Below are 61,680 nucleotides of genomic sequence, written 5' to 3'. Positions count from 1 at the left end.
CGCACATAAATACAGTGATTCCTCTGCTCATTGTTATTTTCAGGGCCTCTTCAATATGTCGATAAAATGTTTCTACTTTATCTTCTGTTGCATCAGTCGTTGGTGCATATACTTGGATCAAAAGTTGGGATAATTGATGGATTCGACCGTTACTTGATGGAAGTTCATTTTATCTCACAATAAAACACTGAAAACTTGTTTTCTGTACTTCCACAAAATTTATTACAACTAAGTGACTACAGCTGTTTCGGCAGAGTGCCTTTCTCAAGTGATATAGTTTACAATGTGTTTGCCTTTTTAAGTCTTTAACTGAAGAGGTTGAGGAGTGGGGAGCTGTTTATCTCGAGTTGGTCATTCAGAATTATATCTGTATTTTTCAATTTATTAATTTCCATAGATTCTAAAAAAGATAGCTTAAGGCCTTTATTTTGGATATGCAGAATTTGAAACTCTTCATTGAAAGAATGATTATGATCTAGAAGGTGAAGTGCCTATGTAGAAGTGTCTGTTTTTCTATTGTTAAAAGCCCTTTTGTGTTCTGCTATCCGTTTGTCAAAGGTTCTGCCAGTTTGACCGATGTAAGTTTTCGGACAGTCACCACAAGTTAGTTTGTAAACACGACTCTGTAGTTGCTTTCTGTTTCGGCTCTTATTGTTCTTAATATATTTGCTTAAGTTGTTGTTAGTTCTGAAAGCTGGTGTTATTCCTTTCTTTTTTTATGTATCTGGCTATTTTTGTTGTTATCTTGCCAGTCTATGTGAGAGAGCAGAAGGTACTGGGTTCTTTCTGTGGTGGTGGATACACTAATTTCAGGGCTTTCTTATGGAGTTTTTGGTTTAAATAAGAAAGCCCTAAAATTAGTGTATCCACCACCACAGAAAGAACCCAGTACCTTCTGCTCTCTCACATATACTGGCAAGATAACAACAAAAATAGCCAGATACATAAAAAAGAAAGGAATAACACCAGCCTTCAGAACTAACAACAACTTAAGTAAATATATTAAGAACAATAAAAGCCGAAAGAGAAAGCCACTACAGAGTGGTGTGTACAAACTAACTTGTGGTGACTGTCCGAAAACTTACATCGGTCAAACTGGCAGAACCTTTGACAAACGGATAGCACAACACAAAAGGGCTTTCAACAATAGAAAAACAGACACTTCTACATACGCACTTCACCTTCTAGATCATAATCATTCTTTCAATGAAGAGTTTCAAATTCTGCATATCCAAAATAAAGGCCTTAAGCTATCTTTTTTAGAATCTATGGAAATTCATAAATTGAAAAATACAGATATAATTCTGAATGACCAACTCGAGACAAACAACTCCCCACTCCTCAACCTCTTCATTTAAAGACTTAAAAAGGCAAACACATTGTAAATTATATCACTTGAGAAAGGCACTCTGCCGAAACAGCTGTAGTCACTTAGTTGTAATAAATTTTGTGGAAGTATAGAAAACAAACGTTTTCAGTGTTTTATTGTTATAGTTGGGATAGTAATTGGGATATAATATTCTAAATATAAAAATAGACAACTTCTGAATGATATTAGTTTATACAATAAAACTAAACAACATAAACAATATTTAAGTAATTTACATAATAAAATACATTCAATTACACCTACATAGATAAATAAACAAACGTTTTTATAGTACACGGCCTTGAAATTGAATTATAATGATCAAATAGGAAGTTATAAGCGAAATCATCACGGGTATTAACCTTTTATTTACATCGAAATATCCAATCACTTGAATTTTCGGTCTGAGCCCTCGAAAAAACTCTGTGAGTAGCTTCAGTTGGGTGAGCATCAGCGGATTTTCTACGTCTTTTTGCAAACTGTAGCAGAGTCTTAAGAGATCTTCGCCAGCTTGTTCTACTCGGTTTGAGAATAGTGCCATCGACACAGAGAAAACCTAAAAATAAGTTATATTAGTTTAATTTAATATATTATATTGAATCTTTTCGGACAGGCTTCATTAACGAGGTAGGTAGTAAATTTATACAAAAGCTTAAAGGGGGAAGCATTTATAAAATTCATGAGAGTAAATTATTATATGTTGGATTCACCCACTTTATTAACCCGCCGTTACACGCGTCTTCTATTGTGACGTGGTTGCACGCGTATGAGCGTCGCCCTCACCTACATAAATTCGACTTATTTCGAGGAAGAATGAATGTCAACATGTATAAATATAAAATGGGTTGTACTCACATATTATAGAAAGTCTCGTAAACCAATTTTTTTTATTAAATTAACAAAAAAAAAGTAAAAATAATATAGATCAAAAGCAAGTTTTCTTAATTTTCAATTTCAGCAAGCCACTGAAGAAATTAACGTTCTTTACGCGAATTCATTTTACTAAAAATACAAATTAAAATTAAAAACTGTTCTGAAGCTATTTCTTTGTGGCATTTATGTAATTATTAACTATTAATATTTTGTATTTTGATAACGACGTCCGAGGTGGAATTCGAAACGTCAATAAAATCAATTTTTCAAGTTAAATTGTGGCTTATTTCCCAAATAGAATAGGTACATTTAAAACTGGGTTCTTAACCAGTGGCGCACCCAGAATTTTCCTCTGGGGGGGGGGGGTGGTTTGCTTGGGCACCGAAAGTTTTTTGTATTATTTGTGAAAGACAAGTTACATTTTCCTACTTTCTTTTATATATATTTCTATAGGCTCTGGGTGGGATTTTAACCCCCAAACCCCCCTCGGTGTGCCACTGTTCCTAACCTAATCCAAACAATAATATTTTAATTAAACCTACCTAAATATTAAATAAAAACCTAAAAGTTTCTTTGAGATAACAGAAACGTGATTTCACTGTGATTGCACGCGCAGTGAGGAATTCCCTCACTTGAAGAGGGATGTCTCTTCTTTCAACTATCACACAGCACACTGGCCGCCTGAAATATTCTATAACTTTTTCATACCCTCTCATAAACCATGCTAAAGGCATTCCTGGGTGCTTAAGGTTATCGTATTAGTTTACACAATTTCATTGGTTATAAACAAATATGGTGAGGGATTTCCTCATAGCGCGTGTAATGGCGGGTTAAGAAATGAAAACGTTACAATGATCATGATCCTAGAAGAAAACTTATACAGCGTGTCTACTTAAGTTGGAAACATATGGGAAACTTTTTTATTATTAATTTAACGAAAAAAGTTATTCTTCATAAAAAGTTACGCATGCTCTAAAACCTAAAATTCAATCATTAGATATCAAATTTTATCAATATTATACGAGGTATGTCAAAAAATATGAATTTCGTTGAAGGGTAAAGTACATTTATTTCTCTGAATATCGAAAATTCTTATTATGGAAAGTTGTTTGGAATTAAAAACTAAGATCAAATATGCAATTACATGCTTCTAATTGAAAAAAAATATTTGACAAATTTTTCTCTATGAATACCCAACATCGTTTTTATTTATTACAAATATGATACTTCATTACAAAATTACAAATATGAACTCTTTTATTATTCATTTTACACAAAAAAGTTATTCTACATAAAAAGCCCTGCATGGTCTAAAAACTAAGATACAACCATTATATATAAACATTTTTTAATTTTATACGTGGTGTGTCAAAAAATATGAATTTCGCTCATGAGTATAGTATGTACCCTTATATTTCACAATATTTCAAATAGAAGGATGTAATCTCATATTGAAACATTGTTTTTAAACAACTTTTTGTAATAATTTTCAATATTATGACAAATAAAGGTACTTTACTCCTGAGTAAAATTCATATTTTTTGACATACCTCGTATAAAATTAATAAAATGTGATATCTGATGATTGCATCTTAGGGCTTAGGATATACAGAGATTTTTATAGAGAATACCTTTTTTCGTAAAAGTAATAATAAAAGAGTTATTTTATGTGTAATAAATAAAAATGAAGTTAAGTATCCATAAATTTGAGAAAAGTTTGGAAATTTTTTCAATAAGAAGCATATAAATGCATATTTGATCTTAGTTTTTAATTCCAAACAACTTTTCATAATAAGAATTTTCGATATTCAGAGAAATAAATGTACTTTACCCTTGAACGAAATTCATATTTTTTGACATACCTCGTATAATATTGATAAAATATGATATTTAATGGTTGAATCTTAGGTTTTAGAGCATGCAGAACTTTTTATGAAGAATAACTTTTTTTCGTAAAATTAATAATAAAAAAGTTTCCCATATGTTTTCAACTTAAGTAGACACGCTGCCTGTATATTGTGATAATTACGTATCTTATGTAACTCTTCAATGATAATAAATCAAGGAATGGTGTCTTAACCTTTTGGAAGATGCACCTCCAATAACACTTAATGAGGTAAGACAAGCCATAAAAAGAATAAGATAAAAAGAAATAAGAGGAATAAAATCAGACTTAAAACATATAGAGCCTATTCAATGGTAGATGCAAGAAATGCGATAGAATTTTCGGGATTACAAACGAGATATGGGTACAAAAATTTAGATAAGAAAATAAAATACTAAAAAAAAACAAACAAGTTTAAAAGGAAAACGAGAAAATGCAAAGAAAGATAATAAGTTTCGAAAGATGATTGGAAATTGTAGATAAATATTATATAGAAATTAATATAGTTATTCAAGATTAGTTTTTCATTACTAATAATTCCCATGAAAAAGCAGTGACAGCTCTGCCACAGAAATATTTGGGAGTAGCATTTTAACAATATTTTTAACGGTCCCACCCAGGTTCGGTAATACTATATTATATATCTATGGTCCCACCGATCAGAGCATTACAACAAATTCAATACAGAATGTTAATGTTGCCATTAATAAAGCATTAATGCCTGGTTGCCCCAATAGATTTTAAGGTTAATACGTGCCTTAGGCTCAGTTTACGAAACATATTGCACCACTGAGTCTTAGATAAATAATTCAGTGGCGGCTCGTACCACTTTAAAAAGGTAGTGCCAGAATTCGGACAGCCGCCAAAATTTTTAGTGACGGGTTTACGATATTGTCAAAAAAGTTATAAAACAACAATTTAAAAAAAATAGGCGCTGATACTTTTACCTTATGTATCTTATGTATATTTATCTGAGGTGCCAAGAAATTGTTCAAAATTTATCAAAACAGTTCCGTAAATTCATTAACAATAAAAAACTCTCAACTTACAACCATTATTTACTGCTACTATTACTTAGCTTGTATTACGATTTAGTCTCTACTTACAAAATTATAAAAATAATACTATTTCATTATTTACACACATGTACAAAGTTGTGTTAATACCACTTTTAAAGTTTACGATACATCCTTCTTGTTTTTTTTTATTGCAAAGTTTTCAATGACTTTATTATTAAAATTATCAATACCATTTACAAAATGCTTTCCTGTAGATAACATACCCAAGTCGTTCTTCTTTCATTGTATTTTTAACCAATGTTTTAATTCGTTTTAACATCGAAAAACAGCGTTCTGCTTCAGATATTGATATATAAATGGTAAATAAAATGCCTAAAAGTTTAATAGTTTCTTCCAATGTTCCTCATTTAATAAAACTCATAGCGGAATAGCCTCAAAAGTAGTACTTAATTCGTCTCACTAATACAGTACTTATAACTCAGTTTTAAACCGAGTTTTGTTTAAAAATGAAAATTGTCTCCATGTTTTATTAAAAAATGATTCGGGGAACCGACGCTTGTAAGCAGAAAACTTCTCCGACATAAATAAATTAGAAGCAACCTTTAAGTCGTTGTCTAATTCGGCGCTAAAATTGACCAGTTCCTTAAATATGCTTCTATTTTGTGAATTTTTTTTCGTCGTGACCTCTTTAAGCTAACTCGAAAGCTCCACAAAACCTTATAAAATTTGTAAAGAAAAACCACCAACAGAGTTTTTTAAGATACTAACCTGATTCACTGTCAATTAATAAATTAAACTTAAGAAATAATTAAAACATTATTTATATTACACCCACGATCATGATGCACTAAAAGTTTAAAAATAATATTATAAATTATAATATTATAAATACAAATATTTTAACAACAGAAAATAGACATAACAAAAGCGACAAGCCAGCACTTAAAGAAACTCAAAATAAATAGATACCCTTGTCCTTGTGCCCAGCACGAGATTCTTATTTAAGGTATACTAAATAGTCCAATATAGCTCTTTCTCTATCACTTATATAGGATGCTCGTAAAATCTTTCTTTTCAGCCGTGCCAGTACCAATTTTGGCTCAAGATTCTCCAGCCGAATAACCTCCGCTGTAAGTGGCAGCGATTGTACTACGCGCACAGTTGCCAGATTTTATATAGTTTATGAAGATAAAAAGAAATACACACAAAAAATTAACAGGCATTAAAAGATTTTAAAAATAAAAATATGCTTCTGCATAGTTGGAAGGTAGTGCCATGGGTCTGCGGCACTACCTCACGGGCCGCTACTGGATTAATTTTCAACTTGCCACAATGGATTGCTACGTGAATTGCATAGATAAAAATCGAAAATTATGGTACAACGTAAGTGAGACTTAAAGCAGCCCTATCTATAAGCTGAGCTGAGCTAAGCTGGAGCTTAAGATTTGTTGGTGCAACCAGGCTGTAATCCCTTCTGTAAAAGTCAAGACTCTAACCTTTAACTCTAAAACAAAGAGATTCTACAAGTTGCTTTGTTTGGATTGTCAGAGTTATTATGTTGTCCAAACTTCACAATGGCTTAAACAAAGAATAACAGCTTTCATGCTGGTAGTAAATATATTAAAAGCAACAAGAGAGAAAACAAACAGCATTTACACAGAGGTGTATATGTATAAAATTACAGGTGGTGACTGCCCAAAAACGTACATCGGACTAACTGGTATAGAACCTTTAATAAACGTACCTATATCAGAACAGAAAAGAGCTTTTAATAATAGAAAAACAGATTCTACGTACGTAGTTCTTTTTCTAGATCATCATCATTCATCAATTTTAAGTTCCCTATATTCAAAATCAAGGTTTTACGCTATCTTCATTAGAATCTATGGAAATTAATAAATGCAAAATACAGATATGTCTGAATTACCAACTTGAGATAAACAGCTCTCCTCTCCTCAACTTATTCAGTTAAAAACTATATATAATAATATTAGAGAGATATACACATATAGTTCTGCCGAAATAGATGTAGTGAATATTAGAGAGATATACACATATAGTTCTGCCGAAATAGATGTAGTGATGTTTAGAAATCAAAATTTTAGTATTTTGTTCTTAGTTATATAACATATAACTAGATAAGAATAAAATACTAAAATTTTGATTTCTAAGCTTACGCAAATATGCAAATTGCATATTTTGCATATAATGCATAAAAAATGCAAAAATGTCAAATTTTGCAGATTTTTATAAAAGTGAGCATAAAGTATAAAGTGCACATAATTTGAAAATTTGGTGTTAACTATATATTTTTATATTCAAACTTACAGATATTATAGCATGAAAATGCCAATATTTAATTTTGTTTTATAATCACTTGGTTTTCAAATTCTTGGTATAGTAACTAATAAAAGACAGCAGCGGCTTATAGTTTTGTCACGTTTTGTCCTGGAATTAAGGGTTTGTGTTTGTCAGTTTATGTCTCTTTTGTTGTAAAATTGGAGGCGTAAACAACGTGTATTTCTAATTGTGAATAATTACACTGGGGAACAATTTGAAACTTAATTTCTGTTGAGTTAGATTTTTTAGCTGTTTTCTATAGAATTAGGTATGCTGGTTTTAAAACTGTTTTTAGTTTTCTTCTATCACGTCACGTTCGTTTTCTATGTAGGTGGGAGGAATGACGCGCTGATAACTGCAACTGGTCTAGACATGCATGTTCTTTTTTAGTTACGTCTGTTATACTCAGTTAATATTGTGGTAAAACGTTGTGTGTCGGTTAGCAGTATTTACTATTTCGTTACTGAAGTGTATAGAACTACTTAGTGTGTTTGAACCGAATCGTTTCCTTATGGCTACCTCTGCTCCTACACGTCGTAAGTGCGAAAATAGGCCACATTCGTTTTGTTATATATGTGGCAGTTTTACCATTCCCAGTCAAAGGACAAACATCAGTACGTTTATCAGACAAGCATATTTTGCCTATTTTAAAGTGAAACTTGGTGATAAAGATAAAGCATGGGCACCTCATAAAGTAAGATATGGCCACTCAATGGGCACCTCAGTTTAAAAAGTTGACGTGATAGACAAAATCTGAGGTTATTCTTAGATTCGGACGCCAAAAATTAGCGAAAAACAAGTGTCAGATCTAACTCAACAAAAAATGTGTTCCCCAGTGTTATTGTTCTTTGAAAATGCCGAAAATAAGCAATGTTTCAACTTGGATAAAACCTTACAACGAGGTATCTATGGATATGGATAAAGTTTATTGCTCATATTGTATGGCAAAACCGTAAGTACATAAGTATTATTTTTTATTTCTATCTATCTATAAGCCAGGTTCCTACAGCCTCTGCCGCTTCTCGCATTTCGACCGCCATCGTTTTCTGTCCATCAATTCGTCTTCTTTGATGGCTCTATCTTTCATGATGTGCCGTATATTTTCTTCCCAGGCAACTGAAGGTCTTCCCTTTCTTCTTCTTTGGTGTGGTATGTAATTCAAAGCTTTCTTTGGCCATCTATCTTCATTCATTCGTTTCACGTGACCATACCACACTAGTTGTCTAGTTTAAATTCTATCTACAATTCTATCTAAAATTTTTTATTTTACTTTAAAAATTTACACGGTGGTACAAACAAAGATTTTAAAATTGGAGATTATGTTTAAGAAAAGTACCGACACAAAACTAGTTCGCAATAAATCGATGTATTTTTTCTTTTTTCAAGCATTTTTAAACTCCTTGCGATAAAAAATAGGATACCTGTTTAAAATTCAAATCATTCAATAGTCTACTGAAAGATCGCTAATATTTTTTTCCAACAATAGCATAGTTTACTTTAATTTTGCTAAAAGTAAAAACATATCATATATTGGACTTAATTAATTAAGTAATTTTAATTTATGCTGACAGTATTTTTTCTTTAGATGTAAACAGAAAAGACCAAAGAGCGTCTTGTAAATATTTGGGGGTTCTTCCTTCTTGCACAGTCATTTCTTGACATTTTCAAGATTACTACATCGATTTTTATTTGATTTAATTTAAATATTTTAATTGTTATGCAAAAACGGTTCATTTTTAGTTTATTTCTACAATCTTAGATTCTAAAAATTGGTACAACTATTTATATTCTTTTTTAGATTTCATCTGAAAAAAATGTCAAATAGATCAGCATGTCAGAACCGCGAAACATTTAGCTAAAAAAGTAAAAACCACATCCGGTGAAAAATATCAACCTATCAACCAAGTGCTTTCAGTCAAGTTCCAAAAAACAAACCGAACAAGAAACTTTTAACGAAGACTTGTGTCGTGCATTAGTATCTTCTAATATACCGCTTTCAAAATTATCTAATGAAAACTTTAGTTCTTTTTTAAAAAAATATTGCAAACAAAACATTCCCAGTGAACGAACTCTAAAGAGAAATAATGTCAATTTTTTATACTCCTCAGTTATCCACAACATAAAAGCCGAAATAGGTAATAATTACTTTTACATATGTGTGGACGACACCACTGACTCGTCAGGAAGATACATTGTGCACTTATTGATTGGTGTACCTAGCGATGAAACCTTTCCAAAATCGTATTTAATTTCCTGTAAGCAAGTGGAAAAAAACAACGCTCTAACAATATCACAGTTTCTACAAGAAGCAATAGCAAACTTTTTTCTTCCTCCTGCTGTGTGTAATGATAAATTATTGATTATTTTATCTGATGCGGCACCATATATGGTGAAATCAGGACAAAATTTAAAAATATTTTATCCAATCTTAATACACATGTCACTTGTTTAGCGCATGGAATAAACAGAGTTGCGGAGGAAGTAATAAATAAATTTCCACTAGTTAACAGTTTAATAGCGACCGTCAAAAAGGTATTCCTGAAATCACCTGTAAGAATACAATGTTACAGAGATATGCTTCCTGCTGTTCCACTGCCACCGCAACCCATTTTAACACGTTGGGGAACATGGTTGGAAGCAGCTAATTCCTATGCTGATCATTTTGTTGATTTAAAAAAAAATAATTAACCTTTTAACGGATGATAGTTGCCAATCTTTATTGGAAGCTAAGCAAGCCTTCCAAAATAACATCCTCCAACAGCAACTGTCATTCATAAAATCAAATTATAGTTTTGTCCAGAAAACTATAACTCAATTAGAATCCTCCAAATTATCATTGTTAGAGAGTACAGTTTTAATAAAAGAATTTGAGTCATTGTGTCAAAACGTTAAAGGTACTATTGGAAAGGAAATTTTTCAAAAATTTAAAGTAACCATGGAAAAAATAGTTGTTACCAGGTTCTTTCTGAAGTGGTTCAAGTACTAGCTGGAACATTTTCCGAACCACTTAATTTAGAACCATCTATTATAGTAAATTTGAAAAATGCCCCAGTTACATCAGTTGATGTCGAAAGAAGGTTTTCTATTTACAAATATATGTATTCAGATAGAAACCATAAGTTTTTATTAGAATATTTTGAACATCATTTGATAATCTATTGTTACCACAATTCAAAATAATATTTATATGTTAAAATAATTGTATATGTTATGTATTTATAATATTGTTAGTATTTTTGTAAATAAAAAAATATTGTAAATATTTTTTATTACGTGCATATTTTCTAGATAAATATGCATATTTTGCATAAAGAATAGAAATATGCTTTATTGTCACTGAAAATTTTTACAATTTTATGGACAAAGCTTACATACAGTCAAAAGAAAAATAATATCAACAACAAATAATAAATAACAACTACAATTTACTAAAATTAGATAAATCGTCAATATACAGTAAATATGATATAAAACCAAAGACAAAAACAATTAATTGCAAAATTTATATAAATTGCAAATTGAACATAAAATACAACATTAGGAATTGACAGTTTAAGCTACTGCGTATGAAACCCAATTTTCTTAGTTATTCATTAAGAAATTCTTCTATTGAATAATAATGGTCTTTTACATAGATAGGCTTTTGTCATTTTACGGAACTTTGGGAAAGATGTTGCATGTTGCAGATTTAAGTTGTAAAGGGAGATGGTTGTAAAGTTTTTTTGCGGAATATAATATAGATTTCTTTCAATCAAAAACTCAAAGACGGATTCACTAAACAAAAAGTCATATTTTGTTACCAGAGAAAAATCATTATTTCTAGAGAGAATTAGGGTGCCTCCATGAGCCGAACTTGGACGATCATACCTGGCAATTGTGGTATATTTTTCTACAAAAAAAGGCTCGTTGACTTCAAGCCAGTGCTCCGTAATCGGAACTATCGGGGGAAATCCTAATTCCTCCAGAAACAAAAATAATTCGTCAGTTTTATTTCTTATAGAACGAATATTAATCAGAACCATGCCAAACACTGCATATTTTTGCATAAAATACTGCATATTTATGCGCATATTTCATACTTTTTTATTTGCATATTTGCCTAAGTCTAGTTATGTATTTACCATTTTTAACTCTTTCGCGTATAAACAATTTCTTAAATAAATATTAAAATCTTAAGAACTACTTACAATCTCTAATATTATGTGTGGCATAATATAAGTTGATAACAGCAACAATATTCTTTGCCAATTCTCCTTTAAAGCAAAATGTAACAAAGTATCAGCCAGGTAAAGGGAGTCAGAAATCACCACAAAAAGAAAAACGATGATGTATGATCCAAATATTACATTAAACTTTTGAGATATAGTATAAACATTTTTGTATATGGACTTTAGAATATTCAACTGTCGAAGTAAGCAAGCTATTGGTTTCGTTGAAGGAAATATTCCTTTCACAAATTCTCTGCAGTTATTAAGCATCTCCAGAAGTGCAGCTGTTGTATGAAGTATGCAAACAAGAGCTAACAGAAATTGTAGGGACGAAAGCATCCAGTAAAGCACGCCCAAACGATTAAATATGTCGAAAATACTTTTAAAGTGATAAATAAAAAACAAATTGACAATAGTTGCTAGTATAGCTAGAGTAATGTACAGTCTAAAGTATACAGTACTTTTATCTGTATTACAGAATAAATTCAATTTTTCAGTCTTGAGTCCTTCAAATGTTTCAAACAGAACAAACCACTCTTCAGAGTTGTTATAGATGCCATAAAATCCAATCAAATTAAAAATCCTTGTTGTGAAGATGGACAGAGCCAACATTAATTCTTTTAGCTGTACTTTCCTGTATGTTATTACAGCTGTAACTATTAAATCACAAAAGTAAATCATAGTGTAAATAATATGTTGTAAATTAAATAATTTATTATCTTTTGCCCAAGGAAATATTCCTAGTAGTCCACCTGTCTTGAAATAAAATTGTAAAAACACTCGTTCGTTGGCGACCATTTTGTTCTTTCTGTACGTTTTTAATAATAGTAAGCACTTCCTTCATTAATTTGATTAAAATACACACGTTTCTGTATGTACATATGAATGCATAAAAACAAAATTTAATTATAATATATTCATTAAAAATTACTTCAATGATTGCATTGTCCGTAAGTACCGAAGCAATAATTACAAAACGATACAATTTGATCTGACTGACGACTATAATGTTCCATAAAGTAATGATGTAATCAAATAATAATTATCATCATTATCAATCAGTTCTGCTTTGTCCATTGTTTAATCTTCTTCTAAAGGTGCACATCTTCTAGTGATGTTGGCGACCATATTGACCCATCTTATTCTATTAACTATTGTGAATAGTTATTCTATTCACTATTGTCAATCTGTACTGGAACCAAAAAGCAAAGGTTAAAATCGAAAATGTCGAAACTGAAAACATAGAAATTAAAAAAGGTGTTAGACAGGGTTGCGTATTGTCTCCATTGTTATTCAATCTGTACAGCGAAGCTATTTTGGTATATCAATAAACGGGAAAATCTCGAACAACATAAGATTCGCAGACGACACTTCAGTTAACATATGGTGTAATCGCATTAGGTCGGGAGTAAAATCTTGAATAATGATATCAATAGGATTTTTCGCGCCAGTAATATTGCTAATAAGAAGGTTCAGTTGGTCATAATTGAGGACAAAAGGGGGCGAACGATTTTGGATAAAATTTTTGACAGATTCAATGTCATATGATTTTGATGATTTCGATGTTACATGCTCCTCGTCGCTTTTAATCTTCTTGACTTTAGGTTTAGATGTAGGTACAGTAAAGGGTTTTTCTGTATGACTTGTTTCTGGAGAAGTGAGAACCTCGCTGATACTACGTTTCGACTGAAGGTCGACATTAATGGCTATGGATGTGTCCATGGTGCTATCTTCTTGACTTTCTTCTATATTAGGATTGTTTAGATTATTTGCTGAGCTTTCTTCGATAGGAATTTGTTCGTGAGATAGAATTGTAGCTGTAGGTTGAGGCATAGTTTCGGGTAAGGAAGAAGAGATCGGTTGACTGTTATTTGAATTTGCTAGTGATTCCATTTTATCGGGACAGTTTGTGGCGATGTGTCCAGCCTTTTTACAGTTATAACAGGCCATAGTTTCTAAGAAAATTCGATATGTTGTATTATCGAAGTCTAAAAGGAATGAGTCGGGTAAGGAGATATTGTGAGGACTAACGTAAATTTGTCTTCTGAAGCTCAAAATATGATTGTATTCAGGAAGATTAGAACTGATTTTTAGGAAGGTGACTGGGGAGAGAAGATTAAGTCCTATTTTTTGTAAATAATCAGTTAACAAACTGTGTGGTATATTGGGACATACGTTTGACAAAACAATACGTTCGGCTGGAGAAATCAGTCTTCTAGCTTGTACAATATTATTCTCGATTTTTATTTGTCCGTGCTTTTGCATAAATTCGTCCACCAGTTGTTTGCTTGAAAGGTACATACATATCCGATTGTTCAACAATCGAGACGAAAATATAATATTTTTTGGTTGAATTAGATTGCCCAACGGAATTACGTAATCTTGCAGCTTCGTATTTTCTAAGGCGCTGAAGACAATCGCTTGCAGTTTCGACGGAAAAGAAGAAGTTGCTAATGAATAGGTTTTATTGGTATTTGTCTGCAGTTGTTGTATATGTTGCGAGTCAGAGAGACTCTGAATGTTAGGTTCCATTTTTAAATTTAACACGAGACATGTGTTCAAAACTAATACGGACCTGACCAGTAATTAAGCATGTAATTAAACCAGTAACATAACTGGAATAAATTGTAGCTTATATCGTACCTTATTGATGTTATTAAATAAGAATTAGCCAAAACTGGTTTACCACGTTATGTTAAACAAAAATAATACGATGGTTAATACACTTACTGGTATCTAATAAACTTGTCACTGAACTATTTATAAATAAACTATTACTTTTTCTGCACAAAATTTGCCACTTTTTTTGTTGAGACCAGAAATAAACACACCTTTCGTTAGGTCATTCAGGGCCGTACTCATTTGTTTATCTTATAATGAATATAACAGCTTTATATATTTTATCTACATTCAAAACAACCCTGTATTTATAATTGGGTTCTGGGTTGCCCAACTACATATATAGGTGTTGATTAATCAAAATAAAATTAAATTAAAATTAAATATCATTAAATAAAATGAAACAAAAATAATAAATCAATTAAAAAAAAATAATAAAATTAAATAAAATGAAACAAAATAAAATAAAGAAAAATAAATAAAATACTTAAATTAAATAAAATTAAATAAAATTAAACAAAATTAATTAAAATTAAATAAAATTTTATAATTTGCTTCTTGTTCTTATCGTGTGCTCAGAACTTTTCTTCTGCTTGCCGTTCGTCAAAAAAGTTCGGTTTAGGGATATTTCTTGAAAATTTCGAAAAATTAAAAAATTCATATTTTGCCCAATTTAAGTCCAAAAGTTAAACAGTTGCACCTTTCTTCGATGAAATTTGTTGCTCATTCTTCTTCTGTTCTCAGAATATTTCTACGCCTTAAGATATTGTAATTCGGACACGGATTGCGCTAGAAAAAAATTTTTAGTAGGGTTCTGCTCGGTAATTTCGTATTTTTCATGTGATTATTGTGAGAGTTATGGCGTCACGGGTAACCCCTTTATGAGATACGGGTATGAAATATAGATAACAACCCACTCCCAGTCCGGTCGAATACAACTGCCAAATTTCATAAAAATTGGTCAAGTCGTTTCGGAGAAGTATGGCAACAAACATTGTAAAAAGAGTATTTTATACATGTAGATGTAAAATCTTTGGTGGCTACTAAAATGACTATTTAAAACTATATAAACCTTCTCTGAATTTCTATAAATATTTCAACATCAAAATTAGCCAAATCGGTCCAGCCATTCTCGAGTTTTAGCGAGACACACGAATAGCAATTGATTTTTATATATATGATAGACATTGGTGATGATTGTAGATGTAGTAACAGTGATGTACAATGTAAAATACACGATACTTTTAGCAGTGTTGCATAAAAAGTGCATTTTTATAGTCCTGATTTCTTCAACAGCTTGGTAAAGGACACAGCATTCTTCAGACTTATTAAAGATGCCATAAAAATATAGAGAGAAGGAAAAACGATCTACTAAAACTATATACTAAGGTCACCAGATGGAAGACATAAACTGAAAGACCAAGGGGAGGAGGACATAGATAGAGATGAAAGGACCAGGTCATGAGAGATATGAAAATTCTGAAAGGGAGAAACTGGAGGAACTTATGCTCAGATCGAAATAAATGGAAGAAAAGTGTAACAAAAGTTAAGACATATAACAAAATTGGACAATGCACAAGAACATTGGAATCAAAAAGCTCTTTGAAGAAAGTTTGAGGTAGACATGGTTTTCGTAAACGATAGTTGGCGTGGCTAAGAATCATCAGAAAAATTTTGCAAAGGTTATCGCCAACTGTGGTTAGACGGAAGCACTTGAAGACAAAGCGAGGACCACATCTAAAATTTTCTTTATCCAGGCAACCAAACGACGTTTTTATAACGTAGATAACACGTCATAAAAATGACCAATTGACGTGTTTCTATGACGTAGTATCGACGTTGAAAATCACGTGTATTTGTCTTATCGATTTGACGTCATAATTGTGACGATTTTAAAACGTCTAAAAGGTGACGTCTTTTATACGTCGGTAATATTCACGTCTTTAATACTTTCAAAAAGTGACCTCTTTCAGATGTTTCAAAATAGGTAGTATAAAAAATAGGTAACATGAAACCTATAGGTCTACGTCTCATGTGTCGATGAAGATATACTACTATTTGTTTAAGATCGCTTGTGCATTAGAAGTAATCTAACATTGATTCTGCATGATTGTACCAGCCCTCGCATTATAGAATTTTCACTATTTATATAAGTATACCTACTTACTGTGTCAAAACTGAAAAAACATACAAAGTAATAAATAATTTATTAACAAATTACTCGATAAAAGTCGATAACACATAATTAGTTCATTAACAGAAAATAAACATAACCTCAAACAGTTGTCAAGAAGAATACTGCATTAAACTAACTCACTGAGCAAAAACGAATACAAATCTCTTAATTAACACGTTTCTTCAACTAAATATCTAAATGAAAAGTCTTATTTTATCACACAAGACACAAACCACGTAAACAATAAATGAGAAATTTCTTATGAAAATTATTTAACGAAATTGTTTGGAGTAATACAAACAAGCTCCTCCCAATTTTGTGACGTCAGACTTAAACTGTCTGGAAAGAAAACGTTTTTTAAACGTTACTTTAACGTCATTAATCTTACGTATTTAAAGTCACCTACAAAAGACGTCTATATGACGTAATTTTCAAATACGTGAATATATTCAACCAAAACTGACGTTTCCTCGACGTTATATGACGTCAGTTGGTTGCCTGGGGGGTTAGAGAAGAAGTCCTGAATATATAAAAAATATTGTAAGAACTTACAAACTCCAACACTATATATGGTATAACATATGTTAACAATAACCAATAACAACCACACCCTTTCCTTATTCTCCCTTACAGCAAAGTGTAACAGACGATCAACCAGATAAAGTATGTCACAGATTGACAACAAAAGGAATAGTAGAATGTAAGCTCCAAATAGAATATTAATCTTTTCAGATATCGTATAAATATGCTTAAACATGATTTTAGCAATATTCAATTGCTGGAGTAAAGAAGATTTTGCTTTTTTTGAAAGAAATATTCGTTTTGTAAAGTCGATACAGTTTTTAACCATCTCCTGTAATGCAGTTGTTGTCTGTAGAATGCAAAAAATAACTAACAAGAATTGTAACGACGCAAGCATCCAGTAAAGATGGCACAGGAAATCCAGTATCGTAAAGGCAGGTATAAAGTTATAAATAAAATACACATTAGAGATGATTGCAGATGTAGTTACAGTAATGTATAATGTAAAGAACACGATACTTTGATCAGTATTGCATAAAAAGTGCAATTTTTTAGTCTTGAGTTGATCAAAGGTTTCAAAAAGGACACACCACTCTTCAGAGTTGTTATAGATGCCATAGAAACCAATCAAGTTAAATACCCTTGTGACGCAAACGGAAATCACTACAGTGATTATGTCACTATGTAATAGACTGTGTGCAATAAGAGCTGTTACTATTATATCCAAAATGTAAATCATTGTGTAAATAGTACGTTGCAGGACAATTCCTTTATAATTTTTGTAATTCCAAGGAAATATTCCTAGTATTCTACCTATTTTAAAATAGAATTTTAAAAAGTGTTCGCTAATTTTTGTCTCCATTATGTCTATAGACTTCGCAACAATACCGTTAAGTGCGTCTTTGAGTTCTGTACGTTTATGAGACGAATGCATACAACAGTTATTACCTACTTCACATTAATAGACTGTAAAAACAGCTAAACAATAATATGTAACAATGAGTTAATTTCTTATATTTCCATTAAGTAATAAAGCGATAAGCGATATTTAATTAAAAAGTGACATAAGTCTTGAAGAAAAACAAAAACAAGTCTTTCAAGCAATGGCATTTCAAAAACCAAATATCTATTTCATTTAGCCCTTATCGAGGCAAGGTAGATCCAATGGACCCGAGACGGCACTTCCCAAATTGATAATAGTTATAAATATACAAATTCAGTAAAGTGACACTTTATCGAACGAGTCTGATATTACGAGTAGACAGTTCGAACAGACGAGTTCGATCAGTTCGATAAACAGTCTTCACTGAAGTGGTGCATACAAAATTTTATCGCCGATCATAAAAAAACATTTACACTTAACGCTTACTTAATTACATCCTTCTGATGAAAAAAAAGGGTGTACTTTGTACGCACATAAGAAGTTATACTTCTATTATTATTATTTCAACGAAATAAATATATTTTATACAGTATTTCTATTTAAATATTAAACTAATTTTAATACTTAGAATAATACCAAAAATTAAAAATAACGTTAATAGTTACATTAATCTTTATGAACTGTAGCTTCCCGCAGTTGCATTCCCCTTGATGAATCGTCGACAGTCTAAATAAATATAAGTACTAACAAATTATCAGTAAATATCTATCACCGTCCTATACATATACAAGGTGTCCCAAAAGTAGCGGAACGGTCGAATATTTCGCGAAATAAACATCGGATCGAAAAACTGAAAAATACGTATTTAATGTTTTTCAAAAATCTATCGAATGACACTAAAACACTACCCCCCACTCTACTCCCTGGAGGTAGGGTGGGGGTAACTTTAAAATCTTAAGGCTATGGGTACATAATTCGCAAATATTTTACGTGTATCCCTACTTTTTCTGTCTTTACACGGCAAATTACGTGTAGTAAAATTCACACTGGTGTGGATATGTAAACATTACTAGAATGTCATTCTACTTGAAAATGTCATAATTAATTTAAAGAGATGGCTTTTGAATGTTCTTGGATAACTGTTATTTTTATAATTGCAAATTATTAATTCAGTTAATAAATGTGATAATTTTTTCACTAACTATGTTTTCAGTGATTGTAATAATTTATTTGTACAACAAAAACTAATAATCAATCGAGAAAAGAGGAAAAGTGTTAAAGTGATTTTTTAATAATATGTTGTTATTTTGGAACGCTTACAATTTTGAACATCTCTAACAACAAAATACTTGGATCACAGGATATATCTGATGTATTCTCTGCTTGGATCTTCCACAAATAATACACAATAAATAACTTTTTATTAAGTTCACGTCTTAAATCAATTATTTATCAAATACACTATATATCAATAATATTTAATCAATTTCTCAAAATATTCCCGATTCAATGTCAAATATTTAAAATTGTCACTGATTGTCAGTGTCTGACTGACAATATATGCTGACAATATTATATTCGGTTGAGTGCGTTGTAAGACAAAGACAGATTTGGAAAATATTACCACGGCATTGTGTTCATTTTTTTCAAATCCTGAAAAAACCAATAAATATTTTTGAAAAATTTAAACGCAGAATGAAAGACTAAATTATTACCGAGGGCCGAAAGTCCCTTAGAATAAATAAAAAGTTTATTTTGAATGCGATATTTGAAATTAAAAATCACACTAAATTTTCTCTTAGTTTTTTCACCCCAGTAACTTATTAAAATAAACATTATAGAAGTTCTCAGGGACTTTCGGCCCTCGCTAATAACGTAATCTTTCATTCTGCGTTTAAATTTTTCAAAAATACTTATTAGTTTTCTCAGGATTTGAAAAAAATGAATCCCCATTTGAATAGCATTGCAGCCGAAAATACGTACCGATCCTCTTAAATGGAAACCTCCATTTTTTATTGCAGATATAGATTCCTTGCGTAAAAGTAAGCAACTTTTATTCTGTCTATTAATTAAGCAACTTAATTATTAACGGGGTTACCCCACTTACCATGTGTGGGAGTCATATGTTGCCCTAAAGCCATATCCATAGGAATTAAGGTAGGTTCGCCAAATATTGCCACTGTTCCTAATACTGCCACTCCCTATATGGCAGATATTATCGACGTTGCAAATAAGGTGACAACAGTAGCGAGTGTCTCTGTCTATTAGCAACCCGTTTTTTATTCGGCGGTTTTAGTCTATGGTAATCGTCGGATGAAGGAGCACGCTATTTGTTTTTGGTGTCTGCGGTATAAATAAACCTGTTTTTTTCGTTGACCCCACGCGAGACATATTAAAGTTGCCTGGATTTTTTTAATTACATTGAGGTAAGTACACTCCAGTGGTTCTTATTTTATGAATTCCATTAATTATTTCAAATGTAATTTTAAGTTACGGATGTTTTTGTCTGCATGCCATTTGTTCCTAATATTGCCATAGCTAATATTTCCTATTATTGCCAGTGCCAATATTAGGGACTAGTGGCAATATTAGGGACTAAATATTAAACTTTTTTGCAGAATGCCAAGAAAACGAGCTCAATGGTCAGAAGAAGATCTACGCTCGGCGCTGCAAGCCATAGCGGACGGAATGTCCATCAAAGGTGCTGCCAAGAGTTACAACACTCCTCGCTCAACGCTAGGTCTTCATCACAGAACGCAAAATCCAGTAAAAAAGCTTGGAAGGTCACCGGTGTTATCTGCAGCACAAGAAAATGATCTTGTGGAAAGGATTTACAGATTAGCTGAGGTAGGAATGCCTATTACTAGCAAAGTTTTAATGAAAAGTGTATTTTCTTTCGCTATAACAAATCGCATTCCAAATCCATTTTCTAAAAAGTCAAATAAAGCTGGTAGAAAGTGGCTTAAGTTATTCTTGTGCAGGCATCCAGAGGTAGCTAGGCGAAAAGCTCAACAAATGAATATGGCTCGAGCCCAAAAAATGAATAAAACAATCGTCGATGACTACTTTCATAAATTGAGAGATACCATAGAAAAGCTAAATCTATTTGACAAACCTGGTAGCATATATAATATTGACGAAAAAGGGTGCAGATTGACAATCCATAAGCAACAAATTGTTTGTGCTAGAAAGGGAGCAAAACGGGTACATTTAACCGCACCCGAACACGGAGAAAACGTGTCAATTGTAGGTTGCGGAAATGCACTTGGTCAAGCGATACCACCTTTTGTGCTATTTAAAGGGCAAAGGTTTAAACCTGAATGGTCTGATCACTTGCCCCCTGGCTCAAAAGCTATTGTCACAAATAAAGGTAGTATGACATGTGAAGCATTTATTTCGTGGCTTGACCATTTCTCTACATTCAAAAACCCTGGTCCTACCCTACTAATATTTGATGGAGCTAAATGTCACCTAGATATTTCCATAGTTGAAGCAGCTAATCGCATGGACATAACTTTATTTTGTCTTCCTAGCAACACATCACACGAGCTGCAACCTATGGATAAATCAGTGTTTAAAAGCTTTGAGACATTTTGGGACCAAGAAGTCCTACAGTTTTTAACAACAAACCCTGGTATGGCTATCACCAAAATGAGATTTGGACACATTTTTACTCCAGTATGGCTAAAAGCAATGACACCATCAAACATTATCTCCGGTTTTGCAGCCACCGGTATTTATCCGTTTAGACCAGACGCTATACCTGAAGCTGCCTTTGCACCAAGTTTGATCACCCACAGAGAAGAAGACATAGTAAACCACAGTACTTCCCAAGATTTAGCAGATGTCGTTAGAAGTTCTAGCAAGTCGATTGAACCCACAGATAAAAACGATGCGAGTACAAGCGGATATAAAGTACCAGAAAAAACTAATAACAAAAAAAAAAAGAAGCACAGAGAAGAAGACATAGTAAACCACAGTACTTGCTAAGATTTATCAGATGTCGTTAGAAGTTCTAGCAAGTCAATTGAACACGCAGATAAAAACGAGGCGAGTACAAGCGGATATAAAGTGCTAGAAAAAACTAATAACAAAAAAAAGAAGCGCTTAATTTCTGTCTCAAGTAGTGAATCATAATCAGATTTTAGTCTTCACGATGACTCACTTGATGATGTCTCTAGTGAAGATGAACCTATGAAAAGATCTAAAAGGAGCAGCAGCTCTGAAGATGGCAGTCCACTAAGAGAATTAAAATATAAACAGACAGGCAATACGGTTACAAAAGAAACAAAAAAATATATTCCGGGGTCTAACCAAGTAACAACTTCTGACTCCAAATGCTTAAACAGTTCCTTTAAAGATACAGGATTGCTGATAACACCGGAAATTAAATTACCCACCGTGAAGAGGAAGCCCGCTTTAAACAGCAAAGCCCAGCAAGTTACCAAAGATTTGTTCGCACCAAAATCAAAATTGGTTAATCCGGTTAAAGTTGTCAAAAAAACAACAAGCGGTGTGCCAAAAATATCAAGAAAAGGAGAATCGTGGTTTTGTTTCCTTTGTAAAGTCTGCAGTAAAGAAGATATGCGCTTGTGCATAGTGTGCTGTCGATATGTTCACGAGGCCTGTGTAGGACTAACTAAAGAGGACAAAGAAAACTTTATTTGCCCTCAATGTTCTTAACTTATATTTAACAGACATGTTTATTAAGTTTATATTACTTAATTGTCTTTTTTTTTCGGAAAAATGTGTTACTTTTAACTGCAGTTCTGCAGTGCATAATATTGACATGGGTGGCAATAATAGGAGAGCTGTAGTCCTAATATTGCCATTCGTAACCTCAATAAAAAAGTATTCTTTATTTAGTTTCTGTTTAGTTTTTTGATATAATTAAACTATATTGTTAAAGGCAATACATTTCTTTACTACTACCCAAATTTGTTTTCATTTATTTATAAAAATGTATGTTTTATTTACGACCAAACGTTAAGGTGGCAATATTTGGCTCACTTACCTTATATCAATCCTTTGCAGTTTACGATGTTTACACTTATATAAGACTTTTAGTCTATTTTTAAAAGGTTTTAACCGTTGTAATTTTTGGGTGGCTCACCATGTTCTTGTTACAGAGCGAAAACGTTTTGTTTTTATATTTGTAGCCCTTCTAGGGGCTTTTTAACCTTTTACCTTTTACCAAGACGAATTTTTTATTAAATTTACTTGTAATTAATGGTATACAGCCAGCTACAGGAAATTCTTTCTTGTGGATGAGAAGTGTTGCCTCAAATTTTGAGAAGAAAATCAATGGGGCTACATTGGGAAACAAAACACTGTATTGAAATAAGTACAGGAAGTTGATCCACATAATCAAAAGCCAAAACTAGAAAAACACTCAAGTTTTAACAATGCAAAAGTGTCACATGTGCTCAACAAGAAGAACAGAAAACAGAAACAAATTTTCAAAATATGCAGTAGAAATATATTTATGTAACGTTCACCGTATAATTAAAAATGTTTGTGAATATTGCAATAAGGAAAAATAATTGTTTAATCTGTTATTATTTAGTCTAAACAATTTAAATTTAACTTCAATTAAAAATAAAAAAGAATATTGTTAAATTCGAATAGTACATTCCAGAAAAATGATGGGTCCAACGGACCCGCGTTGCTCGGTTACGTCAGTAAAATGTCTTACCCGGATAAGGGTTAAAAATACTCGAAAAGTGAATACGTGTAGCATACCATTTTTGGGTAAATTTTCACTATTTTGTGGCAAACCTTTGGTCTATAACTTTTTTCTATGCAGTTTTAAGTACATAAATATGCAATGGCACATTTACACAATAGAAAGAAAAATCAGTTACTTTTAAAATGGTGTATTGTAGAAGGTTCTAGGACTAAAAACATTTTTATTGAAAAATCCTTTATAAAAGGTATAAAATTTATTAAAATCTCTTAAAGGGCTACATCAATCACAGGACGTTTTCGATATATAAAATATCATCATCAGTGTTAGAACTGGTTGATTATATATGCTGAGTCACCAAAAAAATACCAGAGTATAAACCCTTTCAATAGTTTAAAAATGTGTTACATTATGTGATACAACATTGTTACTTAAAATTCCAAACAATGGATAAAATTTATAAAGATAAGGCCCTTAGGTACTGTGTGACTCCCCAATCACACGGGTTGCTGAACAGATTGATTTGTCTTTACATGAGGAATGTTATATGACAACTCAACTTATAATTTAAAAAAATGCACACTCATAGTTGAGACTTTTACAAAACATGTCTATTTTTTATAGACCGTATGTTGAGTGTACATAACCTCAAAAAAAAATTTTTTTTTGGAAAAAAAGCGTACCGTACTCCAACTCTTTTTTGGAGATGGCTGCAGGTCTATTGAAGCTATACTTCTTTAGGCGCGTTGAGAGAAAATTTATATGTGCGCGAATTCATCAAAAGTCTTGGCCTGCGCGCAGCTCAAACGTTATACGGGCTCTGATTGGGTAATTACAATGACCTGTCAACAATTTTTCAGTATGTCGGTTATAGGTAAACAAATGTTGTGTATATCAGTTTTTATTGTTGTGAGGACAGAGAAAAAAGCAAGTTTATAATTGTAGTGACTTTTTAAATAGTTTTTAAAAGCAACAGGTAAGCAATCGTAATGTTTCAGTATTGTAATAAAAAATGACATAGGTACTTACCCATTTGGAAAATGTATGTACTTATCTAGTAGGTAATGCTTTGATTTACATAACTTGATTACCAAAAAAATTTCTACCAATCTTCATCTAATATATTGTTTTCTTACTCTATGTGTTGTTGTATTTTAATATTTTAATTCCACAATAATCAAACTAATTTGATTAAATTAAGAACTGTCAAACAGTAAAACGTTTAGTTGGCCTATCTTCGCACATGACAGGTACGTGTAAGTGGCTAATTAAGTAGAGGCTTCGAATTCAAATCCTAAGCACCCAAATTAACGCGGGGTCGAATCCCAGTGCAAGTTTTTATTTATTTTTATTTATTATACTTCTTTAGGCGCGATGGGAGTGAAATTTAATATGAGCGAATTCATTAAAAACCTTGGTCCCCGACGCAGACGCATTATACCTTTGCTCTGATTGGGTGTTCAAATGACATGACAATAATTGTTCAATATGGAGGTTATGGATAAACAAATATTGTGTAGGTATATTAGTTTTTATTTTTGTCAGGACACAGACAAAAGCAAGTTTATAATTGTAGTAACTTTTTAAATAGTTTTTAAAAGCAACAAGTACGTACTTAATTGTAAATGTTTCAGTCTTGTAATAAAAAATTACATAGGTACTTATCTACCTATTTGGAAAATGTATGTACCTATCTGATTTACATAATTTGATTACCAACAAAATTTCTACCACTCTTCATCTAATATACCTATTGTTTTATTACTTTATGTTTTGTTGTATTTTAATATTTTAATTCCCTTTGTGAACACACACACAAAAATCAAACTAATTTGATTATATTCAGAACTGTCAAACAGTAAAACGTTCAGTTAGCCTATCTTCCCACATGACAAGTACGTGTAAGTGGTTAAGTCGGGTGACGGGTGTGTGTAAGTGGATTTCAAATCTAAGCACGCGGTTCGAATCCCAATGCAAGTTTTTATTTTTTTTATACATTTTATGATTGTGAATATATTTGTTATATAATTTTTTTAACAATTATTGTTTAAAAGTAATTTTTTTGTGGCATTTTTCAATGTGTTTGTGTGTTTTTTATTATTTTATTTTTTAATCTTTGTTATTATTTTAATAAAAATGTTTGGAAAGTAGTAAGTATTAAAATTACTTTAATATTTAAATAAAATATAAATAAACTCTTTAAAGTACATATATTAATTTCTTTGAAATCATATAATAGAAGTATAACTTCTTACGTGCGTACAAAGTACCTACACACACATTCTTTTTTTTATTGTTTATTTATCTACCACTACAGTAAGGTTTGTCAAAAACTTCAAAAATTCCAAAAACTGTTTTTTAGGCGGGGAATCGAACTTCAGTCATTCGTTTGAAAAGTAAAAAAAGCAAATCGACTTGAAGATAGGCACGGTTTTAGAGATGTCAACGATTTTGTGAGCGGTAAGGAAGAATTCACTAAAAAATACCTTGAATTAAGTGTTTATGAATACAGTAGAGCGTCGATAATCCGAACTAATTGGTACAGGGGTAGTTCGGATTGTCAAATTGTTCGGATTATCGAACATATGTTCAAAATACATACAAAGCTCATAAACATAGTACATATGTACATACGTTTAAGTTACAAGGAATAATAAACAAATATATTGCATGTATTTCTGCATAAACAAAACAAAAATCCGCGGTCATATTTTGCCCATATTGTCATATTAAATCCAAAAATTCGATCCGCGATCATATTTTTTAATTTTATAATTTTTTTTGCGTTCGGATTAGCGAACGTTCAGATTACCAGGGTTCGGATTATCGACACTCTACTGTACTTACAAATTACACTGTTGTGTAAGGTATAATATACGACAATAGTAGCACAACTGTTAGCGTATTAACCCCTTTGTGCAACAATGAATTGGCTACACATAGTACATCAGTTATTACAGTAAGAAGAAATAGCATAATATAATAACTAAATATAGCACTAAACTTTTCGGATATAGTACTAATATGCTTATAAAGATCTTTCAAACTATTTAGCTGTCGAAGCGAATGAGCCTTTGCTTTTTTTAAACAAAATATGTTCTTGGTAAATTCGTTACAGTATTTAAGCATTCCTTCTAATTCCATCGTTGTCTGAACTATGCAAAGGACAACTACCACAAATTGCACAACTGAGAGAAGCCAGTAAAATTCTCCCAAAAAATCAATTGTGTTTGATATACGTCTAAAAGTGTGAATATAAAATAAGCCTAAGCCGGTCAACACTACAGTTGAAGCGATGTACAGTGTAATATATAAGGTGTTTTTATTGGCATTAAACAAATAACTCAACTTTGTGGTTTTGATAGCTTCAAAGGCTTCGAATACAACACACCAATCGTCAGAGCTGTTATATATGCCATAGAAACCAGTCAAAGTAAAAACTCTTGTCACTATAACGGAGATCACTATTACGATTCCTTCTCTATCTAGTTTTCTATACGCTATTAGAGGTGTAACGATTATATCAATAATGTAAAGTACAGTGTAGATACAGGATTGTATGACAACTCCTTTCTTATCTTTAAAATTCCAAGGAAATATTCCTAGGAGACCACCTATTTTAAAATAGAATGTTAAAAGCTGTTCACGGTTTTTTGTCACCATTATAATATTTTGTTTGTAGGTTTCAACAATGACATTAAACGCTTCTCTGCGTTCAAAGAATAAAAATAAAACACAAATATCTTGATGCATTAGTGAACAACAATAACTATTTCATTAGGCACTTCCATTATAGGCCTTGGGCCCGCATATACAATTATTATTTATGACCACACCGTTGAAACTTTTTGTACTTGTTATTTGGGTGGAGTCGGACAAATTTTGAGCTTGGCGCATTATGGTAGTGGGGCGTTTGTCTGTCAAGCGGTGACGAAGTTGTCAACTTTATGCAAGAAAAAAATGTATTACCACATTGGTCATTCTATTTTAATCAATGGATTTTATCATATAAACAACGAAAACAATTTTGTCGGACAAAAATATTGGGGCATACGACGCGTCGGACACGCTAAATATGTCAAATTTATGAAAATAATAAATTTATTACCACATGGATAATTTTAACGGTATCTACCATAAAGCATTTTTACAATAATGTGGTAACCTTGTCGGACAATTTTCACGGGGCATATGCGCAGTCGGACGCGCCGAAGATGTCAATTTCCTGAAATTTTTTTATTTACAACCATTTTTCCGACAACATTAGTAGGTTATAAGTAATTATATTCTTAATCAAAAAATCAAAGTGTCGGACAAAAATATTGGGGCAACTCGACAGTCGGACAAAAAATTTAATTTTTAGTAGTAAACTATACTTTCCAATTATGCTGGGTTCGTGCATCCCTTATTTTACAACCATTTTTCCGACAAAAGTAGTAGGTTACAAGTAATTATATTCTTAAACAAAAAATGTAATTGTCTGACAAAAATGTTGGGGCAAACGAACAGAAAACTTAATTCTTTTAGGCTATCGACGAGGAGGTATTATCAAAAAAAAATTTAAAACAGAGTTTCTCGGTTACTTTTGAATCGATTTAGCTGAAAATTGGTACACACACTAAGTAAAGCATTTAAAAGGGTATGACGTAGGTCGTAACCCAAAATTTTCTTAAAAAATTTTCCGACAAGAGGGAAAATTTTAGAAAAATTGTGATCTGATAATGTGTGTATATACTCCTTGAACAACGACAAACATCATTCTGTATTTTTTTCTCGAATTAAAAAAAAATTTTCAGCACATGTATCAGGTTATAAGTAGTTATATTCCAAATCAAAAAATCTAAGTGCCCGACATAAATAGTGGGGCACATCCAAAGTCGGACAAAAAATTTAATTTTTATTAATAAACTATACTTTTAAACTATTCTGGGTTCGTGCATCCCTTATCTTTACAACCATTTTTCCGACAAAAGTAGTAGGATACAAGTAATTATACTCTTAAACAAAAAATGTAATTGTCTGACAAAAATGTTGGGGCAAACGAACAGGAAACTTAATTCTTTTAGGCTATGGACGAGGAGGTATTATCCAAAAATATTTTAAAACAGTTTTTCTCGGTTATTTTTGAATCGATTTAGCTGAAAATTGGTACACACACTAAGTAAAACATTTAAAAGGGTATGACGTATAGCTGTACCCAAAGTTTTCCCAAAAAAACTTCGGACAAGAGGGAAAATTTTAGAAAAATTGAGATCTGATATTTGCGTACATACTCCTTGAACAACGACAAATATCGCTCTGTAGTTTTTTTTCTCGAAATAAAAAAAAATTTCCGACACAAGTATCAGGTTATAAGTAGTTATATTCCAAATCAAAAAATCTAAGTGTCCGACAAAAATATTGGGGCAAATCCAAAGTCGGACAAAAAATTTAATTTTTATTGATAAACTATACTTTTAAATTATGCTGGGTTCGTGTACCCCTTATCTTTACAACTATTTTTCCGACAAAGGTAGTAAATTACAAGTAATTAGATTCTTAAACAAAAAATGTAATTGTTTGACAAAAATCTTAAGGCAAACGAACAGAAAACTTAATTCTTTAGGCTATCGACGAGAAAGTAATATCAAAAAATTTTAAAAGAGTTTTCTCGGTTATTTTTGAATCGATTTAGCTCAAAATTGGTACACACACTAAGTAAAACATTTAAAAAGGTATGACGTAGAGCTGTACCCAAAATTTTCTTAAAAAATTTTCTGACAAGAGGGAAAATTTTAGAAAAATTGTGATCTGATATTTGCTTACATACTCCTTGAACAACGACAAACATCGTTCTGTAGTTTTTTTTTCCAATTAAAAAAAATTTCCGACAGAAGTATCAGGTTATAAGTAGTTATATTCTAAATCAAAAAATCTAAGTGTCCGACAAAAATATTGGGTCAAATCCAAAGTCGGACAAAAAATTTAATTTTTATTAATAAACTGTCTTTTAAAAAATACTGGGTTCGTGCAACCCTTACCTTTAAAACCATTTTTCCGACAACATTAGTAGGTTATAAGTAATTATATTCTTAATCAAAAAATCAAAGTGTCGGACAAAAATATTGGGGCAACTCGACGGTCGGACAAAAAATGTAATTTTTATTAGTAAAGTATACTTTCAAATTATGCTGGATTCGTGCATCCCTTATCTTTACAACCATTTTTCCGACAAAAGTAGTAGGTTACAAGAAATTATATTCTTAAACAAAAAATGTAATTGTCTGACAAAAATGTTGGGGCAAACGAACAGAAAACTTAATTCTTTTGGGCTATCGACGAGGAGGTATTATCAAAAAAAAATTTAAAACAGTGTTTCTCGGTTACTTTTGAATCGATTTAGCTGAAAATTGGTACACACACTAAGTAAAGCATTTAAAAGGGTATGACGTAGGTCGTAACCCAAAATTTTCTTAAAAAATTTTCCGACAAGAGGGAAAATTTTAGAAAAATTGTGATCTGATAATGTGTGTATATACTCCTTGAACAACGACAAACATCGTTCTGTTCAAAACATGTATCAGGTTATAAGTAGTTATATTCCAAATCAAAAAATCTAAGTGCCCGACATAAATAGTGGGGCACATCCAAAGTCGGACAAAAAATTTAATTTTTATTAATAAACTATACTTTTAAACTATTCTGGGTTCGTGCATCCCTTATCTTTACAACCATTTTTCCGACAAAAGTGGTAGGATATAAGTAATTATACTCTTAAACAAAAAATGTAGTTTTCTGACAAAAATGTTGGGGCAAACGAACAGGAAACTTAATTCTTTTGGGCTATGGACGAGGAGGTATTTATTATCCAAAAATATTTTAAAACAGTTTTTCTCGGTTATTTTTGAATCCATTTAGCTGAAAATTGGTACACACACTAAGTAAAACATTTAAAAGGGTATGACGTAGAGCTGTACCCAAAATTTTCCCAAAACAATTTCGGACAAGCCGAACAACGTTGAAACAAAGCCGTTGAACAACGACAAACATGGTTCTGTAGTTTTTTTTCTCGAAATAAAAAAAATTTCCGACACAAGTATCAGGTTATAAGTAGTTATATTACAGATAAAAAAATCTAAGTGTCCGACAAAAATATTGGGGCAAATCCAAATTCGTACAAAAAATTTAATTTTTATTGATAAACTATACTTTTAAACTATGCTGGGTTCGTGTATCCCTTATCTTTACCACCATTTTTCCGACAAAAGTAGTAAGTTACAAGTAATTATACTCTTAAACAAAAAATGTAATTGTCTGACAAAAATCTTGGGGCAAACGAACAGAAAACTTAATTCTTTTAGGCTATCGACCAGAAGGTATTATCCAAAAAATTTTTAAAACAGTTTTCTTGGTTATTTTTGAATCGATTTAGCTCAAAATTGGTACACACACTAAGTAAAACATTTAAAATGGTAGACGCAGAGCTGTACTCAAAATTTTTCCAAAAAAATTTCCGACAAGAGGGAAAATTTTAGAAAAATTGTGATCTGATATTTGCGTACATACTCCTTGAACAACGACAAACATAGTTCTGTAGTTTTTTTTCTCGAAATAAAAAAAATTTCCGACACAAATCGGGTTATAAGTAGTTTTATTCCAAATCAAAAAATCTAAGTGTCGAACAAAAATATTGGGGCAAATCCAAAGTCGGACAAAAAATTTAATGTTTATTATTAAACTATACTTTTAAATTATGCTGGGTTCGTGCATCCCTTATATTTACAACCATTTTTCCGACAAAGTAGTAAGTTACAACTAATTATATTCTTAACCAAAACATGTAACTGTCTGACAAAAATGTTGGGGCAAACGAACAGAAAACTTCATTATTTTAGGCTATCGACGAGGAGGTATTATCAAAAAAAATTTTAAAACAGTTTTTCTCGGTTATTTTTAGATCGATTTAGCTGAAAATTGTTACACACATTAAGTAAAAAATTTAAAAGGGTATGACTTGGAGAATGGAGAAGAAGACACAATGATGAACTGCAGACAATATACGGAGATGAAAACATAGTACGCTACATTAAATCAAACAGAATACGATGGGCGGGTCACGTACTAAGATCAAGTGACGAAAGACTTCTAAACGCCACATTCTGGGAAAGGCCCGATGGAAAAAGGTCAGTTGGTCGCCCAAGAAAGAGATGGAAGGACGCAGTAGCCAGCGATCTACGCAAAATGGGAGTACAGCAATAGGAAATAGCTGCTCAGGACCGACAACAATGGAGGGAAATAGTAAACGGGGCCAAGACTCACATAGAGTTGTAGAGCCAAATGATGATGATGATGATGATGACTTAGAGTTGTACCCAAAATTAATTTTGGGTATTAACTACAGTTACATTATTAACTACATTTTTTAACTACAGTTAAGAATTTAATATTCACCATTGGCGCGCATACGGGTAATATGAGCCGAAAAATACGTAATTTAATATGAAGTCAAAAATGTATAAAAATTAATTTTTTTTTAAATTGTACCAAAACGCCCCATTATTTTTGTCCGACAAGTGATCCAATATGCATTACACATGTAAAAAAACAGTACAAAATAAAAATAACATCTGTGGTAATAAATAAAAAATTTTCAGGAAATTGACATTTTCAGCGCGTCCGACTGCGCATATGCCCTGTGAAAATTGTCCGACAAGGTTACCACATTATTGTAAAAAGGTTTTATGATATATTCTGATAAAATTAGCTATGTGGTAATAAATTTATTATTGTCATAAATTTTAAGTTATTTTTCGGGTGTAACTACAATGATATTATGCTAAAAATGATGGTGTATCGCATATTTAAAATGCGTTTATCTCGAAAACGGTTGAGTTTAGGAAGATGAAAGAAGTATACCTTTTTTAAGTAAAACTAATAGGAAAATAAAAATTTTAATGTCAAAATTATACAGAGTGAGGGATAAAAAAAATTGAACGTAATAAATGAGTGCTGAAAGGCATATGTGGCGCCCTCTGGGCAATGCATAATTTTTGGTAAGGAATATAGATTTCTCGACCCAAGAAACCCCCAGATATAAAATTTCATGTTGTTATCTCATACCTATCAGGAAATATTCAATAATAAATAAAAAAAAAGTTTAACTTTGACACCCTGTATCTCGGCTATTATAAACTTTGTACTAAGGTAAGTTAGCTTAAATCGGCCTATTTTAACCTCAGGGACCTGAGGTTAAGCTATGGCCCATTCTTTACCAAACACCCTGTATGCATAAAAATTACTTTTTATTTTAATTGTACCAAAACGCCCCATTATTTTTGTCCGACAAGTGATCCAATATGCATTACACATGTAAAAGAACAGTACAAAATAAAAATGACATCTGTGGTAATAAATAAAAAATTTTCAGGAAATTGACATCTTCGGCGCGTCCGACTGCGCATATGCCCCGTGAAAATTGTCCGACAAGGTTACCACATTATTGTAAAAAGGTTTTATGATAGATACCGTTAAAATTATCGATGTGGTAATAAATTTATTATTTTCATAAATTTGACATATTTAGCGTGTCCGACGCGTCATATGCCCCAATATTTTTGTCCGACAAAATTGTTTTCGTTGTTTATATCACAAAATCCATTGATTAAAATAGAATGACCAATGTGGTAATAAATTTTTTTCTTGCATAAAATTGACAACTTCGTCACCGCTTGACAGACAAACGCCCCACTACCATAATGCGCCAAGCTCAAAATTTGTCCGACTCCACCCAAATAACAAGTACAAAAAGTTTCAACGGTGTGGTCATAAATAATAATTGTATATGCGGGCCCAAGGCCTATTAAGTTATGAAGTTTATATTTATCTCTCAGAAATACTATTAATTAATATTATTATTATTGATTAATTTTTTGATTTAGCTTAATGCCTCGACAACTAATGGCCATTGGCATTGTACAGTGGATTTTTCCCATCAAGTACCTAGTGTAATGTGTAGTGTGTGTGTTGAGTAAATGTCTTGTTATTTAGCAAAGTCGACTTCATTGTCTTTGCAAAGAGACGCTAATTGTATCCGAACGTCTACCGTCCCTCCGGCGAATACCGATCCCACGAGGATAGAAACTATGTTTATTTATTAAATTTAAATAAACGTAATTAATGTAAATCTTTTTTTTTTTTCGAGGTGGGAATTTTCTTAAGACCGTCTGGGAAGGTGTCCCAGGTGTGTCGGATTCGGCCCGCCCTCTCTGTATCACGAGCCGCCTACCGACTAAACCCACCTCCTCTTTCTCCAGCCGACGGGTCTGGAACCGCTCTTAGCGAGCATATCTGACCCGTCGACCTTACTCATAGCTCCCCTCCGGCACTTCTAGCGTGCATTCCATGGATTGGTTGGCCGCTCGGCCGCCCCCCGCACACGCTTCGCACCAGACAGGCCGGTGAAGCGACCGCCTAGCTCAACCCGTGCGCGAGTAGGTCGACCGGGGTGTCCCCAGCCCAGGATGGAACGAACCAGAGAATGTCAGTTGGCAGTTACGAGCAACTCCAGTCATTCATACTTTCATCTATCCACGCTGTCTCATCCACCCATTCATACTTTCTTTCATTTAACCCCAAACATTCCTTACTTTCATCTATGCACACTTACTCGTCCACCCATTCATTCTGACATTTAGATGGGACAGTCTGTGTAGGTTGGATGTAAAAGGTCCTTCCCCACTGACTGTCCCAAAACGATACAAAACATGGTATAACATACAAAGAAAGAACTAGAGTAAATGGAGATGAAAAGAGAAAGTGGAGATAGAATTAGAGAAGAGAGAAGAAAGAGAAAAGAAGAATAGGAAAGAAGCAAAAGAGAAAAGAAAAGTAAAGATAGAGAACATAAACAGGAAATAGAAAGATAAAATTGATCAAAAAACGATTACTTGTATAGATAAAATTTGGGGGCTCGTTTGACAGATATTTCTAAGTGCTTTGACAAATGTTTAATAAGTTTATGTTATAAAATGCATCATTTTCCCGTTATTTAAGCTTGAATACTTAGATTTAAGTACTCGCCGAAAAAAATATACATTTAGTTACTTATAACTCACTTCTAATTAACATTGAAAGGTTTTCTAGTAAAGAGCTTATTTTATTTTTTACTAGCTGACCCGGTGAACTTCGTTGTACTTTATGTACCTTATGGAATGTATCTTTTGGTTCTACATCGTATAAAATTAAAAAAGAACAGTTTGTCCAAAAAAATAAAAAAAGTTATGGGGGGGGGCAAGCCCCCTTTTTACTTAGTTTGGTCGTACCAACTAAGAAACCTTCCCAGGTTCATGTACAACAACTTTCAATAAGGTCACTTTATATTATGATCAAATGCATAGTTTGCGAGTATATAAGGTACATACATACATACAAACATTCATTTTTATTTATATAGATTAGCTTCAATTTTGGCAATAATAACTTTTTTCTACAACCGTGTTAAAAATGCAATTTTTAGCACTCCATACGAGCGTTAAAAATGCTACTTTATAGTCTAAGAGCTAGTGAACCTTTTGACTAACGGTCGTCCTGTAAGGCTAAAAATTTGTAGAGTGATAATTCATAGCACACCAAAGCTAAAAACCATGACCTGGCAGGCCTCAGCGGTGCACGTGTATCTACCAGGTGAATCGAAAAGTGCAAATTTAGGGGGTAAAATAAACTTTCTCCTGTAAGGTTTAAATTTAAGTATGTGTTTGAGTAAGTCATTTAGAAGAAATGTGTACAATGACAGGCGATTCTGAAGAGCATAAGACCTTGCCAGGCGAGGGGAAAGATTAGGGGTTTTTCCTAAAATTATTCTTTTTGCATCGAACAAATTTTTTTAGGCTTTTTGAATCATTCCAAACAGAAAAGATCCTTAGTTATTTTTCTCTTAAGTTAATAGTTTTTGTTATATAAGCGATTGAAAATTTTGAAAATTGCGAAATCGGCCATTATTAACCCAAATCGGACATTTATCTAAAAATTTCAATATTGGCAAGGTACGCAGATATTCCTTAAACATTGATTGATGAAATCCCGAAGAGTTTTTTGCAATAAAATATCGAAAACCGCTTTGTTTTTTTAATTGCTAATCAAGCGGGCGCTACACTGTAGTATAATTGAGGACGTTTGAGCTTGCATAAATTCATTATCTCGAGAATGGGCAAATTTGAAGAGAAATCCTCAGACAGGTCGATTTTTATTTTTGAATTAGGACTTTTTGGTATATATATAATACTAGTGACGTCATCCATCTGGGCGTGATGACGTAATCGATTATTTTTTTAAATAAGAGTAGGGGTTGTGTGATAGCTCATTTGAAAGGTTATTTAATTCTCTATTCAGTAATATAAACATTAACATAATTATTTATACAGGGTGTACAAAAAAAATTTTTTCTTCTATTTGTCAAATTTAATCAAAGTTAATTTAATAAAAAAAAATTTTTTGTACACCCTGTATAAATAATTACGTTATTGTTTATATTAGTGAATAGAGAATTAAATAACCTTTCAAATGAGCTATCACACAACCCCTACTCTCATTTAAAAAAATCATCGATTACGTCATCACGCTCAGATGGATGACGTCACTAGTATTATATATATGCCAAAAAGTCCTAATTTAAAATAAAAATCGACCTGTCTGAAGATTGCTCTTGAAATTTGCCAATTCTCGAGATAATGAATTTATGCCAACTCAAACGTCCTCACTTATACTAGGTACAGTGAAGCGTCCGCTTGATTAGCAATTAAAAAACAAAGGGGTTTCCGATATTGTATTGCAAAAAACTCTTTGGGATTTCATCAATCAATGTATAAAGAATATCTACCTACCTTGGCAACTTTGAGATTTTTAGATAAATATCCGATTTGGGGTTAAAAATGGTCGATTTCGCAATTTTCAAAATTTTCAATCGCTTATATAACAAAAACTATCAACTTAAGAGAAAAATCACTAAAGACCTTTTCTGTTTGGAATGATTCAAAAAACTTAAAAAAAATTTGTTCGATGCAAAAAAAATAAATTTAGGAAAAACCCCTAATCTTTCCCCTCGCCTGGCAAGGTCTTATGCTCTTCAGAATCGCCTGTCATTTTACACATTTCTTTTAAATGACTTACTCAAACACATACTTAAATTTAAACCTTACAGGAGAAAGTTTATTTTACCCCCTAAATTTGCACTTTTCGATTCACCTGGTAGATACACGTGCACCGCTGAGGCCTGCCAGGTCATGGTTTTTAGCTTTGGTGTGCTATGAATTATCACTCTACAAATTTCTAGCCTTACAGGACGACCGTTAGTCAAAAGGTTCACTAGCACTTAGACTATTAAGGCACTAGTGCTTTAAAAAATTTTTAAGGCACTGCAGTTCGTATTGAACGTATAGGCAATTTTGATGTAATGTCAAAATAATATAAAGATGGAATGTCAGTCAAGTTCAAGTAAAAGTTTTTGTAGATATTGTACTGTAATTACGTTTGTAGAAAAAATAATTTATGATATGCGTGTTAAAAAGTACACGTTTAAGGCGCTCATGTGAATTGCAGAACTCGCTATCGCTCATTCTGCAAACTTGCACATGCGTGCCTTAAACGTGTACTTTTAACACTTATATCATAAATAACTATTTTGTAGAAACTTATAGTTTTTAAGGTATTTATGAAAAATCGGTTAAAAACATGCATTTTTCTCACGAAAAATTAAAATATTTAATCTTTATTAACTCAAAAAATTTTGATTTATTTTATTAACTTAAAGCATAACGCAAACTGCCTTGTGAGGCTCTTGCTCATGCTGAGAGAGCCAGAACCAGAAATGGTAATAACGACAGAACCGCACTATGCATATTCTAAAATAACTAAATCATATGACATTATTCCACAACGAAGGTAATGCCTAACTAAAGGAACGTATTAGGCCAAAAAAAAACAGATTTTTCATTTTTTTTAGGGATATGGCATTATTGAAGTCTGGATACGATTTGACGTTATCCATTTATTATACAGGGTGTTTCATTAATAATTGTCCATATAGTAATTGGAGAAACCTTAGCACAAAATACGAAGATTTAACCTAAAACACTTAAATAAAATGTGGTTCCTTACTGAGTTGCAGGGTGTTTTATCTAAAAATTTAAAAACTATTTTTGCTCAGCATTTTAAAACTATTTGACGTATCCTTTTCATACTTGGCAGGAAGTATAGGTACTGTACAAACCACTAAATTATGTTAAACAAACGTTTCTGTCTATTACCAGAGGCGTACGACGGGGAAAGTGAATGGTTGACCCTTTCCAAATTCTACGCCACTGGCGGAATTGCTATTTTAGTTCAATTTTTGGATTCTCCAATACTTTCTATGAAAATAATATATTCTTCATTCGTAACGATAAAGTCATTAGTTTTCGAGATCTTTGAAGTTAAAAATGAAACTACACGGTTATTTTGATTAATGTATTGTGTCGCTTCATTTTTAATTTCAAATATCTCGAAAACTAATCATTTTATCGTTACGAATGAGGAGTATATTATTTACATAAAAAGTATTGAAAAATCCAAAAATTACACTAAAATAGCAATTTCGTCAGTGGCGTAGAATTTGGGAAGGGTAAACCAGCCACTGTCCCCTGTCGTACGCCTCTGGTAGTAGCTAGAAACGTTTATTTATCTCAATTTAGTAGGGTGTACAGTACCTACACTTTCCGCCAAGTATGATAAGGATACGCCAAATAGTTTTAAAGTACTGTGTACAAATAATTTTTAAATTTTAATCCTATGAATCATATCATAAATTAATCAAAATAACTGTGCCGTTTCATATTAAACTTCAAATATCTCGAAAACTAATGACTTTATCGTTACCAATGAGGAGCATACTATTTACGTATAAAGAATTGGGGAATCTAAAAATGGTACTAAAATAGTAATTTCTCCAGTGGCGTAGAATTTGAGAAGGGTCAACCATTCACTATCCCCTGTCGTACGCCTCTGGTAGTAGGTAGAAACGTTTGTTTATCATAATTTAGTAGGGTGTATAGTAGTCCCATTTTCTGCCAAGTATGAAAAGGAAACGTCGAATAGTTTTAAAATTCTGAGCAAAAATAGTTTTTAAATTTTTAAATAAAACACCCTGTAACTCAGTAAGGAACAATATTTTATTTAAGTGTTTTAGGTTAACTCTTCGTATTTTGTGCTAAGGTTTCTCCAGTTACTATATGGAAAATTATTAATGAAACACCCTGTATATTGTATATCCATTCGTGTTGAAACTGAAGAAAAGTGACGTAAGCCCAGATAGCACAAGTACGTTTTATGGACATCCAATGGACGTACATCTGTGTACATTGGAACGTCCAACGAACGTCCAGAGTTCACAAAATTGGACGTCCATAGAACGTCCGCTACAAACGTACAGTGTACGTTGTTGAAGCTTTCAGTGTACATCTGATGTACATTCAATGTACGTCTTATGGACATTTTTCTTGGGCACTTTTCAGAAAGCAATCTAGTGTCCATAATTTTTTGAATAGATACATAGCAAAAAGCCTTTAGGTATCGGAAATAGTTCCTATAATACGAAACTTGTACTTTAAAATATTACACAAAATACCTTTTTTATTTCTCTTTATTATAACTTTATGATAGGAACTCCATTAATGCACGACTGCACTTGCACGATAAACAGCAAACACAAAGATATCACGGGATGTATTATATTGTATGTAATAACTTAATAAAGACAAAATTCAGATAATGGCGCCCTATGAAGCATGCACATTAAAAGAGGTTTATTTCTGTTCTGTTCCTTCCAAACATTATTTCTTAGAACTTTAGAGTCAGTACGGTTGTATATTGCGAGCGGGTTTGCCATTCTGTGAATTATCATAAATAAATCCTCCTTCAGTATTCCACAACAATTAACAGAGATAATCCCCTAAAAGTACCTGCCTAATACTACCTTTTACGACCGATAGCGTGAAGAGCGACAACGTTGTCAAGAAGATTCTCATTTAGTTTGGCGGGAAATTTAATAGTTACAAAATGCACATTTAAGATTTAAATTGGTAGTGTCTAATTATTGTAAGTTCTATAATTACCGATGCGCGATGTAGCTCCGTTATTCTGAAAAAGTTTACCATCGTTTTATCATCATCTAATATTATATAGGTTTAATTAAAATAATTTTAGTGGTTCAGTGTTTTAATCCAATGATGAAAAAATATGTGACTACATTTATTAGAAGCTTCTTGTATTCTAGTAATAATATTGCTTTGATTAAAACAAGAAGCTATATATAATTACTCATAATAATAGTCGCGTTTTGTGTAAAATCTCCATGGACCACAAATGGATGTCCAATGTACGTTGAAATCAAACGTCCAATGGAAGTCGCGTAATGGACGTACATAGTACGCCCAGTTTTGGTCCATGGACGTTTGGACTTTAAATGTACGTTATATGGACGTCCATCGGACGTTGTGTGCTATATGGGAGGAGACTGGAGGCAATCGAGATGTGGATGTACCGAAGAGTGCTGAAGATCTCATGGGTAGATAGAATAGCCACCGTAGAGGTTATGTACGTATGCATAAGGAAAGAGAGGTACTCTAACAATTAAGAGAAGAAAATTAAGATATATGGGACACGTGATGAGAGGAGATGAATATCTAATACTCCAGATAATTACGCAAGGAACAATCCAGGGGAAAAGATCCATAGGAAGCAAACGTAACTCATGGCTGAAGAACCTTATGGTAACCTTATGGTACTATGGTTACATAGGTACTATGGTTACATAGGTAACCCTATAGAACCTTATGGTAACCATGGCTGAAGATCCCAAAGGAATGGTTTAGATGTAATAACATCCTTCCACTTGTTTCTATGCCGTACCTAGAACAGACCTTTTCCATCTGGTCTTTCCAAGTACACATTGTTTATAAGGCGACTGTGGTTACAGCGCGTCACATGTCCTGTCCATTTTAGAAAAACTGTATAGAAGATAATATTATAATTAACTATTTATATGGGAAATAAAAAAATTTTTTCCTTGTTTTCCCTTGTGATTTAATATGGAATCTCTAACGCGAGAATTTTACTGTCATCGTTGCATTTGGTTGTCTTTTTAAAGACAGATCACATGCTATGATTTTTTTATGACGAATATTCTTGAGTTGGGGTTGATTTCATGTAATCAAATGAACTATCTTTCAGTAAAGTCGTCCCAGAAACGCAACTAATAAATATTGGCAATATCATTTTAAAGTCTTCTGCTTTAAAATGTATAATATATGTCTGAATTGCCAATATAAATGAGTCAGAATAAATAAATTATTAGAAGAATTTTTTACTTAGCAACAACATTTTTGTTTAATTTAGTAGTATTTTGTATTTTGACAACGACACCCGATTTGGGCGTCGAAACGTTAATACAATTAGAAAAAACTCATACAGAAGTAAAAACTTCAAGTTGTATACTGGTATAAAATGGTTTATTAAAAAATTTAGTAGTTGAAACTAGCACACCAATTAGAGTGGTAACATTATAATATATGGTTTACATGATAGATTTAAATAAAATATGGTGAATACCAGTCGATGTTGAAGGATTAAATAAGTAAATGCTTAAAGGGCAACATGATTCCCTGCTCGAAAAACTAGGTACTTGCCAGTTCAATGGGCACTGTTGGTCTGTGCCCATTGAACTGGCAAGTACCTAGTTTTTCGAGCAGGGAAGCATGTTGCCCTTTAAGCATGTACTAATTTAATCCTTCAACACCGACTGGTATTCACATTTTATTTAAATCTATCCTGTAAACCATATACCGGGTGTCCACTTATATTTTCCCCCATTTTAACTGCCTATAACTTCTAAACGGCTTAAGATAGAAATATGCGGTTTTCGCTGAAATGTTTTATTTTAGTAAAAGTTTTGTCTAAATTGATTGAATTTTTTATATCGCTTTCAAATAAGAAAACAAAAATGGCGGATTTTTGAAAAAAACGTTGTTGACTTTTTTTAAATGGAACACCCAGTATATTTTTCTGAAAATTGAAAGAAAGGTCATTCACCTATCCAGCGATATAAAGTTTTTCAAAATCGGTTGTCAAATCACTCAGTAATTAATTTTTAAAATAAGAGGTGCAACGTGGATATCACATACCTAAATAACATAACTAAGCAAATTGATATTATATGGTATGTGATTTCCACATTGCATCTCTCATTTTAAAAATTAATTGCTCAGTCATTTGACAACCGATTTTAAAAAATTTTATATCGCTGGATAAGTAAATGATCGCTTTTTCAAGTTTTTAGATAAATGACTATTTTTTACATCGCTTTTAAATAAAAAATGGCGGATCTTTGAAAAAAGAAACGTTGTTGAATTTTTTTATTTAACACCCAGTATATTCTTTTGTAACTTGAAAAAATGGTCATTTACCTATCCAGATATATAAAATTTTTTAAAATCGGTTGTAAAATTATCGGTTGCAAATAAAATTTGCTTACTTATGTTATTTAGGTATGTGATATCCACGTTGCACCTCTCATTTTAAAAATTAATTACTCAGTTATTTGACAACCGATTTTGAAAAACTTTATATCGCTGGATAGGTAAATGACTTTTCTTTCAATTTATAAAAAAATATATTGGGTGTTCCATTAACAAAATGTCAACAACGTTTTTTTCAAAAATCCGCCATTTTTGTTTTCGTACTTGTAAGCGATATAAAAAATTCAATCCATTCAGACAAAACTTTTACTAACATAATACATTTCAGCGAAAACCGCATATTTCTATCTTGAGCCGTTTAGAAGTTATAGGTAGTTAAAATGGGGGAAAATATAAGTGGACACCCGGTATTATAATGTTACCACTCTAATTGGTGTGTTAGTTTCAACTACTCAGCAGAATGCACTGAAGATGTTCTGAATTAGAACGAAAACGTTTTGCACGACTTTTTATGAAGTTTTTTAATAAACCATTTTATACCAGTATACAACTTGAAGTTTTTACTTGTGTATGAGTTTTTTTAAACTATGGTATACAGCCAACTATTGGAATTTTTCCATTGATTTTTATGTTTATACAATTATTTTTTAAATTTAATTGTGGCTTATTTCCCATATAAAATTTGTATTTAATAGTTAATCATAAAAATGCCACAAGAAAATAGCTTCAGAATAACACTAATATAATATTATATCAACAACCAAAAATCCAAACGCAATCAACTTGAATGATATTAATAATATTTAACGAAATTATTAAGAAATACGTACAAATTCCAAGATTAAGTAAGGTATAATAAAAGTCGACAAAAACAGCCACAGTCTTTGTACATTTTCCCTTGAAGCAAAGTGCAATACCGAATTAGCAAGATAAAGTACATCACACATTACCATAAAGAGGAAGAGAAGTATGTAAAATCCAAATATATCACCAAGTTTTGCAGATATAGTATACATATTCTTGTATATAGATTTCAGAATGTTCAGCTGTTGGAGTAAGTAACTTTTCGGTTTTTTCGAAAGAAATATTTCTTTCGTGCATGCCACACAGTTGTTGAGAATTTCTCGCAATGCAGCTATTGTATGTAGTATGCAAAGAATAGCTAACATGAATTGGAGCGTTGAAAAAATCCAGAAAAATTCCCCCATGAAATCAATTGTATTGAAAGTTATTCTAAAATTGTAGAGAAAAGAGAAGCTTATCATATTTGTTGTTATGCATAAGGCGATGTACAAAATAAAGTACTCAATACTTTCGTTCACATTGCATAAAAAGTACGATTTTTTAGATTTGATCTCTTCGAAACCTTTAAAAACCACACACCAATTCTCTGACTGCCTGTACATGCAATAAAAACTATTAAAATTTAGTAGTCTCGTGGACAAAACGGAAAGTACAATCATTATACCCTCTGTATGTAATTTTCTGTATAATAAGACAGGTGTTAGTATTATATCAAACATATAGATTATGGTATAGGTAACATGTTGTATGAAAATTCCTTTTTTATCTTTGTAATCCCAAGGAAATATTCCTAGTAGTCCACCTAGCTTAAAATAAAATTTCAAAAATAGTCCACGTCTTTTTGCCATCATTATATTATAGGTCTGTACGTTTCAAATGTTCAAGTAAAATTACATCTTTCCATAGTTATCATATAAAAAAAAAACAAATTTAATCATAAAGTAATCCATCAAAATTACTTAATTTTATTGTTATTGTGTTTCCATTAAATCATGAAAGACTATGCTTGTTATGTTTGTGTGCTATGCTTGTTGTGTCATAATTTGATTAATTATGACACAACACTTATACTACGTTTTTGCTGTAACAGATTAACGGAATCCGCTATAAATATACTAATTTTTTATTATTTCAGATTTTTCTTTAGTGTTTAAACAGTTGTGCAGAGGTTTACTTAAGCTTCTTTTTTGTACTTATACAAGTATTTACTTAAGGGTGTAAATTTTTTGTGTGAAATACGAATTTTAATTGGAACATGGTGTATATGTATACAGTGGAACTTGGATATTACGGCCTCGGTAGTTACGTCACCTCGGTTGTAACGTCAATTTTTAATAGGTCCGGCCAAAAACTATCCGATAACATTATAGTAGGGGAGCAAAGTATGCTAAATGTGCAGTCACTCGAGCGCTTTGGGGACCTATTGGGTTGTGAAGAGTAGGTTCTAAAACCAAAAAAATTTAAGTAAAGTTTTCCATTTTAGTGGGCGCTTGCCATTTTTTAATTTAATTTTTCATTTCCAACAATCGTTTTTTCCGATTATAACGCCATCTATCCATAATTCGAAAAAATGTTTTGAATAAAAGTTACTTATTTTTACGTAAGGAATCCAAATCTGCAATAAAAAATGGGGGCTCCTATTTAAGATTTTAATGTAACCCCCCACCCCACACCCGTGGGGGGTTGTGTTTGGTACCATCCGATATATTTTTCAAAAATATTGAATAAGTGTATTTTACAGTTTTTCGATCTGATGTTCATTTCGCGAAATATCGCGGGATTCGTATTTAAAATATTAAATTTACCCCCCACCCCTCTCCGTGGGAAGTCGTGTTTGGTATCATCCGATAGATTTTTAAAAAATATTAAGCACGTATTTTTTAGTTTTTCGATCTGCCATTAATTTCGCGAAATATTCGCTTTTTTCTTGTTAAACTTCGGGGCTCACCCATTTCCTTACGCCCGGCTCAAATCGTCAGATTTTTGAAATATACACTCTTTTGCATGTACTTAACTTACCTTATCTTAATCTGACAATTTCGAGTTTTTTTAAGGATAGATTTTTTTTCGGGCCCCCCTTAACGAACTCCCCTGTGTTAAGAGCCAATATATGGTAGAGGTACATCTGCAGTGTACCAGGTTTCTCCCCATATGATAATCTGACGCGCTCGAGTAACTGCAAAAATCCCCGCTTGGGCTCCCCTACCATTATTAAAAACCCGGTTTTAGCGGTAAAAATAAAGTAACCCTTGTCTATAGCGTCATAAAATTTTACAGTAGGTTGTTGTTTTTTCATTTTATGAAGAATAAAGTGCAATGCGTTTCCAGCTTTGCGACATTGCTCCTTCCAAGAATGTGAGAAAGGCCCATTATCCCTTTGTGTACAGTTATGTGAGCTTGGCAGTTTATGATTTCTTATTATTTGTCAGTGCCATCATAAAGAGTCAAATTTTATGCTGTAATAAAATAGTGCATATAATGCTGTAATAAAATTTTGCCTGGTTAAAATTTCATTTTTTTCTACCTCTTTTATAACGTCACTCTGATATAGCATCATTTTTTTACTGGACCCTTCAATGAAGCTATGACCAAGTTCCACTGTATTATATAGTATGGTGCAAATGTTTGGAATAAATTCGTTATTTCGTAAGCCAGCGACTTTAAGGAAAAACCCTCAAACAGGTAGATTTTTATTTTTAAATTACGATTTGTTGACATATTATACCATATTAGTGACGTCATCCATCTGGGCGTGATCACGTAATCGATGATTTTTTAAATGAGAATAGGCGTCGTGTGCTAGATCTTTTGAAAGGTAATTCAGTAATATTAACTTTTACATAATATTTGTACAGGGTTTCCAAGAAAGATTTTTTTTAATTAAAATAATTGACACAAAAAGAAGAACTGTAATTTATTTAATTCAAAATACATTCTACCACTGCCAGAAAACAGAAAAAAATATTTTTTAATAAATAAACATTGTTTTTCGCTTAATTTCAATATTTAAGCTGTCACCCATCTGTCTCTTGAGAGTTTGAACATTTAATTTAAGCGAAAAACAATGTTCATTTGTGAAATAAACATATTTTTTTATTTCTGACAGCAGTGGAATATATTTTGAATTAAATATATTACATACTTACATTCTTTATTTTGCGTGAATTAATTGAATTCAAAATAATTTTTCTATATAATTATGTCATTGTTTATATTACTGAATAACCTTTCAAATGAACTAGCACACGACCCCTATTATTCTCATTTAAAAAAATTATTACGTATTTAAAACGTTATTACGCTCAGATAGATGACGTCACTAGTATGATATATATGTATGTCCCTGTAAGTTGTATCCATATAAAAACCTTTTTTATTATTAATTTTACGAAAAAAAGTTATTTTTTTATAAAAAGTTCTGCATGGTCCAAAATCCAAGATTCAACCATAAAATATCAATTCTTTCATTTTATGAATGTTATACGAGGTATGTCAAAATGTTTGAATTTCACTCAAGAGTAAAGTAGCTTTATTTTTCACAATATTGAAAATTGCTATTATGAAAATTTCTTTGGAATTAAAAACTATATTCAAATATGAAATTACATCCTTCTAGTTAAATTTTTTTTTTTTTTAATTTTGGATAATCAACATTATTTTTGGTTATTTAAATTCTGATAACTATTTTATTATTAATTTTACGAAAAAAGCTATTCTTAATAAAAAGTTCCGGATGGTCTAAAACATAAAATACAACCATCTTATATCAAATTTTATCAATTTTATTCGAGGTATGTCAAAAAAGATAAATTTAGATCAAAAGTAAAATATCTTTATAGTTTAGAATACATATTTCAATTAGAAAGATGTAATTACATATTGAAACATAGTATTTAATTCGAAATAACTTTTCATAACAACAATTTTCAATATTGTGAAAAATAAACGTATTTGAGCGAAATTCATATTTTTTGACATACCTCGTATAAAATTGATAAAATTTGACATAAGATGGTTGTATTTTAGGTTTTAGAACATGCAGAACTTTTTATTAAGAATAACTTTTTTTCGTAAAATTAATAATAAAAGAGGTATCTAAATTGAAATAACTGAAAATCATGTTAGTTATCCATAATTTTTCAAAAAAAAAAAATTTAATTAGATGGATGTAATTGCATACTAGAATATAGTTTTTAATTCCAAACAACTTTTCGTAATAGCAATTTTTTAATGTGAAAAATAAAGCTACTTTACTTCTGAGTGAAATTCAAACTTTTTTACATACCTCGTATAATATTCAAAAAATATGATATTTGATGGTTAAATCTTAGGTTTTGGACCATGCAGAGCTTTTTATGAAAAATAACTATTTCTCGTAAAATTAATAATAAAAAAGTTTTCCATATGGATACAACTTACAGGGGCATACTGTATATGTCAGAAAATCATAATTTAACAATAAGAATCGACCTGTGTCAGGATTTTTCTTTAAAGGTGCTGGCTTACGAAATAACGAATTTATTCCAAACATTTGCACCATACTGTATAGCATAATATAGAAATTATTTTCAAGACAACAAATTATTTACAAATTATTTCAATTATTTTGTAATCAAATCGTTCAACTATTGAAAAATATTATAACTTACGCTCTCTATAATTATATAAGGAGCCAAAAATAATATTGCATCGTCAAAAAAGTCTGTGAAATAACAATGTATTATCCAATTCGTGCAGTAAATGGTATCACCTATAGTAATAGCAAGCAGTAAGAGCATGTGTTTGCCAAAAATTGCATTAAAGCTTTTCACGCTGACACTCAAGTTTTTGTACACAACTTTAAGATCATTTAGTTCGTTTATGAAACGAATTCCGGTGGTTTTTCGACTCTTAAACAAAGTTTTGGTTAAAGTGTAAGAATTTTTAAGAATTTTTTCTAAAGCGTCTGTAATCTGCAGGATGCCCCATGTTACCAGAACCATCTGATAATAAACCAGCATCCAAAATATGACGCCTAAATTATTTGGAGTTAGTCCTTCCGTAAAAGTAACAAAAAAGTTGATAATTGTAAAAGTACCAAGAGCTAAAGCCGATAATACAAACACAATATAAAATATCATTTGTTTGTTTGTTACAAGTACAGTTTTTCTTTCTATAATATCCACAGCTTCAAATAACGCTTGCCAGTCTTTACAATTTTTAAAAATCGAGTAGAAACAACTGAAATTGAATGCTCTGGACAGGAACGTAGTAGGTATTACCAAAAGGTCATTATCAGTTTTTGATTTGATGTAAACAAACCATGGCAGATATAGAAGGTCAATGATATAAACGCCAGAAAAGACTAACTGCTGTATGGTCCTTCCTGAGGTACTAACGTAACACCAAGGACATATTCCAAGAAGTCGAGAAGTTTTGAAGTAGAACTGGAGAATGGAGTTGCATTTCCTTGCTTCAGCGTACATGTTCCGGAGTATGTTTTTCTAACTATGCAATAGGGAAGTAAACTCAACCCATTAATTATAATTGAACTCAATTATTTAAAAGCGTGACTACTAAGACAATACATGTAATTTAATAAATGTTTTGTTTTGTAATACGGAAATATCAGTATTGATTTATTAAATTTTGTAATAACATTACTATAGTGATCACTAAAATTGCCGGCAAAACAAATAAGAATATACTAAATTTAAAATCAAGATGCAGTAGAAATAAACAAACAAAGACACATCAAATGCTACTAAGAGCACTCCCGAATCATAATTTTTATAATGTATACACTTTGGAAATCATCTGAGGTAAAATGTTCCGGAAGTAAAATGAGCCTCCGTTCGGATCTCCGGGTGAGGACTATCTCAGGGGGAACACCATTGTAGGTTAGAAAAATCAGGATAGGGTCTTGGAATCTTGGTAGTCTTACAGGTAAGAGTCTGGAGTTAGTGGATGCGCTCAAACGAAGAAGAGTTCAAATTGCTTGTATTCAAGAAACTAGGTGGAAAGGACAAAGGGGGAAAGAACTAGGCGATGGATATAAATTGTGGTATGTAGGGAGTAGTAATACTAGAAATGGAGTTGGTATAATTGCTGATAGTGAAATGAAAGATAACGTAGTAGAAGTTGTAAGAACGAGTGATAGAATGATGTCAGTGAAATTTGTAATTGATAAAGAGGTATTGAATGCTGTGTGTGTGTATGCTCCTCAAACAGGTCTGGGTGAGAATGAAAGAAGAGCTTTCTATGATAACGTAAGATTATAATTTAATTCTTGTTTTCTATTTCTAATGTTTTTATTTGTTTACATTGAATATTAATTTGATTTGCTACATAATCCACTTAAGCAAAAATTATGTGATGTATTTGATATAAAATTAATTCAAGATTTTTTTGTAATTGGACAACAATGTCAACTTAGATCTCTAACGTAAATAATGACGTGCAACGGTAAGTAAATTAGACGGACTGTACTTGGCTAAAATATTATAAGAAGGAACACTAGGAACAGATCTACGACTTACAGTATTTCTCATGATCATTTTTCAGTGCGTAACAAATGATGGAAAAAAGGGTAAATACGTGATAATACACATTTATGACATTTATTCTAACATGACATTTTAGTTAAATCTGACAGTTGTCACATTTTATTTTCAATTTGGAATAAAAACAAATCAAAAGTGTTTCTTGCATTTATAAAATGGTATTTTCTTTGATTTGTATAGTCTTATAAATTATACAGATTATATTTGTAATATTATTATCTAATTAAAAAAAATTATTTTTTTACTATGGCGCCATCTATCGACAACTAGAATAACTAGAATAAATGTTATAAAAATGTCACCGACGAAATGTAATCACCGACGTGCCTTTTTTTCTGTCACATAAAATTTAATGCGTTAGAAAGAAATCGAAAAATTGTGACGCACTGAAAGATGATCATGAGAAATACTGTAAATATTTTGTGTTGGTATTATGTGACGTCACTTGCTATGACGTGCAACGGTATTTATACTGTACGAACCATAGTTTTGTTTTACTTACACATTCCGTTAATGTATAGAGCAAACCAAATATAAAATAAACCACTATGCCACTTTGATAGATTTTAACGAAGCCTAAATGAAGGATCCAGTTTGATATACATATGACGTCCGTCAAATTAATGCAAAGTAAGATGAGGACGTACTTTCCAAATATAATGTTAAACTTCTCAGTCAAAATACACAAATATTTGTACGTTTGTTTTAGTTCTTTGAGTTGTTTAAACATCTCAATTGTGAATGTCTTCTTTTTTAAGAACAGGCAATTTGTTAACTTATGTATATTTACCAATATACCTTCGATAACCGATGATGTTTGTATGACAATTATAAATATGGATACATATCCAGAATAATCCAAAATCCAAAAAGGTAAAACGAAATATTTGTCACCAGGAGTTACGGGGAAAGCAATAACTCCAGGTGTTATTAAGAAGCCTCCTAAGAAAAGAAAAATTAGGTAAACTAGCAAAAATGTTTTTTTATTCAGATTAGTAAAATCCATGTAAATTTTTGCATCTTCGATAGTCCTTAAAATTTTCAAAATATTATTCATATCCTCGTTATTTGCAAAACACGCATATGGGCCAAACCAGTTAAAGGTTTTAACTGCGATTGTCGTAGCAATAAACAAAATTTTATCTCCACCCGTTCTATTAGTTATACTTATCCAGGTTACTACATGTCTAGCAATTACAAGTAGAACAACTATTGAGTTGTGTAGTACATACCATCTCTTTGATTTAAAATTATAAGGGAGCAATCCTAACAAACTACAAATGGTAAAGTATTGTTTTAGGACTGCACTGAACATGGTTTGTTAGGTCTCCTAAAACAATAACTTAGTCTGCTATTTTATCTACATTTACATATTAGATAATAGATTATTAAAAACACTTTAAAATGATTGATTTTGTCATTAAGAGTTGAATCGATAAATTGAATTAAGAACACGTGGATAGAACAATATTTGTAATAGACTAGAATAAATTTTTTAGTGCAACAAGTAGTAGAGGGTGTTCTTATATTATAATAGACATAAGTGACACAATAGACATAACAAGCATAAGTTAAACACTGCATTGATTGTGACTGCAAAAACGGTTCGCATGTTTTAAATGGGATTTTTGTTGATTATGTATTTTGCTAAAATATTAAATAACACAAAAAATATGATGACAAGTTTGAAATTGATCGACTTTGTCGATAACAGTGTCATTAACAGATATTTTTAAATACCATGAATCATTTTCCAATGATTGCGTGGATTTAAGAAATACATATTAAACAATGTTTTTACCTGTATAAAGGAGATTATAATTAACACACATTACGGTACTCCTTATTTTTCAAATAATATGCTCTTGTAAACGCATAACTTTGATTTATTGGCTAAACCTACATTAGATACGTCACAAGAAATTAAAAATAATTAACATGTAATAAATTCACTGTTTTAATCATATATATTATATTCCCTACTATTGCAATAAAATATTAAGATGAATAAACGAAAACTTGTTGAGTAGTGCTGATTGATACAACAGAGCAATAAAATGTTATTCATAAAGATAGTGTAAAATATATCGCCGCTTATCTGGTCCGCTGGTAATAAAGTTATCAGCATTTAATTGCACAGCGGTCTCTTAGCTGGAAAATACTTGTAAATACCATCCGTATTCATTTCAGATACGTCCATCTCGCAAACAAAAACACGTAAAAATTAACATCTGGCGGTGAGTCACCCGTCCCAAGCACAAGAAAACTGTACGCTGACGACAAACCTTCTCAGGCGAGACCTGCGAACGCATGAACTGATAGTAGGATGCGCAGAACGGTCTACGCAGTCCGCCGACGCAGGTTGTGTCTGGCTTAGGATCAATTTGCGCCGGGGCTAATAGTCCTATGTAGACTATGAGAAGTACTGGAAAGCTCATCTATCATTAACACACTTGTGAAAGCAATTCACCGATGCTTTAACGATCTTCGATCAAAAATAAAGATTAAAAACCAGTTGTCCGATAATTTATGGCTAAATAAGGGACTAAGGCAATGCTGCAAACTATTTCGAATACTCATCAAAATCTATCTGAATGAGACACTGAGGAAATGGAGGAGATCATGTTCTAGAGTAGGCATAATATTAAATAAGGAAACAACCTTATATACGCTTCAATTCCCGGATAATCAAATAGACGTATTTGATTTAAACCTCGTACAGTTAGTAGATTAAATTACCAGAGAACGGCAGTTCTCGCCAGTGGCGCCCACCCACACCCCACTACACGCGACACTATACACACACACACACACACACACACACACACACGCACACACACACACACACACACACACACACACACACACACACACACACACACACACACACACACACACACACACACACACACACACACACACACACACACACACACGAAATTTTCGATTTTATAAATCTGACTGAATTGAAAATTGGGCCAACTTCCATCTTAAATTTCAGGGAAAGACTCACCCATTCATATGTCAACCATCCATTTTGGTCCCAGGTTGTGGATTTTACGGCCCTTCCTATTTAGGGTCTGTTTTTCGTTCTCGTCCCCAAAACTCCCAAAAACTTCGAAAATTTAAGTCCAACCTTTGCAGTATCTAATAGTACTGATCATTATCTTTCCAACGCATGTCTAATTTTGAAAATCGGTTATACCATTCAAAAGTTACCGAGCTCAGAACTATGACTCAATTTCTAATTAAAAAAGGGAAAATCTTTGTGGATATCTACAGGGTGTTTGGTAAAGAATTGGCCATAGCTTAACCTCAGGTTCCTGAGGTTAAAATAGGCCGATTTAAGCTAACTTACCTTAGTACAAACTTTATAATAACCGAGATACAAGGTGTCAAAGTTAAACTTTTTTTATTTATTATTGAATATTTCCTGACAAGTATGAGATAACACCATGAAATTTGGTATGTGGGGGTTTTTTAGGTCGATAAAACTAAATTCCGTTCTAAAAATTATGTATTGCCCATAGGGCGCCACATACGCCTTTCAGCACTCATTTATTACGTTCAATTTTTTTTATCCCTCGCTCTGCATAATTTTGACATTAAAATTTTTATTCTCCTATTAGTTTTACTTAAAAAAGGTATATTGCTTTCATCTCCCTAAACTCAACCGTTTTCGAGATAAACGCATTTTAAATCTTCGATACACCATCATTTTTAGCATAATATCATTGTAGTTACACCCGAAAAATTAACTTAAAACTATAATAATTGTGTCAGTTCTCAAATTTATGTAATTGCATCGCAAATTCAATTTAAAGAAATTTGCGATATAGTCTAGGCGCCAAATAGAGGTCACCGTTTCGTTTTCAATTCTGATGGACAAACTCAACGGTTTCTTATGGATTTTTGGCTGCTGATTACGAATTTCGAGGGTGGAATTCGATCCGAGTGGTCAAAAAATTGTTATAAACAATTTAATTGTTTATAAATGTAGGATTGTAAATAGTTTACCTTATATTTTAAATTCCCCTGTATATCATTTTTCTTAATTATTAGTACGAGAACGGGATAAGGGTCTCACACATATGGACGTTGGCCCAGATGTGCAGAACGAATTGGGGATTACGGCGACGGTAGCGGACTACTTTTAACTTTATAGTTTTAGTTTATTGGAAAAAGACGGCGGCGGGTCGGTACATACCTTGAACCAATTTTAATTGGGTTCTTTCACCGGAAAAAAGAGATTAGCCTAAGAGGGTTTGTTTTAGCGTAGGGAACGAGAACGAATACATCTAGTCGATATTAAGATCACAGCGACGACAGACGTGCTATTGGAGTCGATTTTAACATCATAAACGCGACGGACGTGTTCTTAGGGATAATAAGACGTAAAAAGACGAATTAAGACGGGTATTATATTGATTAGACGCAAATTATCTATAAATACATTTCTTTTTTGTAAGAATAAGAACACGTAAGATTTTAGTCGCAATTACACAATCACTTCTATATTTCGTCAATTTAATAGTATCAATAATTTAGCTATCTATTTTATTAATTAAAACTGTTAAACATCAAACGGACTTTTATTTCGATTGTCTTTAAAGAAAACCTACATAAATTGTTTAGAAAGCTCTGGCTCATAAAATAAAAGAGATAAAAAATAATGTTTTAAATAAAATTTGTTCGTTAATAAAAAACGAAGAAAAAACGTTTACTAAACTTAAATCCAACAATCAGATCTCAAGATATTGTAAAATTAGTGCACAATGCAAATTTCAAATTACAAAATAAGTATTTTTCGAAGCTTTATCGATCGTAACTCGGCTTATACGCATGCTAATGAGCCTTAGAAGGTCTCATTTTAAAGTTTAATAAATATTCTTTCAAACAATGTTTGCTAAATTACTTTGTCTTCATTTGTTTTAAAGTTATATCCGATTGAATTTAAAATTTTCTTAAAAAAATTATACATTATTTGTTTATAAGGGCTTTAAGCAAATTTGAGCTATAAACATTTTACTTTATTAATAATGATGATAGAAGAACTCCAAAGGAACATTTTGAGCTTAAGAAAATGTTCATATGTTGATTTTTGGCCAAGATATCGATATTTTAATAGCGCGCTCTGAGGCGCGAGATTTACTCACCGCGTAAAGGTTCACGCGCTAACTTCTCGATGCAAATTATAATATCTATGTATACAGGGTGTTTGGTAGGTCGATGAAAATGTTTTAAGGGATAATAGGGGATGCCATTTGCAACATTTTTTGCTAATAATGTATCGCTCAAACTGTTAAATAAAGGTTTCCGGTTTCCGAAATAAAGTTAAATTTGTCAATATTCGACAACCGTCTATTTCACCCTTAAACATTTTCTAGGCGTACTCTCCCTGTTTTACGAATGAAATAAAAATGAAAACCTACAACACTGACTCTTCGCATACAATTTCCATCAGCTATCTTCATTCTCCGAACGCATGACAAACAAAAAACAATTTACCTGCTATGCTAACAAACAATCTACCTGCTATGAAGTGGTTTATTTTGGTTTAAAAACATGGTTATTGTATGCGTATGAAAGGTGCGTTTTACTGTTTTGACATCCGAATTGTGTTTGGAGTTGCATTTACAACGAAGGGTTTTTGCAATCTGAGCAAGTAATACGTAAGGCATTTTGTATGTCAGGGAAGTATCTCGCTTAGATAATTATATTTAAAAAAGAAATAGACGAGAAGTCTTATTTTCGAATATTGACAAATTTAACTTTATTTCGGAAACCTTAACATTTTTAGCGATACATTATTAGCTAAAAATGTTGCAAATGGCGTCCCCTATTATCCCTTAAAAAATTTTCATCGACCTATCAAACACCCTGTATATACGTTATGTTCATTTTTCATTTTTGAAGATCCTAATAAAATTTTATCATATAATTCTTATAGTTAAATCATCATACTGTACCTTGTATCACCTTTCATTCTATTTACTTTGTCTTCTATTTTTTGTACTAAATGAGAAAAAAACCATTAAAAACTAATATTTCAGAAATATAACTAAAAAGTAAGTTGCTATTATTTATTAATACTATTTTTACAAACATTATCTTTCATGCATTTGCATCGAGATATACAGAGAATCTCAGCTTTTTTACTTCTGCATAAGTTCTTAGAGCAACTTTTACACTTACATGGTGGTACTAAGTCTGTTTTATAGGCAGTAAAACTAAAACTTTCTGGGGCCTCAGAGTCTAATTATCTATATGATATCCATATAAAGTAGATCTAGTTCTTTGGCAACATCATCAAGGCACGTCAATTGTGTGTATGCCGCCACAACATAAAGGCTCGTCTTATATGCAATGATGATGCTGTAAAAGAACTCGATTCATTTTTATATGGATGTCACATATTGGCTCATTTGCATGCGTAGAAGCCGAGTTACGATCGATAAAGCGTTGAAAAATACATACCTACTTACATACTTACTTGAATAAATACATACTTACATACTTACATACTTGACTGTGAGCCGATTTTGCGCCTCATAATGCGCCATTAAAATATCGATATCTTAACCAAAAATAAACTTACGAACATTTTAAAAAGCTCAAAATATTCTTTTTGAGTTATTCTATCATTATTGTTAATTAAAGTATAAATGTTTACAGCTCAAATTTACTTGAAACCCTTATAAACAAATTAATGTATATTTTTTTTAAGAAAATTATAATTTCAAACTGATAAAACTTTAAAACAAATGAAGATAAAGTAATTTAACAAACTTTGTTTGGAAGCCTATTAACGAAGCTTTAAAATGAGACCTACTAGGGCTCATTTACATGCGCAGAAACTGAGTTTCGATTGATAAAGCTTCGAAAAATACTTATTTTGCAATTTGCAATTTGCATTGTGCACTAATTTTACAATGTCTTGAGTTATAACTGTTAGATTTAAGTTTAGTAAACGTTTTTTTCTTCGTTTTTTATTGGCGAACAAATTTTATTTGAAACATTCGTTTTTATCTCTTTTAGTTTATGAGTCAGAGCCTTATAAACAATTTATAAACAATTAAATTGTTTATAACAATTTTTTGACCACTCGGATCGAAATCCACCCTCGAAATTCGTAATCAGCAGCCAAAAATCCATAACAAACCGTTGAGTTTGTCCATCAGAATTGAAAAGGACACGGTGACCCCTCTGGCGCCTAGACTAATACATTTTTGGATAATTTTATGGTTTTATGCTAAAAATTATGTTGCACCGCAGATTTAAAATGCGTTTATCTCTAAAACGGTTGAGTTTGGGGAGATGAAAGAGGTATACCTTTTTTAAGTAAAACTAATAGGGGAATAAAAATTTTAATATTAAAATTATACGGAGTGACTGATAAAAAAATTGAACGTATTAAATGAGTGCTGAAATGCGTATGTGGCGCCCTCTGGGCAACACATAATTTTTGGTAGGGAATTTAGTTTTCTCGTCCCAAAAAAACCCCACATACCAAATTGCTTGTTGATATCTTATGCCTGTCAGGAAACATTCAATAATAAATAAAGAAAAAGTTTAACTTTGACACCGTGTATCTCGGTTATTAACTTTGTACTAAGATAAGTTAGCTTAAATCGGCCTATTTTAACCTCAGAAACCTGAGGTTAAGCTATGGCCCATTCTTTACCAAACACCCTGTATGTATGTTACACTTGAAGTTTGTATGTATGTATGTATGTGTGTAGAAAAGTTAAACCGATCTGAATTTTTTTCTGCGTTTGAAGAGGAGGTCAGTGTAGTTTGTGACTTTTGACCACGCATAAGCCAGCTATAGGACTTGATAGGTAAAAATCGGCATATTTTTTGGGGGTATATATCTTTGGTTCAAGAAGCCGAGAATACACCAAATCAATAGTGTTGAGTTAGGCTTTCAAATGGTGTATAAGCCGTCAGGATCAGATATACACACGGTCCAATATAGCAGAAAAACTGAAAAACTAAACTTTGAAAATTTTGGTTTTTCGACAATTACTCAAAATTTCCTCATAAGAATTGCGCCAAAAACTGAGCGTTTGTAGAAGGACTCTAGGCAAATCTAACGGTGTGTACCTCATATCCGGAAAAATTCGAATTTTTAAGTTATAGGCTTCATAAGTATGATCAAATCTATTATCTATGGGAAAAAACGGTTTTCAAGCTCAATAATTCCTGTAATAGCTTTAGTTATCATACTTGACCTTAGATGCATCAGATACCACTTGTCAATACGTTTCAACCTCATGTTTAGTTATCAAAATCGGTTAAGCCGTTTAGAAATGTCTTGCATCAAAATGAAAATACATTTTCGCGCCACGTAATATTCATATCAGATCTTTTGTAGCTGGAATATTGTATGCGCCACTCATTTTTACGGCGTTTAGCGGTTTTTATTCTTGTTTACATAAAAAAGTAGTTTTTAATTGTTTTCAGAAAATGTTATATTTTGTGTTTTTTTTTTTGTAAAATTTATAACTAATAAATTATTTTTCTTTCTTTATTTGTTACATTTACATATAATAGTAGTTTTTAGTTGTTTCAAAAATGTTGTATGTTGTGGTTGTGTTTTTTTTGTAAAATTTATTACTAATGAATTATTTTTCTTTCTTTATTACCGGATTAATAATCAGGAATCTAAAATTATTAGTTTTAAAAAATTCAGTCATGGCTTACTTAAAATTTGGAAAGATTTAGACCCCTAATTAATGACTTGCTCTGAAAAATTAAAATATCTCGAAACCTAATAAATTTAGACATAGGGAAGATTATACAAAAATTAAAGTACGGTAACGGCACTTTTCGATAGTGACATAAAATACAGGGTGTTCCATTTAAAATTACTGAGAAAATAATTTACTTGCGTCTTGACTCACCCTGTATTTAATATACAGAAAAATTAGCAACATCAACCATTCTTAAAAATTTTTAGTCATATGGCACCAATAAACCATTGCTATTGTGCTTATTTTTATTTATACAGGGAGCTGAACTTGTTACGATTTTCATAGAAACTTGGTTATAACTTTGTAAATACCCTGTATAACATAACAGACTTTTATATTTTTGTAATGGGGAAGTTAAGAAGATTTCGAATATAAGATAAAATATAGGGTATTCCATTTAAAAAAACATAAGTTTGGTCTGTCACGATATTATCGAACACCCTGTAACATTCTAATTAATTTTAAAATGTGAAGCTCAAAGAGGCTACAATTTTTGTTATTGACTTTAATTGCTATCTATTACTATAGCGGATCTATTGAGCTTTATCCCACTAATTAATCACCCTGTAGTCGATAACATATATTAGGCCAATCAAGTTAGGTTTTTTCTAGATATAACGGAAAAGACGAGGTTTGACAGTTGAAATGTATAGTATGAGATATTACAAAAAGACTACCATCTTGGGATTCATCAATTTTTTAGTGGAACATTTTTTAAATAAACAATCAAAACGTCAAACTTAGTTTTTTGCTCATAACTTAAAAACTTGTTTATTTAGAAATTTGACGTCCACAGATAACTTTTTCAGAAAAAAAAAAGATACTTCGAATGAGATACGCTAAATGAAAATCGGTTAATAAACAAAAAAGTTATTGCAAAACGGAAGACAAAATCACTGTTTTTGAATATTGTTAATAACAATTTTATTGTTTATTAGAATATGTTTTAATATAACTAAAATTGAGGGCATTATGGTATTTGAATGGTGTGCAAAAAATGGTCCAGATAAGATTAAAAATAGTTTTCGCAAAATTGAATTTGTTTATAAAATTTTTTGAAAAACGAGCTAATTTCTGAGGCTGGTCCAGTTAATATGGCTGAATGTATCCCAATAATCCGGGGCTCATTTCCTTCGTTAAGATGTATACTAACAGCGTATGAAAAAAAAAGTACAAAAAAATTACATATACGTACACAAAATTATTTGTTAATAAATAGCAGTTTTTAAGCTTATAAACAATTACAATAATTTCGTAGAAATTAGATCAAATTAAATGGCAATAAAAAATACGGAAAGCTGGTTAAAATACACAACTTGTAAAAAAAAATTTTAGGTCGTACGACCCTTGGGGTCTGAGATAGCCCCTTTTTTTGAAAAAATCACTGTTACGTTAATTAACAACACTAAGATCTGAAATTAACCAATATTTTATAAGAAAAGTCAAAGTTTTTAACAAAGTTTTTAGCAAGAAAAAATGTTAAAAATTGTTTAAACAGTAGTGTTATAAACAAAAAGTATTTTGCGTTCCGACTAAAGTAAAAAATATCGGGCGTAGTCGACTGACTGAATAGTGGGCGCGCTTGGCGACCCAAATCCGAATATGGAGCTTATTTTTTTCTAGAATTAGTGGAACATGTTCAAAAATCAAATTTTATGCCAAAATGCGATAAATCAATTTTGATGATTTTTCAATTTTACCTCACTGTATTTTTGGTCGCTGTAAATATTTCCTTTTGAAAATTTTACTGTGTTATCTTTGAAGCATTTAGATAACAATGAGATTTGTCCAAAATGATTAAACATATTAAAAGAGAAGTTGTTAATTTTTAAACTTTTTGTCGTCAGATTTCGTTAGTTTCATGCTTACAAAAAAAGTTGAGTGACAAACTTTTTAGTTTATAATTTTAACTAACACAGAAATAAAATATAATTCATGAAGAAGTTTTCCAAAAAAATTTAATTTAAAATATGTAATAGGAAAAATGTTATGTAACTTTATAGACGAGCGGCACACTGGCACACCCCAAAAAAAGCTTATTTCTCGAGATACTGATACTAATTTTGGTAATAGGTACTTTATATTTTTGATGGTGCCGAAAACGAAAATTAGGGTTGTTTTGAATCTTACGTGGGGGAACATTATCAAAATCGCAACTTTACCCTAAAAATAAAAATCACGTTTTTTTGCGTTTAGCTTGCTACAACTTAGTTCCATTGTAATATTTTTTTCTGAAATTTTTATAGTATATATTTCTCACCATTCTGAAGACAATGGGACCTGCTTCAATATTTCTGTCTTGCTATAAAGAAAGTTATAAATTGTTTGAAGTAAAAGGTGCAGATTCTTGAATTGCAAAGTTTAATCGCAAAAGTTGAGTGACAAAATTTGAAATTTAGCTGTTCAATTAATTTTATGTTAAAATCTAGAGTACAGAGAACAAAATGTTTTATAGAAAAAAGGTGGTGTAACTTTTAATTTTAAGAAAAACGTGATTTCATTTTTTTATTTTTAGGGTAAAATTTCGATTTTGACAATGTTTCCCCATCTAAAATTCAAAATAAAACTCATTTTCGTTTTCAGCACCATCAAAAACATAAAGTAAGACCAAAATTAGCCATTCACCACAGTGTGGTTGATATCTCGAGAAATGAGCGTTTTTTTTTGGGGAGTACCACTCGTCTATAAGGTCGCGTAACTTTTTTTCTGTTGCATATTTTGACTTGAAATTTTCCAGAAAACTTCTTCAGGACCTATGTTTTAATGCTGCGTTGATTAAAATTATAAACTAAACAGTTTGTCACCCAACTTTTATAAGTTAACAGAAAACTAATGAAAAAAATTTTTAAACAATTTTCCGGCCGCGGTAGCTCTTGGTACCTTTTGGATTTGTTATAAGGAACTTTTTTTTGAGTAAGTTTGTGCAAAAAATAAGAATCGGAATAATTTACCTAACGGGGTCGACGATACAGCCTGGACTACACACGGATTCAAAATAGAGAATAAAAAATGGCCTATACCTACCAATCGGGTTCTACTGTACCAAGTTTACTATTTTTTTTTATCTATGGTACCACATTAAAATGATCATGTTTATCTTATTTTCATTGCAAAATTATCCAAAACAAAGCAGCTAATAGGATGTATAAACCTTTTTTAAGTGGCCTTATTATTGTCATTTTTTATATTTATTTATTTAAAATATAATTTTACTAAATAAATGTGCAAGATAATAATATTCATAAAATGCAAGTTTCTACCAAAATATATAAATATAATATTAAGCTTCAAATCCGGTATACTGTCACTGTTAAAAATGGGCTGCAACGATCTAGCACTAGCGAATGGTAGTCAGCGAATTTATTCTCATTCGGCTACGCCCATTATTTTTTTTTTACTTTAGTCGCAACGCAAAATACTTTTTGTTTATAACACTACCGTTTTAACAATTTTTAACATTTTTTCTTGCTAAAAACTTTGTTAAAAACTTTGACTTTTCTTATAAAATATTGGTTA

General features: G+C 31.6%; 1 long non-coding RNA gene across 1 annotated transcript; it reads right to left on the bottom strand.

Annotated features, from left to right (window-relative positions):
* Positions 1-1,542: 1,542 nt before the first annotated feature.
* Positions 1,543-14,530, bottom strand: LOC114331775 (uncharacterized). The gene is made up of 2 exons (XR_003652706.2): positions 14,425-14,530; positions 1,543-1,925 (listed from the first exon to the last, which is right to left on the bottom strand). It is a non-coding gene; the product is annotated as an uncharacterized LOC114331775 (long non-coding RNA).
* Positions 14,531-61,680: the final 47,150 nt, after the last annotated feature.

Source organism: Diabrotica virgifera, chromosome 8 (genome assembly GCF_917563875.1).
Source record: "Diabrotica virgifera virgifera chromosome 8, PGI_DIABVI_V3a".
NCBI classification, from domain to species: domain Eukaryota; kingdom Metazoa; phylum Arthropoda; class Insecta; order Coleoptera; family Chrysomelidae; genus Diabrotica; species Diabrotica virgifera.
This window is presented reverse-complemented; position numbering and strand designations above follow the sequence as displayed.